At 41.5% G+C, this 60948-nt stretch overlaps 1 protein-coding gene across 1 annotated transcript; it reads left to right on the forward strand.

The window, feature by feature from the left end:
* Window positions 1–5494: 5494 nt before the first annotated feature.
* CDHR1 (cadherin related family member 1) lies at window positions 5495–58882 on the forward strand. Its single transcript, XM_036737238.1, has 17 exons — window positions 5495–5555; window positions 6711–6806; window positions 15467–15612; window positions 17423–17473; window positions 19917–20006; window positions 20544–20630; window positions 31671–31787; window positions 36606–36749; window positions 38031–38109; window positions 39637–39737; window positions 42103–42306; window positions 42705–42857; window positions 43913–44077; window positions 45170–45237; window positions 50178–50406; window positions 52654–52908; window positions 55818–58882. The coding sequence occupies exons 1-17, from the start codon at window positions 5495–5497 to the stop codon at window positions 56355–56357; spliced, it is 2586 nt and encodes an 861-aa protein (XP_036593133.1). The 3' UTR covers window positions 56358–58882.
* Window positions 58883–60948: the final 2066 nt, after the last annotated feature.

The following is a 60948-nucleotide window of genomic DNA, read 5'->3' on the forward strand; positions in this document are numbered from 1 at the left end:
CTCTTGTGGCCACCATCTCTCCTCCACACCTGGATCCTTTCCCCCTCCATTCTCCAAACCCACCCAACTCACACACCCTCCTCCCCAGCTCCAGATACAGGGCAAAGACTTCCTCCCATCTCTCCTCTGCCTGCATCTCTCCACAGCTTTTAAGATTGAGTTTTTGTTGTCATTTTTATTGTTGTTGTGTATATATTTTAAGGATTTCATACTAATCCTTCCAGGGAAACACAGGATCACAGATTTAGCCCTGAAAGGGGCTAAATTAAATGACTACAGTATTCCAGTCACTGTGCTGGATGCACATATGTACAGATGAGGAAACCGAGGTCCGGAGAGCGTAATTGATTTTCTCCAGATTATACAGGCTGAACTGGAATTTTGATCCACTCCTATATGTTTGTAAATCTAGCACTTTTGCTGCTACAGTACACCCACCTCCCTTACAGGGTTTAAAACAGAAGCAAAGGCATATTGAAGCCCTGCTGATGGAGCTATAAATTAGTCCAGTTATTGTGAAAAGCAATTTGGAATTACATGCCCAAAGTCACTAAATTGTGCGTGCCCTTTGACCCAGTAATACCACTATTAGGACTATGCCACAAAGAGATGAAAGAAAAAGGAAAAGGTCCTCTATATACAAAAATATTTAGAGCAGTGCTTTTTACAATGACAAAGCCCTGGAAACTAAGGGGATGCCTATCATCTGGGAAATGGCTGAACAAACTATGGTGTATGAATGTCATGGAATACTAATGTGCTGTAAGAAATGAAGAAAAGATAGTTTCAGAGAGACCCGAGAAGATGTCTATGAACTGATGAAGAGTGAAGCGAGCAGGATTAGGAAAATAATCTATACTATAACAATGATATTGTTTTTTAAAATTCCAAAAAACATGAGAATTCTAATCGATGTTGTGATTCCAGAGGACTAATGAAGAAGGCTGCCTACTTCATGACAGAGAAATGATGGAATAGTATGTAGAAGAAGAAACACATTTTTGGATATGGAAATAAAGTTTGTTTGACTATACTTATATGATACAGAAGTTATGTATTTCTTTTTCTTTTTTCAGTGAGTGAAGATAAGTGAGAGGGAGAAAAAATAAATGCTTAATACTTGAAAAAAATATTTATTTTTTACTTTATTTTTAAAAATTTTTAAATAATATTTTATTTTTCCCCAGTTACACATAAAGACAATTTTAATGTAAGATGAGGACACAGGACTCCTGAGACAGGAGTCTCAGGCAAACACAAATAATTGTAAGTGTAAGCTCTATATAATCCATAGCAAACCCGGCCAAAACTCATGGCACACTCTTTGAGAACTAGTTATCTTGGGTCTCTTTTCCATTTGTAGTCATTGTGGTGTGCTCAGGTGTTTAGGGGTGTTTCTGTCAGTCTAGGACATACTGTGTGAGTTGGTGGTGAGCTCACATACATGTACAGAAAGAGATAATGAAACTAAAATCGGATGCAAGTGCTGCCTATCTGAATTATACTCACTAAACCTGGATCCAGGTCCCTTCCCTAGACTGGTAGCTGTGGGCAGTCATAACTCTGGCTACTCCTTAACATCTAGTGTATAGGAGCCAGGCTTACAGAAGATACTTTCTTCTCTGAGGTCCCCCAATAAGTCCTCCCTTAGGCTTCAGGCTAGCCAACAAGGACTCAGAAGCTGCCTTTTCCACCTTGAGTATGGATGGCTCTGAGTTTATTTGAAGTTGTGCCCTCACTATTTCTGAATGAAAAATAATACTACTCTTAAAAGAGTCACCATTACATATCATCTTAAGGTTCATGAAAGTATTTCACAAATAGCACATCTTTGATCCTAACAACAACCCTGAGAGTTAGGTGCTATTATTATTTTACAGACTTGAGGTTGAGAGATTAAGTGACATGTCCAGGATCACACAGCCAAATGAATGTCTCAGGCAGGATTTGAACTCAATTCATCCTGACTCTAAGACCCTTTCCCCAACCTGTTCTCCAAAGATTCCTCCCCTGGGCTTCAGGGCTCCTCTGCTTCTATCTTCCAACTTCCCGGAGGCTCCAGTGACTGATTCAAGGAACTTCTCCACCTCACTTTTGACCTGTCTTCTTTGTCCTGGTTAGTTTTCCAGAAACAAATTGACATCAAATACAATTCCTGATTCCATTCTTTAGGTGACATTTTAGCTTTTCCACCTCCTGTCTATCCCCAGTCCTCCCTAGTATTCATGTGGCCCAGGTCCAAGAGGACTTTTGGTTTTGTTCAGTCATGTCTGACTCCTCGTTGAGCCCATTTGGGGTTTTCTTGGTAAAGATACGGAGAAGTTTACCATTTCCTTCTCTAGCTCATTTTACAGATGAGAAAACTGAAGCAAATAGGGTTAAGTGGCTTGCATGAGGTCACATAGCTAGTAAGTGTCGAAGCCAGATTTGAAATCAGGTCCTTCTGTCTCCAGGCCTAGCTGCCCCATGAGGGCTAAGAATCAAAGAGGACTAAGATATCTTATTCTCTTTCCTGTATCTGACCTCTCCATGATCCTCACAACATGGGTCTTTCCAAATTTAAATTCTCTACAGTTGAAAACTGTCCACCACTAACTGCCTCCATCTTAGCACTCCATACTTTTTCTCCCCAATTAAGTTCTTATTTCTAAGATTCCTCTGACTTCCTGATCACTGGTTGAGCTGAGATAACAGATAACATCCTGAGGCCAATGAACATTTCATACCCTTTTATGGGCCTATCTATTCCTCCCACTTCCCCATCTTCTTAGATGTTTGCATCAACATCTCTGCTCTTTTCCCCAGTGAAGTACTTCACTCAAATTCTCTTTAAATATAGGTGTTCAAAAGAATGACACTTTATACAAGAAAATGGTAAAAAAAAAAAAATCCACCTACAAATTAAAGTAAGGCCATGGTGCTATAAAAGCCCTGGGGAATGTTGGTGTCCCTGGATTTGTCACTGTGCATTCCATTCAAGGTAAGACCAGATGGAGTTAGGTGAAACTCCAGCAGTTTATGCCCTGGGTTTGCCTGGGATGCACTCTCTCAAATGAAATAAATTAAAGGGGTTTCATTTGCCCCTATATCCCTACTTGACTCCACCTAAGACAAATAAAGGTCCTTGTAGCATATAATCAGAAAGTTGGAAGGGGTAAACCAGTACAATTTCTCAGTCAAACTGCTCTTCAACATACTTGGTTACCTTCTTCTATTTAGACATTCATAGTACAGTAGGGAGAATGACACCAGGGGCTTACTGCTCTTGTGACCTTGGGTGAGTCATTTCATGATTCTGGGACTCAAGGCTTCTTCATCTGTAAAATGATGATATTGGACTAGATGACCTCTAGGATCCCCTCAGCTCTAAACTTTATGATCCTATAAACTTCCAATGACAAAGAACTCACTACTCGGCCAAGTATACCATTCCATTTTGAGATGGCTCTAACAGTTTTTTTTATGCTGAGCTGAAATCTGCATTATTCCCGACTCACCTCACTCTTCAGAGTTCTCTACCTCCTCACCAGCTGCCTTGCTCATGCCAACATTCTTCTACCCTGGGGCCTGCTCCCCTGGTTGGTGAATGATTTGATATTTCAAAAGGGTCCCCAGACATGCTCACTTTCCTCCCAGCTTAGCTCACTCCCTGGACTGATCCACCTCCTCACCAGCAGTCTTGGGTACGTCTCTCACCCTTCCCTTGCCAGCTCACCTTGATGTTTTTCTTTGCTTAGAATATAAGTTGCTTTGGAGGAAGGGGCAATCTCATTTTCTTGTGTTTGTATCCACAGCACTTAGTACAGTGCTTGACAAATAGAAAGCATTTCACAAAGGCTTTATCTCTACCTGTCAATTAATATATCATCTATCTATCTTCTATCCATTCATGCATCCATCCATCATCCGCATATCTGTTTGTCTTTCTATCACACTTTCTGCCATTTGATCCCAAAATAAGTTAGCTTGCATCTGGTCTGAGTTAGGATGAGAACATGAAAAGAGAAAGGTACTTGGGAAACTGAGTATGGAAGAGAGTAATATGCAAGAAGCCTGGAAATACAAGTTTAAACCAGATTGTAAAGGGTGTTAAGGATCAAAATGAGGAATTTGTAATTTATTCTAGCGGCACTAGGGTGCCACCAAAGATTATTTAGAAGGGGGAATGGCATGATCAGACTTGCATAATAGAAAGATTATTTTGGTAATTGTTTGGATGATTGGGAGGAGGCAATGAACAAAGTTGCTTGATTAGGTGGGTTCTCTATCTTAACCCGAGCAAAAAATTCCTTTGGCCTCCCCCCACCCAATCTTAAGTGGGGGGGGAGGGGAGGTAGCTAAGTGGCATGACAGGCAGCTAAGTAGTACAATGAAATAGAGCGCAAAACCTGAAGTTAGAAAGACTCACCTTCCTGAGTTCAAATCTGGCCTCAGACACTTACTAGCTATGCAACCCTGGGGAAGTCAATTAGCCCTGTTTGCCTCAGTTTCTCATCTGTAAAATGAGCTGGAGAAGGAAATGGCAAACCACTCCAGTATCTTTGCCAAGAAAATGCCAAATGGGGCCCTGAAGAGTCAGACACAACTGAAATAACTGAATGAAAACAACAACAACAAAGTCAATCTTGACCACCCATGTTGTTGGTTTTGCTCCTTTGTGATTACAGAACTGTTGGGGAGGGGTAGCTCAATGGGAAATAGATAAGTGAATTCTTATCTATGATTTTTCTTTAACTCTAATACAAAGCATTGCTCTCCTCACTCCCTACTCTGCTCCTTAGCAGGTACTACATTTCAGCATAGCTCGTTGAGTGGAATCAGGGTCTTCAGCACCCAGGAGAGCTCCACTCTGAAACCTCCAAGTCCATGCTGCGACTGGTGGTTTTCTCATTTCAAAGGGCTACACTTCCAACTAGTAATTCCAATGTTTTGGTTTCTTATTCAGCAAACCCGTCTGTAAATTCTTCCCTGCAGGACTACAGGGAACTCTAGCCTCTGAAGTCACATGAAAATAGCAAAGTGTTTTAAAGGCAGAGAAGAATAGGGTAAGTTTTTAAAAAGCAACATGGGGGTGGGGTGGAGAGGGAAGATATCTTCTCCTTTGTTACCTTGCTTTTCTGACTGTTGAGCTCAACTCAGTAGGTGTGAAGACTGGCAGATTCATTAGACAGACTGATCCTCCACAAACACACCTAGCCCCGTGAGGATGGGGTGGATTCTTCGCAAGTTCTCTCCACTCAGAAATGAGTCCCTGGACTCCTTGCACAGTAATTGGTCTTAATTAGGTTGTGGGAAGGAGCTTCTTTAAGCTCTCAGAAAATAAGACGTGTCATCCTCTTAACATCTTAACATCTGTTCCTCTCGCCCTCTGCTGCCTTCCCCCTCCTTTCCTCTCTCACAATTGGCCATGGTAGGGCATTGAAGGACACGCTTCCATCCCCTCCAGAGGTCCATCCTTGCCTAACCAGTGCAAAGGAGCCCAGACTCCAGAGCAATGAAACATGGCCAACACTTCCCTGTGTCCTTGGTCCTGGGACTGGTGCAGGTTTGCTTGGGTGAGTACTGTCTATTTCTGAGGCTCTCAGAAAGAACTCCTGGGAGAAGGAGGAATTCTTCCTCATTGGGTACTGGGGATGTCAGGAAGTTTGGTAGTATCAGTATGAATAGGGTACCTTTGCTTTATTTTCACAGAGAGCAAGCAGATCTGGGTGATTTCATTTCAGATGGGTCATTGATTATGCTTAACTTGATAACTAATGGCTGTCTTTTGCTTTGTTTTGTTTTGACCTTTTTTTAATGATGTCTCACAGCAAGTAAGTGATCATTTTCCTTCTGGTTCCTTGCTCCTTTGGTAGATGTAACTACCAAACAGTTACCAATGAAAGAGGTTCTCTCCCCTGGCTTTTTTGCCTCATGTATTCATTGCATTCCCGTGCCTGTGTTTCTGTGGATGTTCATGCCCTTAAGAGTGTCTGTGTCTGTGTTATTGGTGAGAACTGGTCATGATAGCTTTTCTAGAAACAGAATTTTTGGTATTTTGAAGTCTCTTTCAGTGTCAATGTGGGCTAGAGGAAAGGGTAGCTGGCCTGGGCTTTGGGATACCTGGGTTCTAATCCCAGCACATACTTTAGGTTGTTGTGTGACTTTTGACATCATTACACCTCATTTTTTCATCAGTATCATAAAGATGTTGACCTAGAACAGGGGGTATTAATCTAGTGTCTGTGAATTGGGGTTTTTAAAAAATATTTTGATAAATATAATTCAATATATTTGGTTTCCTTTGCAATCTGGGTATTTTATTTTATTCATTTAAAAATATTTTTTCTGAGAAGGGGTCCAGAGGCTTTACCAGACTGCCTCAAAGGGATCCATGACACTCAAAAAAGGTTAAGAACTCCCAGACTAGAAGGTCTCTAAGGTTATTCTTAGCTGTAACATTAGGTGGTGATGGATTCTCTGAGTACCTAGTTGCCGTGCAACTCCAGCGTTCTTGTTGTCAGGTCTGATGGGGAGCAAGGTGTCCCTCTAGGGATGTGATGTTAGAGAGCCCTTTCTGAAAGGGATACAAGTTCATTAGTGTCACTGAGTACATTATGAGCTAAAGGAATTCCCCCGGGAATTGGTCAGAGCACAGTGATGGGTTGGAGAAAGCCAATTCCACTGGGACTGAGGTGCAAAGAACTCCTTTGTGTTTTGTTGTTTTCCAGCCCAGGCGAATTTTGCTCCTTATTTCTTCGACAATGGAGCCAGCAGCACGAATGGAAATATGGCCCTTTTCAGCCTTTCTGAGGACACCCCTGTGGGTCAGTATAACAACATGATGGTTACAGTGTAATAGTTGTCATTTATGCTTTTCTCTCTCATACTCTCAGGATCCAAAAGGCCTAATGCCTCATAATTAGCCGGAGGAGAGTGTGTTTAGGAAAGAACTGCTACTGTCTGCATTGAGCCATTTTCTTCCTCAATTCTCACTCTCACCAACCCTACCTCATATAGAACAGAAATCACATGTGTATTCAGGGATGGGAGAAAGATATATGATATAAAAGCCAGTGGTCCTTTGACCTAGTTAGCTGTCTTGAATTTTAGCGATTGCCAAATGCCTCCAACAGCCTGAAGCACTGAGAGTCTCAGAGGAAGATGGGCTAGTTAATGGAATTCAATTCAACAAATGCTTATAAAGTGCCTACTATGTACCAGGTACTATGCTAGGTGGTGGGGATACAAAGGCAAAAACAAACAAAAAATACCTGATCCTGCCCTCAAGGAGCTGAAAGTCCACATGGTGGGGGGGGGGGGATATGGCATGTATACAGAGAAGTAAAAAAATCAAGTGGTTTGAGAAGGGTTCGAGCATTAACAATTGAAAGGATCAGGGAGGTGTTGGCAGAGGACTGTCACCTTAGCTGAGCAGAGAGAAGCAGTGTGGCACCACAGAAAGTGTACAGTCCTGGGAGTCAAAAGACCTGAGATTTAATCCTACTTCAGTCACTTACTAGCTACATGACAATCCAGTCACTTGAATTTTTAGAGCATCAGTTTCCTCATCTGTTAAATGGAGATAATAACATTGCAATACCTACCTTACATGGTTTGTTTTGGGAAAGTGCTTTGTATATCTCAAAGTACTAGAGAAATGTGTTATTATTAAAGGATGGTAAGAATGCAGAATGACAGGGAAGAGTGTATGATAGGGAAGGGACTAATCACCCAGCTATGAAGGAAAGAAGCATGCCTCTCAACATCTTCCCCTCCACCATGAATGGTTGGAGAGGGGGACAGAAATGACAGGGACTGGGCCCTTCATGTCGGAGGAAGAGAGAAATGAGTAGCAGGGTCCCATTGCTATCATCACTGTCATGATGAAAATCATCGAGATACTGATTTTTTTTTTCCAATCCTGGTTCACAGGATATGTTCTAACGTCAAATGTTCCTTTGGTAGTTTTCCGAGGAAGTAAAGTCTTATTTTGTGACCTTGAAGCAAACCTCTCTTTATGTGGGATGAGTCTTCTTGTCACCTTGCTCTTCCCATTCTCGGTGGCCAAGTGTTTCACTCCACTGTACCCACCCCTTCCCTCTCACCCCCAGAATTTGAGCCAGAACTTACCAGTTAGCTGTCTCGCTAGACAGAATTAGTGTCTATTCTATATTTACTTATATGTGCACCTATTGTCGTCCTCCTCCCACCCCCCTTAGAATGGGAGCTCCTTGAGGGCATGGGCTATTTCAGCTTTTTCTTCATATTCTCAGTGCCAGATTAGGTGACTGGCACAAAGCAGACAGGTAATGAATGTTTGCTGACTGGTTTATTGAAAACTTCAGAAAACAAATATTTCTTGAATAACTGCTGTGTCTAAGCTTTATAGGCCACTGTGGGTGGGAGAGACTCTGAAGGTGTGGAACAAGGCAGTAGCAATGAGAGTGAACATTTTATCTCTTTAAGGTTTAAAAACCCTCCTTACAGCATTAGAAAACAATGCTAGTTTTGGAGCTGAGACCACTTGAGCTCCAATTCTAGCTATGTTATTGCCGAGGTTGATGTTAGGCAAGTCTCTTAAGTTAACTGAATCTTCGTTTCATCTGTATGATGAAGGGATTGGACAAGATGGTTTATTCCAGTTCAATTCTATGAACCCAAAGATGTAGATGGCACAAGTATTATTATTGTCTTTTATGGAGAAGGAAATTAAGGCTCAATGAAATAAAATTACTCACTCAAGGTCACACAGTTACTAAATGGCAGAGTCAGGACTCCAACATAATTCTCCCGACTCCAGTGGTTTTTCCATTATTCCACAATTGCCAAATAAAAGACAAAATGCTTGCCTTCTAGGAGCCTGAAATTTGGTTGGGGAGACTGGACTGAAACACATGGAAATCTGAGGAAAAGTATAAAACAGCATTACCACAAGGTGGTCTACCTATGCCAAATGTCAAATAAATGGTTGTAGTCATTAAGTACTACAGAGTTCAGTCATTGAGTACTACAGATGCCAAAGGCATCAGAGAATTCTTAATGGCTCAATAAAGGCATGACTCAAACTGAGCCTTTAAGGGTGGATAGGACTTGGATACACAGAAGAGAAGGGAAAGTGTGTTTGAGGTATGGTGAAGGAATATGTGTGTATGTATGTATGTATTTATTTATTTATTTATTTATGTTGTATTCTCTCCCCCGATACAATGTAAATTTCTTGAGGGTAGAAAATATAAATTTTTGACTTTGTGTCTCTACCTGAACATAGTAGGTACTCAATAAAATGTTGGTTAAATTGGATCAAATTCAATGAAAAGGAATGAATATATAATGGTGGAATTTCAGTTAGTCCAGCTCTCAGACAGGAGAAATAATTGCAAGCAGAGGTCTTCCCGTTCCATTAAGTCATATCACACAGATGGCTACCTTCTCTGCTTGCATGTAAAGTCAACCCTCTCTTTCCTAAGAAGAAACTCTCTCCTCAGATACCTATGAGTTTAGAGGTAGTCTGTTAAAGGTTCTCTTTAAATGTTAATATAAAGCAATTAGTATAGAAAAACATGATGTCACAGTAAAGGAGCCAGCCTTGAAACCAGGGAGACTGGGTTCAAGTCTTGGGCTCTGACACACTGGCTGCCAGTAAGTGTCGTACTAGGCAAGTCACTTAACCTTCCACTTCTCCAGGCATCTCTAAGACTACAGGTTGAAAAGAAGCTTCCAATCTGAATTATGAGAGGGAGCTTCCTCTCTAGGGAGTTCCTTACATCAGTGAAATCACAGGTTTAGCCCCTGTTCCTCTTCCTATAGGAAAGTTATAAACTTATTCCCAGGATGAATGGAAATGATTTAGAAATTCATGAAATCACTGTTTTCCCATTGGTATAGATGTATAAGACTCTCTCTTGCATGGTCACAAGGCCTGACTAATAATACTGATCTCCAAGTGATTTCAGTTAGCAAGTAACAGGATTACCGTAGGTATGCCAGAACCATTGCTAATGAGAAGCCTGAGGAATGCCTGCTTCTCTTTCATAGAGGGATTATTTCAGCATTTCCTCATAAACCTGTTACTGGGGTGGAAAGACAGATTAGGATTCTACTTCCAACTGGGGTGGGGAGGAGTGAGGGACAGGCTAAAATAGAGTTCATGGAGGATATTACCCTTGATTGGGGGCTTGAAGAAAAAGGAGGATTCCAACAGGTGAAAATGAGAAAGGAGTATATTCCAAGCCAAGAACATCATCTGCAAAAAGGAGATTAGTCAGGAAAGTGCCAGCTGAAATGAGAATAGGCAATGATCCATTTTGACAGCAACGCAGAGTATAGGAAGAGCAATGGCATGAGCTAAGTCTGGGCTGGTAGGATGGAGGCAAGTGGTGAAAGGCCTTGAAGATCAGACTGAGAAGTTTGGATTTTTTTTTCTACAGGCAATAAAGTCTATGAAATATTGTAAGTAGGTAGATGATATAATCCAACAGAAATGGATAGAACACTTGGCGTCAGGAAGACCTGGGTTCAAATTCTGCTTTAGACATGAACTAGCTATGTGACCTTGTGCTGCAGTTTCCCCATTTGTGAAACAAAGGAGTTAGGCTAGATGACTTTTAAGGTTCCTTCCAGCTCTAAATCTATGATCCTGACATATGGGTTTCCACCCTTTCAAGCTGGCTTATGGCTTCCTGAGAAGGGAGCATATTTGAGAGGTGGAAAGTCAGCTTCCGAGGATATTGGCTCTTTGCCTAGACTGGAATGAATGCAATGACAAGAGGAATGCTGAGGCCTCAAAACCCCTGGGACTCTGAGGAAGGAATGTTCCTATTTCTTCTCAGCAGAGAGAGAAGCCCTCGTGAGCTTCAGAGAAGACACAGATATATTTGTTTCATTTAATTACTGAAGGAAGAGTTTTAATTGACCTTTCCCTCCATATTGGAAAATGTTAGGAAGTGATATATGTACTAAGGGAGATAAATGCACAAGCTATCCTTGTAAATCTATGGTAAAGAAGAAAAAACAGCTCCTGTTTGGTGCAGGGGAAAAATCGCAGGTTTTTCACAGGAAGGTTCCCTGAGAGTATGGATTCATGGCAGGGTTGTACTGGTAAATGTTTAACAATCAGCTTTTGGGGAGGAGATATACACTTTTCAGTTTAATCTGCATTATTAATATTTTCTAAATCACTTTTCTTAAGTCTAGGCAATAAACAAAATGGTAAGTCAAGCCCTGATTTGTAGCATTTGCCAATTTCCAAGATACAATTGTTCACACTGAAAATTTAACAGTTGGCTCTGTTGAGCTCTGACAAGTTGGCTCAGAACACCCATGGTTTATTGGGAGAAACCAGGGTTGGGAGTCAGAATAGGGATTTCTCTGACCCAGGGCAAGTTCTTCAACCTCTTACTTTGATCAGCTATAAAACGAGTTTATAGTCAATGTTTACTGTACAATCACCTTTCACTGTTTAAAGATAAGAGAAGCAATGTCTGTTAATGGCCCCTAAAGTTAGGGGGAAAAAAGTTAGGGGGAAGTGTTAATTGGACATTTAAGATTTAAACTATACTGCTGTTAGAAAGGGAATGCAGTAGAGGCACTGGAGGGCATGCCTGGAGTCAGGAAGACCTTGGTTCAAGGCTTGCCTTGGACTCATACTAAGTATGCAAACAGTTGCCTGTCTCTGACACATACTGGTTGTAGGACCCCGAGCAAGTCAAATAATCTCTGGGGTCCCCTAGAAGACTCTATATTGTAGAACAGGTGCTACTCTTCATTGGAAGAGGGAATTTCTTCTCTGGGAGTTCCCTGTACCAATGAATCATGGGTCTATCAAAAAATTTTAAACAGTATTAATGATTAATAATAATATTAATGATTTAAAATTAACACTTAGGGGCTTACAAATTAAGTACTTTAACAAGCTAGGTAGCAAGATTTTGTTTATATTAAATGAATTATTTGTGAAATTGAAAATATGTGTATTATATATACATATATTATATTTGGTTATTTATTATTGGTAGGAAGAATTATTCTTTAATTGATAGAAAGAATTCTTCTTGAAGAAAATCCCTCTACCAATACAGATCATCCTGTACTTTGCAACTTATTGTCTTGGGGATTTTCCTGTGGGTACTGAGGGAAAAAAAATGACTTGCTCAGAGTCATGTAGCAGGATATGTCAAGAGACCAGACTCAAACCCTAGGTCTTCCTGACTCCTGAGGCCAGATCTCTATCTATTAGGCCTGACTGGGACATAGTAGGTCCTTAATAAATTATTGTTGACTGGACTTGACTTGAAAAGCATCTAATCCTGATGTTGGAAAGGTCCTTGGAGGTATTTTACCCCATCTCTCTCCCTATCTCCTGCCATACAGATGTGAGCTACACTTTCAGAGATAGGTGAGTCCATCCTCTTGGGAAATAAGTGATTTGTTCCAGCCCTATTAAGACTATAAATTACAGATTACACACACATATATATGTATATATATTCACTTATACATTCATGTATAAAAATACATACATGAGGGTTGTGTATATGTACATATATGTGTATATACATGTACGTTATGTGTATATTGATGTTTATACGCACATTAAAGGGACATTGGCTTTTCTGGGTTGGCTGACTGGACCACAACAAAATAGGGTCAAGACAACATGGCATAGTGGAAAGAGAAGCTGGAGTCAGTTGCCCTGGCTTCAGCCCTAGTTCGGTCACTTACTAGATGAGAGATTTTGGGTTAAATCACCTTCTCCCTCTTTGCCTCAGTTTCCTCATCTATAAAATGAACACACTGGGCATAATGATCTCCCAGGCCCCTTTTTCACTCTAATAGTCTGTGAATCTAGTGCACAGAGAGACTGATAACCAAAAATCACCCTTGTAAAATATTTCACTTTTTAAGTAAATGGGCACAGTCTCTGATTCTATAGAGCAAAAGGCAACATATGCCTGATCTCTATTCAAGAAGCAATTTCTTCCTTTCTTTTCCTTTTACAGGAAAATTTGATTTTTTTTTTTAGGAGAGATTGGGCCGATCAGCCTCAGAAACATTGTGAAGTGGAAATTGATTCTGTGCTCTGTCTACTTCTTGCCCTTCAACTTACCCTTTGCCTTTCAATTCTCCTTTCAGTGCTTTCATGCTCCCTCCCCATCTCATCTAGCAAATGTTGCTTGCAGAATACCTATTCATAATATGAATGTTACTGAGCTCCTCTTCCTGGGACATTTGCAATTGAAAGCTGATCTCTAGTGTAGGATGAAATTGTTCATATTTACATAGCAGTTTACAAAGTTTCCTTACCACAATCCCTATGATGTACGTGGTGAAAGCATTATTATCCTTAGATCACAAAGGAAAAAACTGAGTCTCAGAGGTGAAATGTTATGCTCGTGGACCTAGAGCTAAGTCAGGTAGCTGGATTCTCTTATTTCCCAAGATTTGTTTACCCTTGTCCAAAGGTCTAGTTTGTTAGGGGTGTAGTCAGGATTTGAACCAAAGTTTTCTGACTCCATGCCCAGCATTCATTCCACAAGTCCTTTTGTGAGGAATTTCAACTATCAGATATTTTGAGTGAGGGATAAGGGAGGGAGCTTTGAAAAAATTCAGAAGGTTCTTTCTCCTATCTCCAACATGTCCAGCATTTTCTCTACTCCATTCCTGCCCTCAGTGTTTCCTCTGCCTGCCACACTCCTTCCCATATGTATAGGTCCACCCACCAAAGTCCTATCCATTTACCAAGATCTAGCTACCTCCTTCATGAGTCCTTTCCACGATCCTCTAACCTGAAAGTTATTCCTTCTTACTCCAAACTACCAGATACTATATACCACAGTAGTTAATTCCCCATTAGATTGCAAATTCCCTTAAGGGAAGGGACTTTGTCTTGTTCTTTTTATCCTCCATGCCTACCAGTGTCCTCAAATCATTTTTTGAATAAATCACTGAATCACATCCCATAAGCAGCCACCCAATATTCCTACATCTAGTTCTGTGGTTTGGGATAATCTCCTTGTTTCTTGCTTTTCTCCGTTTGGATTGTGCTTCCCTTCCCTCCCCCACCCCACATATCCATATTGGGTTGAATGTGTCTCAGATGAGAACCCAGGAGTAGAACCACAGTGAGAAAAGGAACTCATTGACCTGCCTCATTAATCTTTTTGTGGCAACCAATTGGAAGTAACAGCTCCTGCACAGTTACCCATTCTCTGGCCACCTGGGGTCAGGCTTCATTGGCTCCAGATATTTGTACATTTAGGGGAAAAGGTATGCAGTCCATGCAAAACCTCCATACCAGGAAACAGAATAAAGTGCTCAGTGATTCTATCACTACCAACTCATTTAAAAAGCCAGTGCAAGCGGCGGTGTTGGTATGAAATATTTGTAGGATGTTTAAATAGTGCAAATTTAGTAGCTCTGGCTTTGATGAAGTTCACTAGGTGACTTTATGATATCTTTTTTCAACATTCAGACCCTCTTACATTTTCTTTTGCATTCCAGGGAGCTGAAACAAATCACTTATTTCCCAAGAGGATGGATTTACCTAGCTCCAAAACAGTAGCTTGCACCTATATGGCAGGAGATAGGGAAGGAGATGAACTAAATGACCTCCAAGGTTCTTCCCAACCTCAAGATTAGATGCTTTTCAAGTCAAGTCCAGTCAACAATAACTTACTAAGGACCTACTATATGCCAGTCAGTCCTAATAAATAGAGCTAGCCTCAGGAGCCAGGAAGACCTAGGGTTCAAGTCTGGCCTCTGACACATGCTGCTCCATGACTCTGAACCAGTCATTTTTTCTGTCAGTGCCCACAGGAAAATCCCCAAGACTATAATTTGCCAAGTAGAGGATGATCTGTATTGGTAGAGGAATTTTCTTCTAGAGGAATTCCTTCTACCAATTAACAAATTGAATTAACAAATTAACAAATGAAACAAATATATGTATATATATATATATATGTATATACATATTTTCAAATAATCTTGATTCATTTCACAAACAATTCACTTAATATAGACAAAATCTTGCTATATACCTTATTAAAACACTTGATTTGTAAGCCCTGAAATGTTAATTTTAAATCATTAATATTGTTATTGTTAATATTGTTTCAAAAAATTCTAATAAGACCCATAATTTCATTGATACAGGGAACTCCCAGAGAAAAAATTCCATCTTCCAATGTAGAGTCTGCCAGGATTTTCTAGGGGCCCTCAGAGATTACTTGACTTGCCCAGGGTCTCACAAACAGTATGTGTCAGAGGCAGGATTTGAATGCAAATTTTCCAAACTCCAAGGTTGGATCTCTATTCATTATGCCATCCTGCCTCTCTCATAATAGCAATAATAATCACTATCATCATCATCATCATAGTTATCATTATCTTTATTGTCATCATTATTAATTAAATAATTACAAACTCAGTAAAGCAAAAAATAAGAGACTGAATTACAAGCCTATTCTCCTTTCCAACTTTTCAGGCTCTCATGTATACACACTGAATGGAACTGACCCAGAAGGAGATTTTGTCACCTATGGCATTAGCTTTGAGTCCAGTTCAAGAAATTTCTTTTCCATTGATCCAAACTTTGGAAATATCACATTGATTGAAGAGTTGGACAGAGAGGTATGGTGAAGCCCATGGTATCCATCTATATCAAGAACACATAAAAGATCCATTTCCTAGTTGGAACATGAGCTTGAAGGATTATTAAAGCCTATGTAGACAGGCCCCACCTTAAGCAAACCACTGTATAAAAACCATAATTTGCCAAACCAGTGAATTAAGAGATATGCCAGGATCAGGGTTCCGTAAGGATATTTGCTTACATGCTTTCCTTTTTGCCCTCTCTATCCCCTCTCCCGATGTTTCAGGAAGTCATTGCTACAGAAATTTAAGTCTGTGATCTACAACCTGGCCTGATTATACCGGGGGCTTTCTGACAGTATTGCTGGCTCATTTGTGTTCCATGACATCCAGGGAAATCTTTACAACAAAACCAGCTGCAATTTGGGATCCCTCCTCCCCCCTGCCCAACTTGAACAAGTCTCTGTAAAGGGTGAAATCTTCCCCATATCTGAATTAATAAGAATAATTGATAAGGATGAATAGGGTGTATCTACGTAGTTAAAAAGAGCTCTTTACTTTGAAGATGGAGTTCTTTAAGTCTTCCTTAGAACAGGCAATTCTCCAGTGCATTTAAAATTAGATTTGTTACAAAAATTTATGCTTGATTTTTCAGGAACACATCTATTGCATAAAGTGAGATGAGCAGGTCATTGGAGAGGGGCCTCTAACTCACAAGTTTTTAGGAGGGTCAGAACTGGAAGAAAACTTTTGAAGCATTGGTCTCTGCCTGATAAAAACAATACTACAAATAAGATCCCAAGTGTACTAGCAGTAGAAAGAGAACTGTTTGTAAAGTCAGGGGAGCTGGATCAAAATCTGTCTCCAATGAATGATGTTATCATGGTATGTGAGAGGCAATGTCACATAGTGGAAAGGGCACTAGACATGTAATCAAGAAGACCTGAGTTCAGATTCCTTCTTTAGATACTTAATAGCTGTGTAACCCTAGGAAAATCACTTAACCTCTGTCTGCCTCAGTTAAATGAGAGCTGGACTCCATGACCTCCAAGGTCCCTTCCATCTAGAATTCTATTATACTATGATAAGTCATTTGACTACCCTAGGGCTCAGTTTCCTCTATTGTGAAATTAAAGAGTAGGACCGGATAGTCCCTGAGGTCCTTTCCAGATCAGGGTCTTTACTTCTGTAAATATTCTAAGCCTCCAAGGTATACTTCATATGTCCCTGGAAGAGAGAGAACTTATCGTTCAACAGCTAGAATGTCAGAGATCTCACCCTTTACAGAGGATTTTTCAGGTTAGGCAGGAGAGAGGAGGGATCCAAACTGCAGCTAGTTTTATTGTAAAGATTTCTCTAGATGTCACAGAACACAGGTGACCCAGCAACACTGTCAGAAAGCGCCCAACACAACCAGGCCAGGTTGTACATCACAGACCTAAATTTCTGGAGCATTGACTTCCAGAAACCTAGGGAAGAGAAAGAGAGGGCAAAAGAGAAAGAATGTAAGTAAGCATCCTTGAGGAACCCTGATCATGGCATATCTCTTACTGTAGCCATATGGGTACCTTCTATAGCTCTGAAGCTACCCAAAAAAAGAAATCTCCTTATTCAAGACAGCACCTTCAGGAGAGGAATCAGGGTTTCCCTAAGCTGGACTTACCACTCTACCGTTCAAGCCTGACCTGTTTAAGGCCCCACACATTTGCAATCCCTTTAGCACATATCAAGTGTCAGGTGGAGGTTTTGGCTTTAAAAGTCCTTGGCTTCAGGAATGATTCTGATACCTCAGCCTCTAGGCAACCTCTTTTCTTTCTTTTTTTCTTTCTTTCTTTCTTTTTTTATGCAGAGAGAAGATGAGATTGAAGCAATCATCAGCATCTCTGATGGCCTGAATAAAGTGAGTACTGAGGATCTGAAGAGCCAAGCTATCAGAAACAAACATGTCTAACAATCGGTAGGCTGCCCATAACTCACACAGAGCTGAGACAGTTGAAGCTGCAGACGTTTCAATTGGCATTAGGAATAGTTTCGGTCTATTTCGAGAAAGCTGCCAGAGTCAAGAAGTTCCCTGCTCTGGAAGAAGTCTATGAAATCCAAATGGAATTTTGACCAAGGCAGATTGGACACTTCCCATAGAAAAGCAGATGTCTGTGACAATTGTGCCAAGTAGCCTGGCATGAGTTACACTCTTACAATCTTTTCCCTATCAGGATCAATTCCTGGTCACAAGAAATACCTTCTGTCCAGTATTTTAATGTGAACTGAAATATAGCATAACTAAGATCATGTGACAACCATCCGTATTATTAATGTGACTGCCATGAAAGGCAATTCTTTATTGAAAATGATACATGTAGACAGTTTACATTGTTCAGGTGGTTCCTTTTGTCATTGCCCCCTCCATACCTGGTTCAAGACACGAACCCATCTATGCTTAACCCTATGACATTAAAAATGTAGATTGGAGAGTTATTTAATTTTTTTTAGCTTTTGTTGATTTTTTTACTTTTATCTCATTTTCAAGTCCCAGTTAAAATCCCACCTTCTACAGGAAGCCTTTCCATTCTCCATTAGTTCTAGTGCCTTCCCTCTGTTGATTATCTCCAATTTATTTGTCTATGATATGTATGCCCATAGCTGTATATGTCTTTCCCATTAGATTGTGAATTCCTTGGGAGTAAGCACTGTCTTTTCTTTGCCATTTTCCATTGCCCCCCACTTCTGTAAAGAAGAGAGGGAGGTATATTTTTCCATGTCTTCTCAGGAACCAAGTTTAGTCATGATAATTAGTATTTAGTTTCATTTTTTTTGTTCTTTCCCCCTGTATTTTCTGTTCTCTCTGTTCTCTCTCTCTCTCTCTCTCTCTCTCTCTCTGTGTGTGTGTGTGTGTGTGTGTGTCTCTTTCTCTTTCTCTCTATATACATATATATATATATATATACATAGGTATGTACATAGGTGTATATGCATTTAGGTATATATGAAGAGCAACTAGATGAAACAGTGGATTTAGTGTCAGGCCCAGAGTCATGAAGACTCATCTTCATGAGTTCAAATCTGGTCTAAGACATTTAGTAGCTGTATGACCTTTAGCAAGTCACTTAACCCTGTTTGCCTCGGTTTCCTCATCTGTGAAATGAGCTGGAGAAGAAAATGGCAAATCACTCCAGTATCTTTGCCAAGAAAACCCCAAATGGGGTCAGGAAGAGTCAGACACAACAGAAACACTGAACAACAACAAATTATGTGTGTGTCTGTATATGTGTGTATGTGTATACACACATATGTATATATTTATATGTACGTATGTGTGTATATGTATATATACATACGTGTGTATCATCCTCAACTCCTCACTCTCAGCCTCCTTATCCAATTTGTTGTCAAAGCTTATTAATTTTACCTACATCTCTCATATATGCATATGGGTGCATGGTACAATGGATAGAGTGTGAGAGAGAGAGGCAGAGAAGGGCAGAGGGAGAGAAGAGGGGGGAAAGAGAAAGAGAAGAAGAGAGGTTTCTTGGTTCTATTTAATTCACTTTGCAGCCATTCACTTGTCTTCCCAGGCTTCTCTGAATTCTTCATATTCCTCTTTCTTTTGGTGCAGTAATAGACCACTATGTTAATGTGCCCTGATTTGTTTAGTCATTTTCCAACCAACAGGCATCTACTTTATGGAGGTCTTTGTTTAACATTTGGAGTGTAGGTGGCCCAATAACATACAGGCTCTAGAGAGCCTGACAGATTGGGAGAGCAGTTTTCAGTATTATTCTCCCAGGTTTTCAGATAAGCACAGTTATAAGCACTGAGCAAATGATTCCTGCATGACGTTAATGGTATCATAATTAAGGGTATAGGCACGACTTTAGAAATTGGTTTCACATGGAACAGGTAATTGGTTAAAACTGTTAAAAAGATCCCATCTTCAACAGAATGGGCATGGTTTGGGGCATCAGAAAACAGGCAAAGGCTAAGTGCCTTCAATAAGACGGAGCTTTATTGCTGTGAAAAGATTCCAGAAGGCATTGCAGTATACATACCATACACAAAACATTAGGGATCTGAAAAGGGATAAAATAATCACATTGCACCCCAGTGCCTCCAGCATGTATGCATTACACCCCACTCTAGAATCCCTGACTATGTAGCTTTTCCTGTGTAAACAGATTGGAGCTAAGACTCCATCTTACATTACCACTTACACAATAAGTGAGCCCCTCCCCGCCCTGTTTTGCTCTGGGCCTAAATGAAAACCCAAGACCATCCATTAGTGGTTATTTCTATGACAGTCTGACAATGTGTGGATCCTCGTTCCATGTTCTCTCTGCCATTCCCAGGTGGCAGAGAAAGTCCTGATTCTGGTGACTGATGCCAATGATGAAGCCCCCCAGTTTATTAACACACCCTACATCATCCTTGTCCCTGAGGTGAGTAATATTTCACCCAAAGAGAGAATCAAGCAGTTGAGTAAAGGACCATCGACATACTATCCTGGGCTTTGGCTCTGAACAGCGAGGGTCCACTGGGTTTGAATGGACTGGGAATGACATTGGAGCAAGCAAAGTATGAAAGCTGAAAGATTCCCTCACTCTTTTCCCTTGATGGCTTCCTTCCATCCCTCTCTCATTCTTTCATTCTCATTCCCAGTCCCTCGCTCATTCCCTTGTGGGCATTTCTCCTGTCGCTTTCCATCTCCTTTGTTCCTTCTTTTTCTTTCTTCTCACCCCTCTGCAGTGTAGTTATCCAACATGGATGAATCCTTCCATACACATTGGACCTCCTTATCTGCCTGAGTTCTTTCACTTCAGGCTCCCTGCCCTCTTACTCCCTCTTTAGTCCTCTCTTTTCTCTGACTCCAGTGGAGGGGGGAAGTGGGAAGGAGTCTCCCCTGCTTTCTCAGTAAATAAGAGTAGTACAGGTGCTGGTACTAAGGCCCCAGTGTGATTCTGTGACCCCTCCCATAGGACACACCTGCAGGGAGCAGCATTTTTAAGGTTCAAGCTGTGGACAAGGATACCGGATCTGGAGGAAGCATCACCTATTTTCTACAGGTAGGATCCCGGGGATGGGTCAGAGCACTGGGCCTGGTCCATTTCATTGCCTCAATCTCTAATTCTCCCCAGGTAGATGCTTCTTATTTCCAATATTAACAAAAGTTCCAGAACCTTCCTTAGATGTACAAGAGGAAGATATGTGTCCCTGAAGGCAAGGATGGAAGTCCATATTATAAGCCATTCAAGGGGAAAAGAAGAGAACACACATTTATTAAGCACCTACTAAGTGCCAGGAACTGTGCTAAGCTGCTTTACAAATAATATATCATTTGATCCTCACAACTCTGTGAGGTAAATATTATTGTTACCCCCATTTTATGGGAAACTGAGTCAAACAGAGGTAAACAGAGGAAACTGAGTCAAATATAGGCAAAATGGCTTGCCCAGGATCACACAGCTAGCAATTCTTAGGGTCTGGATTTGAACTCAGGTCTTCTTGACTCCAGGCCCTATCCACTGTACCCCTAGTTGCCTCATAAGGTGACCCAAGAGCTTGATGACTGAACTAGTCATCAAGAGAACTGGGTTTTGGTCCCATCTCTGGCATAGACCAGCTACTCAAACTTTAGGAAATTACGACTTTGCTGGGCCTCAATGCAAAAGGATGCCACAATGTGAAAATCTATGAGATTAGGAGTCTAACAACCAAAATGCTTTAGACTTGACCTTGTATTTAGGTGCTGTGTGGTATGGTGGCTAGAAAACCATCCTAGACGTTCTTGGCTTGAGCTGGTCTCAAGCCCTGCCTCTTACATGTACTGGCTGAGTGACCCTGGGCAAGTCACTTAACTTCTCACTCCCTAGGTAACTTGAAGTCCAGAGAAGGTTCCAACCTATATTGGTAGAAGGAGTTTTCTCACCTATGAATTCCCTCTATTAGTGAAATCACCATTCTAGTCCCTATCCCTGTAGCTACTGAATGCCTAATCCCAAACTAAGCGCTGGATCTGTGATTTCACCCCAAATAACTCATTTGTAACTTAAAATCTTAGAGGGTTGCCTGCCTGGGGATTGGCAGAGATCAAAAAAGAGAGGCATCTTTGTGGTTTGGAGTACTCAAGGAAGGCTTTTGGGATGGGTGGGATTTCACCTGGGCTTTGAAGAACAGATGGAAATCAAATAGCCTAGGGGAGAGAAGGGCAAGGAGATTCAGGGCATTGGTAATGATGTGAGCCAAGGCATGGGGGTGAGGGTGTGCACCTAGCATGTTCCAGGAAATTAGACAAGAAGTCAGCTTGTTCGGGAGTTCCCCTTACCCAAGTTAGATCTGTCCTAAGTAGTTCCCATATTCCCCTAAAGCCCTAACCTCGCCTCTTTTTCTGTATTCCTTATCCCCCTGGAAGAGTCATTATGAAACTTTTTTCTCAAAGTCAAGTCTAGAGGAATAAATCATCCTGCATCCAGAAGTAATCCTGTGAAGGGAAAGAATGAGTTGAGGAATCTGGGCCTAAGTTGGTCTAGATTTACTGCTAATGCATTCAGAACTACACCTTCCTTCCTTATTAAAGACAGAGCTCTTTCTTATTTTTTCCTGAGAACACCTTGGCTGCTACCCTAGAAGAAATCACCAACCAGTTCACACTTTGTGAAATTATAAAGTGTTTTTTTTTCCTTTAATATCTTGCAGCCTCAATTACTCCCCATTGACCCTTCCTCCAAATACCATCCCACTCCCACTCTGATTTTAGGCCTTGGTGCCATCCCAGACTAAGTTTATACCTCACCATAAGAGGTAAATGCTTACATGAAATTATTTGAGGTGCATTGAAAACCCTCTCATTCCCAATTCTGCCCCCAAATTATCTGTCTCATTGACCTTCCACAGAGCCTGAAATTCCCACTATAAATTTCATTCCTTTGGATTTGCCCCAGGCCCCAACACAACGCAAATAGCTCACTTGGGAGGGTTAGTATACTAACTCATCTGCAACAATTAACAGATTAACAGGAAGCCCTAAAGCAATGTGACTCAGGATGGGTAAGTATAAGGGAAAGTCCAGACAGACTCAGAGTGCTGCTGTCAGGTCAAGTTAAGGTTCTGATCAGCTAATATAGGGCAGGACTATGGCCATCTGTTTAACTTTGCAGTGCTCACAACTCTCTCCTCCTTTTATTCCCTATGATACCCTAAAACAAATGCTCTTCAAACCAGACCACTGTCTTCTCTGGCTCCAGACAGATCATGATGATTCCTGTCTGTGTGCCTGAACTGTCCTCCTTTTGGCTACCCAAATTCTAGCCCATCTTTCAAGGTCCAGCTTAAGTGCCCCTTTCTTGATAAAATTTTCTGTGACTTCAACCTATGCTGAGGATAATATCATAGAGTGTTAAAGTTATCAGGTACCACCAACCCCTCTATTTCTGACATGAGGACACTGAAGCGCAGAAAGATAGAGAGACTTTAAGAGAGATTGTCTAGCTCTTAGGATCTGAACTAGATCCTTGGTCACCTGACTCCCAGCCTACGGCTCTTTCTAATACATATAGAATCTTAGAATCCTATAATCAGGACCTCAGAGGTCTTCCCAATCCTTGGCCAAAGTATGAATCTCCTCCACAACCTCTATGACAAATGGTCACCCAGTCTCTACTTAAGAAATTCAGTGATGGAGCAATCTCCATATCCCAAAGAAGTTGATTCCACTGTTAGCTGTAATTGTTCAGAAGCTGTGTTCCCCCTTTCATTGAACAGACATCTGCTTTCCTGTAACTTTGAACTTTTGGCTCCTGTTCTGTCCTCTGGGACTAAACAGAACAAGCCCAAATCCTTTTCAACATGACAACCCATCACAAATTTGAAGACAGCTATGGAAACCCCTTTCCTGAACTCCTACTGAATCATAGTAATATTTCACTCATAAAAGTGCATTTCACTCTACAAAGTTGTCTCTTCTGATCCTCACAATAGCCTTGAGAAGTAGGCAGAGATGGAAAGGACTTTGGAAATTATCAAGTCCAACCCCCTCATTTTAATTAAAATTATTACATGATAGGACTTAAATTATTAAACATATTTCAAGTGATTTTCCCAAGGCCACACAAAGTGAGAGGCACTATCAGTACTCAAATCCAAGTCTCCTAACTCCCAATCCTTCCCACCATAATGAGACGGCACACCTCTTCAAGGCCACACAGATTAGCACTGATCAAATGAGATAATATTTGCAAAGTTCTTACAATCTAGATAGGTGCTTGATAAAAGTGTGTTCCCTTCCCACCTTGATCACAGACACTTAAGTTAGAATTGGAAGGGAACTTAGCAAAGATCTCTTCCAACCCCTTAATTTTGTAGATGAGGAAATGAAGATCCAAAGAGAAAAGAAGAAAGAAAGGAAGAAAGGAAGGAAGGAAGGAAAGGAAAGAAGGAAGAAAGGAAGGAAAGGAAGGAAGGGAGGGAGGAAGAGAGGGAGGAAAAAAATAAGCATTGATGAAGCACCTACATTGTGCTAAGCACTTTATAAATATTATCTCATTTAATCTTCGCAATAATCCTGGGCATTAGGTGCTAGAATTATTGCCATTTTACAGTTGAAAACACTGAGACAGACAGAGGTTAAGTGATTTGTCCAGAATCACACAGCTAGTAAGTATCTGAGTCTGGATTTGAACTCAGGTCTTCTTGATTTCAGGTCTAGTTTTCTATATTCACTGCACCACTTAGCTGCCTCTAAAGTGCCAACATTCTTTCTGTTCTGAAATGCTTCTTCTTCTTCTATTAATTGTTCCTTTTTCACTAACTCCTTCTTTGGAATTAACTGTGTCTCCTTGAAGTAGATTATGAACCACCCGAGGGCAAGTCACTGCATTTAGCAAAGTGCTGGGCATATAGTATATGCTAATAAATACTTGTAGATCCACTGACAGATTGAATCTTATCTTAAATTCATACTGTACAAGCCTACCCAGAGCCATAACTAGCCATGGGTGGACAGGGTTTTGTCCCAGGACCCCAACATGATTTCAACCTTCATTCACCAATACCCCTCTGACAGATACCATAACCACCTGCAGGCCACAACTCCAGGTCCCATAGCCTTCGTACCCTCCTTGCTAGTGCTACCCTCCCAACTGTCCCCTCTCCCTAGAAGACTGCAAAAGCTGTCTAGTCATGAACCTCCTGCCTCAGCTGTATTGGGTTTCAGGTGGAAGTCTATCCGATTCTACCTCTAAGACCCTTTGCCTTAGCTTTTTGAGATGGCTTTGGGTAGGCTTTTCTCTGTCAGGCATCAAGAGGAAATACTAAGACAAAAATTATTTGGAACCAAACTGCTATATCTATATGAGAGAATTTGGGGGAAATGAAAAAAGAAAGGAAGATGAAGCCACCTATTCCCAAGTGCTCACGGAGAGCTCTAATCTGCCCAGCTCCATTACACTCAGTAATCCCTGCACAGCAATCAGAGCCATTTGGCAATCAGGGGCCTGGGGAGAGGGATGAGGGCAGGGACAGAAGTGGGTCAGAGCCCTGTAGTTCAGTGCAGATTAAAGGTAATCCTTTAGAGAAGAGGAAAGCCAGGATAGAGGCTTTGTGGACCAAGGAAAAACAGTTTAAAGGCACAGGCCATGTGCTTAGTCCCACCCAGAAATTCAGTTCAAAGATAACTGTTGAGCTACTACTGTATTTTAGTCTCAGCACCATTTTAGACATTGTGGGGGAAACATAACAAAGAATCTGGAAAGAAAAAGGAACAACAACAAAGACTTTAAGCAGCCAAAATGAACATCACAAAGTTTTTACAATAAAGTCTGGCTCAGGAAAGCCAATCCATGCCTCACTGAGAACCTACTTCCTTTTATGCAATTAGAATAACCTGGGTAATCTGGCTTCCCAAACCACATAGCAAATAAAAAGCAACAAATAAAAAGGATACCTGCAGTCAGGAAGAAGTAAAGGCTCAAAGGTCAAGAGGGAGAGGGAGAAGAGGGGGAAAGGAAGTATAATATAAAAAGATGTCACATCTCTGGGATCCAGTTTGCTACTCTGTAAAATGAGGAGATTGGACTGGGTCGATCATTCCCAACCTTTCAAGTATAAGGATGGGTTTTACTTTCAAGAAATACTGTGAATTCTGCAAATGATAGTATTATTTGCATCTGTTGAAAGGGTACAAAAAGTGACACTTTCAAATGAACACTTGTAAATTAATTTGTACATTATTCATCATCATAGCATCCACACATATTTTAAAATAGATAGAGCACCAGGCTTAGAGTCAGGAAGACCCAAGTTCAGAACTGGCCTCAGACCTTACTTAGCTGTGTGACCCTGTGCAAGTCACTTAACTGTTTGCCTCAGTTTCTTCATCTGCCAAATGAGCTGGAGAAGGAAATGGCAAACCATTCCAGTATTTCTGCCAAGAAAACCCCAAACGGGGTCACAAAGAGTCAGACATGACTGAAATTACTGAACAACAACAATGCATGTGTGTAGTAAGGGGGTTATAGCTATACTCTCAACTGGCAGACCCAAGCTTCAGGTCAGCTTCATAAAGCTTCACAGAAAGCTTTATGAGCAAACTGAAGGTAGGCATGTCCCGCAAGACAAAAAAGAGCATGACAGGAGAGGAGCCCATGGTCCAAGGGGTGAAAGTGACCCATGATTAGGCCTGGACATTTGGTGATAAGGAACACAGGCAGAAAAAGGGAGCCCTTAGGGAGCAATGGCATTAGGCTAGGGGCCCAGGCATTTCTCCTTCCTACCTGCTGGGATAGTCCTGAGTACCCTCAGCTGGACACATACTGGAGTTCTCAACTAGATTCTTGTGGAAACCCAGGTCTTCCATGGGGCTTTTCCTCACTCAAGCTCTAACCCTGGCAAGTATAGGGAGTATAGGTCCCCTCTGCTCTACTCTGTATCGGTGAATACAAGCAGAGGGATCTCCATAGCAGGTGAATAGCCCCAGTCACTTAGGTGGTACAGTGGATAGAGTGCCAGTCTAAGAGTCAAGGAGACCTGAGTTCCATTCCTGCCTCAGACACTTAACAAGCTGTGTTCCAACTCTAAGTCTATGCTCCTAGCCTGGTAGGCAGACAAGAAAACACTCCAGTTTCTTAGGGGCTTGCAAAGACGGTGGTAGAGGGAGTAGGTAGAGATTTGAACTTGGAGACAAGAAGATCTGCGTTCAAATCTTGCCATCAACACTTACTAAATGTGTTCTAGCTATAAATCTCAAATCCTATCCTGATTGATTCAGTTTCTTCATCTGTATAGTGAAAAGGCTGGACAGGATAGAATACTGGACTTGGGAGTTAGGAAGACCTGGGTTTGACTCTCATCTAAGACACTTACTAACTGACTAACCCTTTGATAGTCTCATTTGACATCTCCGAGCCTCAGTTTTCTCAAAATGAGGGGGTTGGACTTGGTGTCTCATAAGGCCCTTTTCAGTTTCAGATCCTGAGATCACATGCCCTGGTATGCCTAGCCCAGGGCCATTCTATGTCCTCTTTCTCTGTCCTTCCTCTTCCTTCTTTACAAGACCAGCACTATCCCCCACCCACCACCCTCTCACACACACACACACACACACACACACACACACACACACACACACACACACACACACTTAGGCCACTAACTCTTGTGCTCTTCCTATATTATCTTGGCAGCTAAAGCTTGGTAGGGATACCCTCTCCTCCCTCTTCAACTTTCTCTGAAATTTTGTGGGGGTCCCTGACCCTAGAAAACAGTCCAGTAGCTTGTTATCTGAGAGCATGGCTGCAACACCTGCCCCAAATATTTGTATGAGACACATTATTTAGTTGAAAAAAAAGCATATTTATCTATATATAGATTCATATATATGTGTATATTTTCTATATGTACAAATTACTTGTACGTGGAGTCCCAGAAGTCTTAGTGACATTTTGAGAACTGTGCAATGGACGCTGGACCTAGAATGAAGGAGACTTGAGTTCAAACCCAACCTGAGACATTTACTAGCCATGTGACCCTGGGCAAATCGATCAACTTCTTATTGCTTTGGTTTGCTCATCGGCAAAATTGAGATAATAAGAGCATCTACCTCCCAGGGTTGTTGTGAGGACCACATAAGACGGTGTTTGGAAAGAATTTTGCAAACCTTAAAGAATTCTATAATTATTATTACTATTCATCTATTCATAGACTTTCTAGTGAGGTCCGTAGATTGGAAACTATTCAGCTAGATGATCTCTGAGCTACCCTCTAGTTCTCAAATTGTCTGTGAGAAGAGGGGAACAAAAATTATATTTAAAAAAAAAGACGTGAGGATTCATAATTCCCCACAGTCTAGGACCATTTCATGTAGGAACAAATGGCTCTATATACCTCAGTGGACCTTGAGTTTATATCTGTATTTAAGATGTTATATTAATAGATTTTCATTAAAATGGCCTGACTCATCAAGAAAACAGTAAATCCTGTTGTGTTCTCTATTTAAGCTGGCAGGGGAGCATGAGTAATACATTTTAGAAAAATAGTTACAGTATTTTGAAAGGGCCATGATTTTATCAGCTTGACATAGATCATATACATTCTATGCCTTATTTTGGCTAGAGTATAAATAAATTTATTTAAAATGTTTCAAAGGTGTGGCCTTTAAATGAGGGGAAGCTTTTAGCTGCCTAAAAAATATAGCTCACCAGAATGACAGAAGGCATGAGAAAAGGGTGCCAGATTTGAATTCAGAAGATCTGGGTTCAGACCTCATCACAGCCACTTACCACCTCTGTGACTTCAGTTTCCTCACCTGTAAAATGAGAGGCCTGGTCTAGATCAGAAGCGTCAAACTCACAACCTGACAACCTGGTGGCAAAACTCCTAAGTGTGCCAGAACCAAATTAAAGTGCAATTGGGAAATATTTAACAAAATAAAAATACAATGAAACATAGATAATGTTAATTTGTCTTTTTCTAAGTCAACATGAAGTCCAGTTTCTATTTGAGTTTGACACCACTGGTCTAGATCATTTCTAAGGGCCCTTTTATCTGAAAATCTATAACTTATGACTAATCCCCTGAGGTTTTTGGATACGTGAGATCTTACTGTGTTTACCTGGTTCCTACTTTCCAAGAGTTTACAATCTACTTAGAGATATAAGACTAGAGAGACAAGCACATAGAATCATGATGCTGGATTTGGAATGAGAGAAGCCAGGTTCAAATCCTTGCTCTGTCAGGTACTACCTCAGTGACCTCAGTTTCCAGAAATATAAAGTGAGAAGGCAGGACCAGATGACCTTGAAGGTCACTTCCAGATCCAAATCTGTGAGCCAAAGAATAGAAGACTATGGAATCTCTATTCTGTAAGAAATCAGAAAAGGAAGATCACCAAAGGCTAGGAAAGACTTATTCATGGGAAAAAAGAGTCAGGTTGTATCACCAGCCCACTGATTCTAGTGCCTGCATTTCTTCAACAAGACTGCTGCAGGGGAAATGCTTGCCTGGCTCATTTAGTCATCACTGCTGACAGGGTGCAAGGGGTGTTGTTTGCTGAATTGTGAAAAACCAACAGAAATAGCTGGTGGAATGGGCACTATTTATAGCTCTTTATCAAGCTTCAGTTGTTCCTCTTTGCTCTGTTTTGGACCCAGAAAAAGAAGTCCATCCAGAAATAAGGTATTGTAGCCCTGGGTGGCTACAGTCCTAGAGATTAGTCCCAGCTAAACCATTAACTATCTGTGTGACCTTGCACAAGTTACTCAACTTCTCTTGACCTAAATTTTCTCATCTGTAAAAGAAGGACTAGGTAGATTATAGTTATAGATTTAGAACTGGAACCAAGCTCACCCCCTCCGTGACTTCAGTTTCTTCACCTGTAAAATGAGAGGACTGGTCTAGAACAGAGGTGCCAAACTCACAACCTGAGAGTCTGGTGGCAAAACTTCTGAGTGGGACCAGAATCAAATTAAAATGCAATTGGAAAATATTTAACAAAATAAATAAAAACACAATGCAACATAGATAATGTTAATTTGTGTTTTTCTAAGTCAATATGGAGTCCAGTTTCTATTTGAATTTGACACTGCTGGTCTAGATCATTTCTAAAGGCCCTTTTATTTGAAAATCTAATGTCAGACACTGCCCAGGATGCATATGACCCACAACACCTGAGTACACAGAAACCAGATTAAAATGGAATTGGAAGATATTTAATAAAATAAATAAAAATACAATAAAATATAGATGTTAATATGTGGTTTTCTGATTCAATATGGGAGCTTTATATCGATTTAATGACCCCTGTTTCTATTTGATTTTGATAGCACTGTTCTAAATAATCTAGGTGGACTTTCTTATTTTAGCGATAAAAGAATGTAAACTCCTTGAGGGCAGGGATGGTTTTATTTTTGTCTTTATATTCTCAGTGCCTAACAGTGCCAGCTGGACACATAGTATGATGGGAATACAAACAGTACCCTAAGAGTGGAAACTAATATTAAGAGCTGACTTTGTGAAGCCCCTAGTTTACTCTCTAACCTGAAGGTGCCCTGGAGTCTCTTCCCCTTATCTTGAGTTACCATAAAACTTCCCCCTTATCCTGGATCATAAAATTCCTTGTCTCCCCCCCTCCCAGTCCTGGGTCATAAAATTTCCTGTCTCCCTTATCTTGTGTCATCCATCTTCCTCATCCCTAAATCTACAACCCCATTAGAAAACCTGAAATTTACATCAACATTCCACAGATTGTATAACTTTCTGTCTATATAACTTTGGTTCTTTTCTTACATCAGAGCCTTTGTTTAGCTCCTTGTTAAATCTCAGGCCTGCTGCTTTTGTGTCAATAAAGCTCCCAATGGCTACAGAGAAGGTCTAAGTGAATTTTTTCACATTTGATGAACCAACTCTGACCTCGTCATAGTAGATGTTTAATAAATGTGCATTGATTAATTGATGAGAAAATTGAGGTAAAGTGACTTGCCCAAGGTGACAGTCTATAAGTAACAAGTCAAGACACATTAATAAGCATTAATTAAGTGCCTTCTATATGCCAAGCACTGTGCTAAGTGCTGATGATACAAAGAAAGGTAAAAACACTCCCTGCCTTCAAAGAACGTACAATCTAATGGCAGTCAGAATTCAAATCCAGGTTTTCAGACATCCAATGATCCTTCTACTATAATACATAATGATATTGCAGTTGCCTGGAGATAAGAAGCTAAGCCAAGTGACCCTGAGGTCACTTCCAGCTACAAGAGTCAATGAGTCCATGAAATTACTGCAAGGCCCTGAATTAGGCAAGAATAATATTTGGTCCTTACCCTCAGACAGCTAAAAACCAAGCTGAGGAGTTAAAGTAAATGCACAAGAAAAGTTAACAGGCAAGAAAAAGGCAATTGATAAGTGCCGTAGGAGTTCAGAGGAAGAAAAGAACTTTGGGCTGGAGAGATCAGGGAATTCTACATGTAGGAGGTATAACAGTGAATGGTTCCTGCCTACCCTGGGGAAAATGGGCTCTGGGGAATGCAGTGTTATCTATTGTACTTTACAGTGTATATTCTAGCTAAAAGGTCCCTTTTAGTTCTAACATACTCTGATTCTATAAAGAGGGTATCTGAAGGTATAAATTAGGATCAACCAATCAACAAGCATTTATTAAGCTCCCATGACATACCAGGATCATAAGATCATAGGCTTAAAGCTAGAAGGAACTTTAGAAGCTACTAAGTCTACTCCACCCCCTCATTTTAGAGGTGCTGAGACAGAGACCTTGAAAAGTTAAATGACTTGCCCCAGGTCATACAGGCATTAACTGGCAGAAATGGTATTTGATCTGGGTCCTTTTTTTCTAAATCCATCACCCTTTCTGCTGCCCTATGCTGTTTCCCAAGCAAATTTTTCCTTGTACAATCCACACTGAGATCAATGTGGTCATGTCTTCCCAAGAGGAAACATGATGGGGGCTTTTCAGATTTTAATGGCCTTCCTTTTAGCTCTGTCTGATCCTCCTGGAAGGGAGGTAAGAGAGCTCTGTGGTGGAGACCCTGAGCTCACCCAGGAACATGACTCAAGCTTTGGAGACTGCATTGTTCCCCTCTGCCCACTCCTTCTTACAGAATCTCCATGCCAACAAGTTTGCGATGGACCGCCACAGTGGAGTGCTGCGCATTAGAGCAGGAGCCACGCTGGACTATGAGAAGTCGAGGACTCATTTCATCACTGTCGTGGCCAAGGTAATACAGGGGCTTTCTTTGGAAATCTGGGGTGGCAGATCTGGGGACTTAGAGGGCAGGGCAGCCTTTGTCAGTGGTAAGTATGCCTGCATCATTTTGGTTTTTTTTTTTTGGAGGGGGGAAGGCAAGGCAATTGGGGTTAAGTGACATTCCCAAGGTCCCACAGCTAGTAAGTATGTCAAGTATCTGAGGTCATATTTGAACTCAGGTCCTCCTGATTCCAAGGCTGGTGCTCTACTCACGGCGCCACCTAGCTGCCCCAGTATACCTGCATCTTAAAGGAGGCAGGTTCTTCCTGGAATGGAAAGAGAGGAAAAGCATGACAAAGGTTTTGAAGGATAGACACTGGATTGAGGGAAGTACTGTAGCTCTTCTCTTAGTTTAAATATTGCTTCCTCATTCAGAATAAAGGAAACTCAGGGGCAGCTAGGTGGTGCAGTGAGTAGAGTGTTGGCCCTGGAGTCAGGAGGACCTGAGTTCAAATCCAGCCTCAGACACTTGACACATGTACTAGCTGTGTGACCTTGGGCAAGTCACCTAACCCCAATTGCCCTGCCAAAAAAAAACAAAAAAAATAAAATAAAATAGAAAAAAAAAACAGAATAAAGGAAACTCACAGAGTAACATAGCAGAATGCACATAGGCTCTGGAGTCTGACTCTAACTACATTCACAACCTTGTCCAAGTCACTTATCTTCTTTGGGTACCAGTTTCCTGCTGTGTAAAAGGAGGGTAATGAACAAAATGGCCTCTGACATGCCTTCCACCTCTAAAGCTACAATATTCTGATCCTTCCTCTTCCCTTTCCTAAAGATGGGGAGATTTAAGACAAGCATGGTACAGGGATAAGTACTAAAATTGAGAGTCAGTGAACCTAAGCCAAATCCTGTCTCTGCTACATATCACCCGTATCACCATAAGCAAGAGATAACCTCTCCAGGCCATTTAATTTACAAGCAAAGGCATTTAACAAAATAGCATAGCAAGAAAACTTGCAAAAGAATGTTTTCCCCATAAACTTGGGGTACACTCTCAGAAATATACATACCAGCAGTGGAAAGAATGAGCATATCTACACATATAGATCAGTAGAAAAGATAATGGATTTAGAAACAGGACCTAGATCAAAGACCATTTCTGCTAGTTAATACCTGTATGACCTTGGACACATCTCTAATGCTATGGAGCAATGTTCCTCCTGGTTCCTCTGCCCCACCAGTTTCAAGTGGTAATCATGCTCTCTCTACTAGGCATGTGGAATCTCCCAAGCTCACTGGCTTGGTTCAGTCTCTTCCAGGCAAGTCGTTGCTCCCTGGCTTTATTGCTAGACAATACCCACCTGGCTCCATAGCTCACTGCTAGGTGTGGCTCGACTGGCACAACGTCATGGAGCTTCTCTCCCAGTTTCTGCCTTCAGCTCCTGAGGGGTTCCTCTAAGATAGTGTTATCAAACTCAGATGGAAATAGGGGCCACTAAACCATCCCTAAGGATCCCTGCGGGCCACAAAGTGACTTAGAAAACTACATGTTAACATTATCTGTGTTCTATTCTATTTTCATTTATTTTGTTAAATATTTCCCAGTTATATTTTAATCTGCTTCTGGCCACTCTGGAATATTGTGAGACAGTGAGTTTGACACCTCTGTTCTAAGAGAAAGAGTAGGTGTTGAGGTCCTCTGCCCCAACAACCAACTTGTGGGGGTCTGTTATCCCCCATACCCAGGCCTTTGCCTAGCAAAGGGCCTGATCTCGAGGACAATGAATGGGGCGGGAGCCGAAGGTGGTGAGTGACTCCGTTTATTCTTTCAGCAAGCAGCATTTTTATATCTTTGGTTGCGAAGGCATTAGGGCCACCCTGGTTCCGCCTACTCTTCTCCCCTTCTCTTCCCGCGCTAACCCGAAGTTCCCTTCGGACAGGCAGTCCAGGCAAAGAACCGGAAGTTCCATGTGCTCTGGCAAGCCCAGACAGAGAGCTGGAAGTGCCATGCTTGATGCAGGTCCAGGCAAAGACCTGGAATTGCTACGGAGGCAACAAAGGCGAGACCCCTCCTCCTGGCTCCACCCATATCTCAGAGCCCTGAGTTTACCTCAGCAGGCCCTGGGGCATGGAGGTCCGAGGAGGGCAGGGCTCGGCTCTAGCTCGCCCCGTAACAAGTAGACTCAGTTATCCTTCTTTTAGCTTAAAGCTACATTTCTTCTGGAAAGATAAACCTCCAATATACCCAGTCACCGTATTCAGAAAAGACCCTTACACAGAATGAAGGAAGTTCAGGAGATACAAACAAACTGGACAATTTTGAAACTATCATATTTATTTTATTATGTGTGTTTTTAAAAACTAAATAATCATAGTTTTATGCATGACAGCTCTTTTTCCACTTTTCTTTGTATATGGAAATGATAGTGGTCATTGATGTTCATCAATGTAACGATAATAAAAAATGTTTAAAAGTTATTAGCTGCTTTTTCTCCCACACAAAGAGAGCCTGTCAGTCACCACTTCTTAAAATCACACATCAGGAGCAGGACATCTTGAAGGCCTCTGGAACAACCCTTTTGTTTTACAGAGGAGCCAAAGACTCAGGGAAGTTAAGTGGACTTGCCTGAGCTCCCCCAAGTAATAAGCATCAGAGGCAGAATTTAAACTCAGGTCCCCAGACTCTAGACTGCATACCAGACGAATCTCCTATGCTCTGGAAGGGTCTACTTTCAGAATGCAAGTTCTTGAGTTTTTGTCAAATTGGGGCCTGATGAAGTATCATATGCCCGTCATTGTAGGACCAGTATACCTAAGGCAGAGTGGTTCATCACCAGATTGGCTGAATGGTGATGAAAGCTTCAACCACAGCTCCCCTGCTAAGCCATGGATGAGTTGCAATCTGCATTGGTGAAGGGAGGATCCTACCAATCTATTTGTATATCCTTGTAGTAAGTCTCTAGTCTAGCTCAGGGATCAGAGGTCATGGATTCAGAGCCTCAAGAGAACTTTAGAGATCATCTTGCCCAATTCCTTCCTTTTACAGATATGGAAACAAGTCTGGGAAAGTTGAGTTTGACTTTCTAAGATTATATAGCTAGTAAACACCAGGGGTGAGATTTGAACCCAGATCTTTTGACCCCAGAGTCTTGGGTATTTCCCAATGGTCTTTCCATTGTACCATGCTGCTGTCTACAAAGTAAAAGATGGTTTCATTGAGCTGCTGTTCTCCTAGGCAGAAAAACCTGTGCATTGAGGAACACATGATCTTAAGGTGGTGTTCCCTTTGTAAATATGGATACTTGACCTTATCTCCAAAAAAAAGTGTTCTCTCCCTCTCCCCACCTCCCAGTCAGGCAAGTTTCCTCACTATACCCTTTACACATAATGTCCATTCCTATCTACATGCCTTTACTTACCCTGTTCCTCCTGCAAAGAGTGGACTCCTAGGCTCTTAGAATTAGGACAGACCTTAGAAATTATCATATCTAATCCACTCATTTTTCAAGTGAGGAAATTGAACCTAATTTAGTAACACTAGTTTTCCTAGATAGCTGCTTGGTGGCAGAAAGTGCAGTTCAACATATGGGTCAGTACCTTTCCTAGGGATGTGTTGGAGGGTTTTTTTTTTTTTTGGTTGATCTGCTTTTTAAATCTTGTTTCCAATTGACTGCTTTTTTCTCTTCTCTCTTTTTACTTTCCTTCCTAAGATGACGGAATGAAAGAATTAGAGCTGGAAGGTTCTCCAGAGATTATCTAATCCATACTTTCTCATTTTACAGATGAGAAAACAGAGACACAAAAAGCTTAAGTGATTTGCCAAAGGTCACATAGATAGAAAAGCTCAGAGCTTGAATTTGAACCCAGGCCCTTTGACTTCAAACCCAGTGCTATTTCTATGGCATCACACTGCTTCTCTTCCCCTTCCCTCTTTCTTACCCATGACATATTCCTCCTTGACCCTGTCTCTTTAATACCAATATTCTCTTGGGAATAAAGTTTGGTTGTGAACAAGGGAACACCACAATCTCCAAAAGAATCCAAATTGTGGATGACCTAAATAACTAAGATACAAGTATTAGTGTACATAGGGAGGCTGCGACATGCTACCACCTATGCCTTAGTCTTAAGAAGTGACATAAGGAATATCTTCCAGGAAATGTGTTGATTAGGAAAAAAAGATGTCAGCCAGTCATGGAGCAAGAGCAAAGGATAAAAGGGGCAGCCCATCCAAGGACTAAAATGATCCTCTTAGAATCGGAAGGGGAAAAAACTACCATAGAAGATATCCAGTATGTCAGGTATATATGAGATAAGATTTGTGAAGTGTTTTGTAAACCTTAAAGTGCTGTATAAATGCCAACTATTGTTATTATTGAAAATGTGGACAAAAACATGAGAAAATGATGAGAAAGTGTGAATGAGATCAGTAAAATTATCAATGTGGTTACTATGGTGCTGGTGGAAGGAGTATACACATTGAAGATTATTGATCACTGAGCTACTGAATTCTAACTTAGCCATATTCCTTTACTAATGCCTGTTTTTTATTTCCACATCCTCCTCACCTAAGCAAAGCCTACCCATTCCTCAGGACCCAGTTTGTCCCACCTCCATGAAATTTCCTCTGACTGCTCAAGCTCTTGCCGATATCTGTCCACTCTCCTGATTTCTCAGCATTTATGGATTATATCACACAATTAAATGCTACAAAATTAAATGCTTAACTATGTACCACGGTGCTTTTTTTATAATTGTCTCATGGTGGAAATCACCTGCCTAACAAAACATTAAGCCTGCTTGAATCTGGAACAATTCTGATTCTTGTCTCTTTGTTCAGGATGGTGGAGGGAAGCTCCGAGGAGATTATGTAGTATTCTCAGCCACCACTACTATCACCATTAATGTGGATGACGCCCAGGACACGGACCCCATCTTTGTTGGCACACCATATTATGGCTATGTCTATGAGGATTCCCATCCGGTGAGTAAGACTCTCTTTAGAAGGAATACCTGGCCCAGGTAAAATTGGTAAGGAATTCGGGTTTGTCTTTATTTCTCCTTTAACCCTCTTTGGTCACTCATACAGGCAGTTAAGTCATCCTGTCTTTTGAATAACTACATCCTCTACTGTGTTGTGGCCCAACTACATCCTATTCTTATAACCTCCTGGGGAGTTGGTTTGATTCTGTGAATAGAGCACAGGATTGGGAGTCTGAAGACCTGAGTGCTGGTCTTGGCTGCTATTACCCAGCTATGTGACCTTGGCTAAGTCACTTTCTCTGAACCTCAGTATGTTATTTTATGAAATGAGGGTGCTGAATTAGATTCTCTCTGTAGTACTTTCTAACTATAATTCTATGATTATCCCAACAAACTGTATCTATTTTTATTCCTCATCTTCCCAAGATCCTGTTCTGTACTATATAACAATGAATAGTAAATAGTTCTTAAAGAGAAAAAATGACGGGGAGGCAGGAGTGGAAGGAAAAGAAAGGAAAGGAAAAAGGAACGGGAAGGGATGGGAAGGGAAGGGAAGGGAAGGGAAGGGAAGGGAAGGGAAGGGAAGGGAAGGGAAGGGAAGGGAAGGGAAGGGAAGGGAAGGGAAGAGAAGGGAAGGGATAGCAGAAAAGAAAGAAAATGAGTACCTTTAGCCTAGAGAAAAACTAGGCAGAAATATGAAAACTGTCTTGAAATATTTGAAGGTTTGCTATGCAGAAGGATTAGATTATTTTTGGATGATTGGACTGATTTTACTTGGACCCAAGGTGCAGAAGCAGGCCAAAGAGTGAAAGTTACAAAGAAGCTGATTTTGGTTCAATATAAAGAAACCTCCCTAACAATTAGAGCTTCCCCAAACTGGAATGTCCTACCTCAGAAATGTTCTGGTCCAGGAGATATTCAATAAGAGGATGGGCTTTTTTGGAATTTTGTAGAGGAATCCATGCTTCAGGTTAAGGTCAGAAGGGGACATGAGTTCCTATCTAACTAAGGTTCTACAATTCTATGACAATGGATCAATAGGAAGAGTCAAATATTATTCCGGTGTTGCAATGACAGAAAAGAATTTTATAGTAAGTGGTGAGCAAGATAAGAATCCATATCCCCTGCATATTGACTATGATGAAGAGCAAGTGATCAGACTTTTCCTTCTCTTGAATAGGGATGCTCTGGGAATGCTTGTTCAGGGCTGATCTGTATTATAGAATTCAGGAATCTCTCTTTCTCCCTTGTCATCATGTAACTGCTCTATATTTTCTTCCAGGGTTCAGAGATCCTGACAGTGGTTGCTGTAGATGGTGATCGAGGTAACCCTAACATGGTCCTCTACAGCCTTGTGAATGGTGAGCTCTGGGGGGTGTTTGAAGAAGAGATCCCTGGCTAACTGGTCTTCCTACCTTTGATTCATAAACTCTTTGGGCCCCAGCTTTCCATTTATAGAACCAATATATAAGATGATAAGGACAAAGTCTACGCTGTTCTATGAAGCATAAAACTGCTCAAAACATTTATTTCCAAATAGTTTATTCTCAATTCTATATAAAGATAACAAAAGGCTGCTTCATACTCAATCAACAAGCGTTTATTAAGTGCTTGCTATGTGACAGGCACTATACTAAGGGCTGGGAATACAAAGGCAAAAAATGGTCCCTGCCCTCAGAGACCTTACATTCTACTGTCTTTTCACATTCATGCACACATACATTCATATCCCAAAATTCCTCTTACACTGTTATTGTATGATAATCTCATAATTTCACACAAACCACACCCGCTGGCCTTCACTCTAATACAAACCAACAAACATTTATTAAGTGCCTATTATACGATAGGTCTCAGAGCTATGAAAATAAAATGAAAAATAGTCCCTGTCCTCAAATAGCTTACATTCTATTCTATGTTTAAAAGTATGCACATACACACCCAAAGATTCCTCTTACACTGGCATTGTAACACTCAACACACACAAACACCAACTTGCGCTCCCAAATTCTTCTCTACACTCACACAGACACATAAATTGTACTGCTCTATCCCCTCCTCCCCACCCCCAATCACATACTATTCACTTCTCATCTAGGCCTTTACCCAGGACCAGGCCAAGAGTCAGGAACATAAAAACTACCAACGATAAGCAATAGCTCAAGAAGGAAGTCAGTCACCCAGGCTATAAACGCCAACAGGACAGTTAGAATCAAGCCACTGAGCACCAACTCCAAAGGTTAAAAAAAAAGGCAGTTTATGGATTCTAACTTTGAATTCCCAAAGTTCTCCTGTTGCAAGGTGTATTTAATGGGTTCCACAGAAAGTTTGGCCTATTTGGATACCATGCCTCAAAAATAGTGAATATAGTGTGAAGGAGAGAGTGATTACTCCAAAGCAGCCAGCTGACTACATGGTATCACAAGCAACATTCCCATACATACATACAACACACACATATATACATACACACACACACACACACAATCACACATACTCTTTTCATACACACACCTTTTCCTCACAAGGAAGAAGATGATGATAGTATAAATACTCTGGACACCATGATTGCTGCATTTACCCTTATGTCTGGTGGCTTTTATCTAGGTTTATTTGGTTTTGGGGTTGGGTTTTTTTTTTAATCTACAAGCAGCCTCATAAAGCAAAAGACGCTATAGATCCCTTACAGTAAAGATTATAAATCTGAGCCATGCATACAGGTACAAGCATTGCCATATTATAAAACCTTAAGCCTACAGGAGATGAGCCTGTAGATACGGGACCCTGGAGTCCCATCCTGATGACAATACTTGGGTTTATTCCTGTTCTAGCATCTGCTCCCCCTTGTGGCTCTATAGGGAACTGTAGTTCATCTTGTTTTGAAACAGGGAGTGATGACGCCTTCAGGATCAATGAAACCACAGGAGGCATCTCTGTCACAGTGTCCCCCAGCCAGCTCAAGAAAGAGGTGTATGAGCTGAAAGTACAGGTAAGAACGGCTCTCCACCCACCTACTTCTTACTTTGATTGAATTTCTGTTTATGGACCAGAGCACAGGTTCTGATGACCCTAAAGAACTTGAACAAAGCTTGACTTCGTAGGAAAGTGAAATGGCTCATCAATTATGTAATTTTGGAGCATAGAACATTTCTGCAACCTATCACAAATACATGAAATTCTACCACTAGAGATTCTTCCCTTTGGGTGCAGTTGATTTGGGGGTAATATTAAGTACCTAATTCCCCAAAGCAAATGTGTTTAATAATCACAATGGCTCCTATTTACATAGTCTTTGTGAAAGAGTTCTTTACAAAACTGGGAAGAGGCAACACAGGTGTTTTAATACCCCTTTTACAGATAAGAAAATTGAGGCTGAGAGAGAAGGAAGTCAATTTATGCAGCTACTCAACTTTGTCTCCATTTACAGGTTATCCCCTATCCCAGCTAGAAACTAGGAGCAAAAAGTCTCTTGCTATTATCACTAATAGATGACTTTCCCCTTGAGAAAGCAAAAGGGAACTGGACACTTAGGGAAAAACCAGGAAGGGAGAAAGGGCACAAAGAAGGGTCTCTTGGGGGCCCTAAAGGCAAGTTTAACAAGGGTCATAATTCTGCCAAGCACCAACCTTTGTTCAGGGATCTGGGAGGGGCACACCTTTTACAGGAATGGGTGGGGAACAGCAGCAGGGAGTCCTGTCCTTGCCTGTTGCCTACCTATTATAATATTACAGGGTTCCCATGACTACCAGAAAGTCTGGCCCCCACTCAAGAGCCTGGCTTTGAGGGAAGCATCCCAATGTATATGGACTTAATACCTCTGTGCCTCTAGCTTCCTATCCCTGTTTCCCAGAAGCTCCATAAAATCTTCCCTCTTAAATCCCCCACCCTTTGATATTAATACCTGCTGTCAAGAAAGTATCTTCTTCCCTAAGATGTAAGTGGCTAATGAGACATAAGCTATTACCCTTCCAGAGGAGATCTGTGTTTTACCTGGGATGGGAGTAGGAGGAACTATACATGAGATATTTAAATTCCTATTATAGCCTAGAATTTCAGATATTAGCTAGTTTTGTGGGCAAGAAGTTTTTGGTTTTGTTTTTTGTCTGTTTGTTTTTTGAGGGGGAGAGGGGCTTTTACAGTTTTATTAAAAATCATACCACATATGCCAGTGTCTACTCTGCCTGTATATACAACCAATCAGGGAGCTCTGTGTGTCTGTTTGTGTATTTGGGGGTAGGAGGAAGGTTGTTGGGAGAAAAGTATTCGAGTGGCTGATAATATCATAGACATAAGCAACTTTTCCAAGGTCAAACAGCTAGTAAGTGGCAGAGTCAGGATTCACACTCAAGTCCTTTGACTACAAATTTGGAGCTGTCTCTACTACTGCAAACTGTATCCTAATGTTTGTGGGTATCTGAAGTAATTCATTCTCAATATATATATATATGTGTGTGTGTGTGTGTGTGTGTGTGTGTGTGTATGTATGTACACATACATATATGTATGTATGCATATATACATATATATGTATGTATGTATATTGTTACTATTTGCTTTGGGAAATTAGGTACTTAATATTACTGCACCCAAAGGAAAGAATCTCTAGTGGCAGAATTTCAACAATATATATATAATATATATATACTAAGTTCTTACTGTGTGTTAGACACTTTGCTAAGCCCTGAGGATACAATTAAGAGGAATGACAATATTTATCCTCAAGGAAATTGCAGTCTAACAGAGGAAGCCAACATATATAGGAGAGTGGTAACTAGAAAAGGGAGTTTGGGTCTGCTAAGTCACAGCGATGATGAGTTGATATATAGGGTAATCAAATGCCACATCCTTTCCAGAAGTAATGCTACCATACTGTTGATTTATTTAGAGCAAGATAGAAGAGGAAGTCAGAAGGGCTGGTAAGGAGATGGCTAGATAGCTGAATGGCATGTGGAAACACGATCTGGTGTCTGGAGCCAGCTAGCTCCAGTGGGGCCAGCCCACTAGCCATAGTGAGTTAACTGAGCTAGTTTATATAACATTTAGTTACCCATTAACTGGGCTTGGTCCAAGAGAGGGAGTTCTGAGTGGTTTGACTCCTCCAGGTCCAGAGTGCAGAGGTCCAGGTCCAGAGGCCCAGGCCTGGCATGCAAGGTGCTGGTACAGGGAGAGAGAAGCAGCAGATGGCCAGATGGCCTGGGTGGAAAGCCAGAAGACTGGATAGAATGTGAAGCTGAAGCATATATATTTTATTTGTTTATGCACGTGAGTGTATATGTGTGTGTGTGCAAGTTGGAGGTCTATAGCGAGCTAGACCTAGCTCGTCAGCCCTGAACCCCCAATGTTCCCTCACATAGGTGTCAGAGGTCAGTTCCCGAGGGACCCTGGCAGCTCAGGCTTCAACTACTGTGACCATAAGGGTAGTTGACCTCAACAATCATCCTCCAACATTCTATGGAGAGAACGGACTCCAGAATATGTTTGAGCTGACAATGTATGAGCATCCATCTGAGGGGGAGATTCTTCGGGGCCTCAAGATCACAGTCAATGACTCTGATCAGGTACGTCAGAACACCTTCAGTCTTCTGGGAGAAATATGTGGCTGCGGGGGAAATCCCAGGTGGCCACTACCTATGTGAGGGGAGGAGAGGTTTGAGTTGGGTTACAGAGGAGAGAAGATGAGCCATCTGATTTCTTTCTATAGTAATTAAGTATTCTTACTAGGTGCTAAGCCTCAGTTTCCCCATCCTTAAAATGATGGGGTTCATCTAGATTGTCACTAAGGTCCCTTCCAGAGCTGATATTCATTGAAATGTATGAAATGTAGTCTTTAAAAAACAAGTTGAGGAGTCACTGAGTCCCTAGCTTTTGCTGTATCTCTTCCCCTCTCCCCAACTCTCACCCCTACCCTCTGTCCCCTTGCTTTTGCTACCTTTCCTTTTCTACCTTTCTTTTCCAGGGAGCAAATGCCAAATTCAACCTGAGGCTTGTGGGGGCTGGGGGCATCTTCCGGGTAGTTCCCCAGACCGTCTTGAATGAAGCACAGGTCACCATCATCGTGGAAAATTCAGCTGCCATTGACTTTGAGAAGTTCAAGTTGTTAACCTTCAAGGTACCATGAAAGTTTCCAGGTCCTGGCCTTGGGGCTGGAGGGAACTCGGTCATTCAAGAAGGAAAGAGCCAGGCTGGGGGATAAGCCCTTCCTTTCTCTTTCTCAGTGCAATATAGCAGGTCCCACCCACCGAGTCCTGATGCCCCATCCCTTCCTGATTTGTCCAGGGCTAGGCAAGTGACCCATGATCCACACCTTTTCTGAGTCTCCTCATCCATCCTTTCTATGCACTCAGCTGGAACGTCATTTCTCCATTTCTCCATTCCCTTCCAAGGGGATGACCTGTGGCAACTCCCTTCAGAGAAAGGGAAACAGAGTCACTGTAACTACTGCCAAGATTATTCCTCTATTCCCCAGTAAACATTGCTGTGTTTGAGGAAACTTCCTGCAATGTGAAGGAATCAGAGAGTCTGAGTTCAAATCCAGACTCTACTCCTTACTAGCTGTGAAAACTATAAGAAAATCCCTTCACTGTGCTTGGCCTTTGTTTCCAGATTTGTGAAATGAGGGAGTTGGACTAGAAGGTCCCCTCTGGCCCTAAACCCCATAATTCCAAGGTAGAATCCTCCCTCAGACATCAGGTTCCCAGGGAAGCAAAAAGATAAGAGGGGGAAAGCAGCAGGATAGGGCAGGGTGACCTTTGGGTGTTACCAGCTAACACTTCAATGATCAATCCCATAGCAGCAATTAAATAGACAGTTTGTCCAGCAAAGATTGCTAGAATAGGATATTAGAGAATTACCTTAGGAGGGTCAGGACACCGAGGGAAAGAAATGGATGCTGTTGACAGAGGCAGAAAGGCAAAATAGACAAGCCTCTCCATCTTCACAATTTGCCTAGCATTGGCCTGTTACTTATAGTCATCTGCCGTGCCATCTTTGGCATACATGACTTAGGTTATTGATGCTTGTACAAGGTGCATCCTGGGGCTCTCTACCTTGGAAGCATCAAGGCCAAGTTTGTTCATTGCTGCCTCAAGCTTCCTTCCCAGGCTGTGTTTATCATTTGACAGCATTGCACGAATGCCCCCAACCTCCCTCTTATTCCCTTGCCAGCTTCTGGCTGTGGAAGTGAACACTCCCGAGAAATTCAGCTCCACAGCAGACATCCTGATCCATCTCCTGGACACCAATGACAACGTCCCCAAGTTTTCCTCTGACTACTACATTGCCCGGATCCCAGAGAATTCTCCAGGGGGGTCTAATGTGGTGGCTGTCACAGTGAGTTGGGGATAAGCTTGGGCATGAGTGGGGCAGAACTGTTACTGAAAGTTGAGGTGCTTGTGGTGAATTGATGGCAGAGATGAAGAGTTTATTGTCAAGGGTGGGGAGGTGACAAAAGTGGGAAGGATCTGGGATTTGGTATTTCTCGGGAGCTTGGCTTTTCCATGTAAGACTGCATCTGAGAAACTGGGTTGGGGCTTTAGAAGGCATTGTGATGAGGGATAACTGGGGGAGGCTTTCTCATAGCTATTTTCTGCTAGGACTCCCAGGAAATGTAAAAAGGCAACACCTCCAAAGCCACTATCAGTCCCCACATAGAGAGCTGTGTGTTTCCTCCTTCTCCTGGCTTCCTAGTCCTATCCTCATATATTTGTCAGTATCTTTTCTTCCCTCACTAGTCCAGGCCCTGCCCTTCAGCTTCAAGCCTGAGGAATCTGCCTCAGAACTCTTGAAAGGGCTCTGACCAATAGGTCAAGATAGAGTCGAAAGCAGCTGATTATGCTCTGCCTGGACTTTTTCCCTGATGCTTCCTATCAGTGAAGTTTGTCTTTCTAATGTCATAGTGGGAGAAATGGAGATGGGGGGAAGGGAGCATTTTAAAATCATCCTTCTTGTGGGATCAAGAGATCCTGGAATTGAATCCAAATCCACAGATAGACCCCCACTGGGAAGTCATGTCTTCCTTTCTCCCAGTGTACTTTTTATTCTGCTCAGATCCTAAGCCTACTGGTCCCACTGACACCTGAGATCTTTTGGGAGGAAAACCACTGGTCTCAGGTCAGTTTTCCTATTTGAAGAGATTCCAAAATCCTCTTGCAAGGCAGTGGAGAGGATGTCCAAGTGGCAAGTGTGGAAAAGCTGAGACACTAACCTCTCTATGGGGGTACACAGGTAGGGTACCTAGAGTGTGGCACACAAAAAAAGAAAAGATCTTGGTGCCTGTTGACTTATCTGATAACCGCTTGTCAGGACTGCTATAATGGGAATGAATTCTGGGTAAAGGTTGAACTAGATAACCACTGAAGCCCCTTCTATCTCTCAAATTTGGCATTTCTATGAGTCCGAACTCTCTCTAATTCACTCCTCTAGGCAATGGATCCAGACTCAGGACTATGGGGCGAAGTCAAATACTCTATTTATGGGGCAGGAGCAGAGCTGTAAGTATAACTGTAGACCTGGACACACAATCCAGAAGATTTATCACAGAGTTTCATGACATCAGCATGGGGGAGCTGGTATAGGAAGAGTTAGTGCCCCCGGCACAGGCTATGAGGAGTTGGAAAGGAAAGGAGCACAGGGTGGGAGAGAATGTAGAGGTATGTAGATAAAAGAGGGATGATCAATTGCGTTTGTATTACAATTAAGGGTTTACAATTTAGAACATGTTCTCCTCACAACAACTCTGTGAGATAAGAAGTACAAATAATATTATTGACATTTTACAGATTAAAAACTGAGACTCAGAAAGGAGAAGTTATCTACCCAAGGCTAGTAAGCTAGTGAGTGTAACAGTGAGTGTATCTTCTGACCTCCAAATCCAAACCTTTTTCCAAAGCTAAAAGAACTCTCTAGAGACCAGTCTTGATAAGATTTCCAGACAGATGGGAAAGCATAAACTGTCTTCCTTGTGCTTCAGAGACCTTTCTGTGAAGACAGACCAGGAGTTGCTTCCTCCTTTCACCCAGCAATTAAATGAAGGGAGAGCAGTCAGACAGAGACCAAAAGCTTAACAAACCACATAATTAAACATCTGCTGCCTATACAATTTATTCTGGCTTCTACCCTTCCAAAAGTGCTTCATCTAGAAATATAAATAAATTCTTGAGCTTCCAAGAGGAGTCTGGCAGTGCCTGATTAGAATTTCCTACATTCTCGAGCTTGAGGAAAGAAGTAAACAAGCATTTTAAATAAGTGTTCTGGGCACTGTGCTAAGAACGTCTCATTTGATCCTTCCAACAATCCTGGGAGGTAAGTGCTATCATTATCCCCTATTGACATTTAGGGAAACTGAGGCAGGGAGGGGTTAAATGACTTGCCCTAGGTCACATAGCTAGTAAGTGTCTGAGATTGGTTTGAAGTCAGGTCTTCCTGACTCCAGGTCCAGTGCTCTATCTGCTTTATCCACTTTGCAAACAGAATGCAGGAGAGATTATCTCAGACGCTTGGTTCCCTCCTGACCAGCAGCCAACAGCTAACCAGCCCACAATGCCATTTAAAAAGATGGGACCCTTTGCCTGGGTTATGATTCCACCCTCCTCATTCAGACCATACCTAGCTGTTGCTTCGCTATTTTTTGGTGCATTTATTTTATATGGATGGCTACTCTCATGATGAGAAGAGAGATAAAGAGGCCTCCAACGAAAATGCTGAATAGGCATCAAAGACTATGGTATGAGAAACAATGAGCATTTGATGCAGCTAGGTAGCAGAGGGGATAGAGTGCTGGACCTGAAGTCAGGAAGATCCAAGTTCAAATACAGCCTCACACAGTAACTAACTGTGTGACCCTGGGCAAGTCATTTTACCTCATTCAGCCTCAGTTTCCCCATCTATAAAATGGGGGTAATAGTTGTACCCATGGTGGCTTTGAGTGCTAATAAGCACTCTGAAAAATGTTAGAGTGATATTATATATATATATATATACATGTTAGTTATTATGTTGATCACTGTTTTTTAGTTTTTCTAAGGGTAGAAAATGAGAAGGGGCAGCTAGGAGGTAAAGCAGATAGAGTGCCAGCCCTGGAGTCACGAACACCTAAGTTCAAATCTGGCCTCAGACAGTTACTAGCTGTGTGACCTTGGGCCAGTCACTTAACCCTATTTGTCTCAGTTTCCTCATCTGGAGAAGGGAATGGCAAGGCACTCCAATATCTTTGCCAAGAAAACCACAAATGGGGTCACAAAGGGTTGGACATGGCTAAAACAATTAAACAACAACAAAAAAAACATGAGAAAAGAAGCCGATACAGTAGTAGCTGAGACTTAGATTAGCAAAAAGATAGTCTTCCTGGAAAGGCCAAGGAACATCCTCCTCCAGAGAATCATAGAAACAGGAGGTGGATACATCTTTCATCCAGAGGGATGATGTAGATGGCTCTTCTCAGCTAGGGGGTACAGTGGACCGAGTGCCAATCCCGGAGGCAAGAAGACATGAATTCAAATCCAGCCTCGGACACTTACTAGCTGTGTAACCTTGGACAAGTCATTTAATGCCTGCCTCAGTTTTTCCAACTGTAAAACAGGGATATTAATAGCACCTACCTGCCAGGATTGTTGGGAGGACCAAATGAGACGATATTTATAAAGTGCTTGGCACAGCGCTTGGCACATAGTAGGCACTTAATAAATATTTATTCCCTTTCCCTTCTTTCTTATCCTTGAAGTCAGACACCAGGCCTTGTTTATTTTTGTATCTCCCCCAATGTCTAGCAATTTGTGCAAACTGAGCACTTAAATAATCTTTGCTGAATGAATGAATGAAAGACCTATGAAGTCAGCTGGTCATATCCCAAACAAGCCCGGGATGTACAGGAAAGAAGGAGCAGCGGGGATCCAGTTGTCAGGGGGCCTTTTGACTCCTATGGAGAGCTTTCCTCTGATTTATTACCCCAGCAGGCAGGGGCAGTTGTGATTACCAGATGAAGGGGAAGGGCACAGAGCAGAGGACTTGATGGGCTAGTCAACCAGACCTCTTACCACAGGCTAAAGGGACTTAGATCTGGAAAGGGCACTGGAGATGATCTGATCTAATCACTTCATTTTATATATGAAAAAATAATACTCTGAAGGGAGAAAGCTCACACAGCTAATAAGTGATTAATAAATAACTTCCCAAGAGACGTGGAATCTATGAGGAGGCAAGAGTCGCTAAATTGAAAAAAAAAGTCCAGGAACAGAGAAGGCAAGAAGCAGGTCAAGGTCAAGGTCAGGGTCAAATACAAGTCCAGTAAGTCAGACACTGCCATAGTGGAGGCACCGACAGGTCCTTCCAGCCTGCTCCAGAAGAATTAAGCCTAACATTCACTGACTGTCTTACTTGTCTAGAAGGCCCTTGAGCAACTGGGAGGTAGTGATTGATCCTCCTGCTGCACACAGGGACTCAGAGCCTGGTACACCCTAGAGAACAGGGACCATATAGCCTACATCTGAAGTTAGAGAACCTAGGTTTGAACTCCAGCTCTGATCCTTACTAGCTGTGGGAACTTGGATACATAAAACACTCACCCTCTCAGGGTCTCAGTTTCTTCCTATGTAAAATGAAAAGCATAAATTATACGATCTCTAAAATGACTTCCAGTTCTAAATCCTATGATCTTTACAGTCATTGAACCAGCATTTTTGTACAGCACAGCCATAAAATTTTAAAGCTGAAAGAGGCTTTAGCTGCTGTCTCCCTGATTTTAAAGAGAAAGAAACCCAGAGAGGTTGTAACTTAAAACCATAGAGCTATGATCATTGCACCTTGTCTTGAACACTTTCAGAGACAGAGAACTCACCACTTTGTAAGAGAGCCTCTACCATTGCTCTGAATTTGTTAGTACTTACTCATTCTGGGGCAAAATCTACCTCCCTGTAGCTTCCTTCCATTCTCCCAATTCTCCCCCCTGGAGCAGATGCCTTTTGCACATGACTGTTTTTTTTTATTTTTATTTTTTTTGTTTTTCTTTGATAATTGAAGACATCACATCTCTGTAAGTCTTCTCTCTGCCAGGCTAAATATCCCCAATGCCCTTGCCCATTTATCATGTCATGATTTTCCCTCCATCAATTCTGATCACCTTCCTCTGGGTATACTCATTTATCAATGATTCTCCTTCAAAAATTTGGATCCCAGGACTGATTGTAGTATTATAGATATGTCCTGGGCAGACCAGAGTCCAGTGAATCTATTGTAACTTCTCTTAATGGAGGGTTGTTGGTTTTTTTCCTCCAACCTGGGATTTCATGGATCTGGGAAGCTTCCAATGAGAAAATCTCCTCTGCCAAATGCAGAGGGCACCTGCTCTGCAACACTCAATAAGTCAGTCAATGAGCACTTATTGGGCACTTATACTGAACCAGGAACTGCAATATAAACTCTTAGGGACTTGCCTGGGACACTGAGAAGTCAAGTGATTTACCTCTGGTTACACAGCCTGGAATCAGAAGCAAAACATGAACATGGGTTTTCTGATTCTGAGACTTTTCTCTATCTACTATCCCAAGATGCCTCTCACGATTCTATCACACACACACACACACACACACACTTTTTTTTTCAAGTGACACAATGAGCGCATTAAGGAAATAAGTATGATTTCGTTTAGGGTCTACTACAGCCTGTATCTTCCTGACCTGCTAGACGATAATTTTTCAAACTAACCTCCTCCCTATTTGGGGGGAAATACAGACCAAACTTACACTGTATGTATCATATATATGATATATACATTAGAATAGGAGCTCATTTCAGCAAAGACCTTGTTTTGCCTTTCTTTGTATCCCTAGCATCTTAACACAGTGCCTGGAACATAGTAACGGCTTAATAATGGCTTATTGATTTACCAATGGATTGACAGACTCGACTAGCTTTCCCATATATAAGAGGTTGTTTGTGAGGCTTACTGGCTGATGATCTGGAGAATTCAAGTCTAGAGGATGGAACAACTTGCTAACACAGGGAATCATATTCCAAGAGAGGGAAACATTAATGTTTCTTTTTAATTAATTATTTTTAGTTTAAAACATTCACTTCCATAAGATTCTGAGTTTTAAATTTTCTCCCCCTACATCCCCTGGTCCCTCCCCAAGAGAGCATGCAATCTGAATCAAAACAAACAAACAAAAATGAGCAAATTGTATGCTTTGATCTGTGTTCAGACTCCACAGTGCTTTCTCCAGATGTGGAGAGCATTTTCCATCATGAGCCTTTTGGAGTTATCTTAGATCCTTACATTGCAAGAAACATTAATGTTTCAACCCCTCTGTCCCCCTGGGGAAGCTTGAGGAGAATATGAGTTGACTGTCAGAGAAGACTGGACTGGTCCATATTTTGATTTCTTGCCTTGTTTGTTCCTGATGTATATGAACCTATGTGTATTATCTGGCCCTTCCAGATTCCTGATCCACCCATCTACAGGAATCATCTATACTCAGCCTTGGGCCGCTCTGGATGCTGAGGTCACCTCCAAGTACAACTTCTATGTGAAGGCAGAAGACACAGAGGGCAAATACAGCCTTGCCGAAGTATTCGTCACAGTGCTTGATGTCAATGACCACTCCCCAGAGTTTGATGAAAACATTCAGGAGAAGACGATGGTCCTAGGAACCCCAGTAAAAATTGAGGTGGGTTGCTCGGTTGGCCTTTTAGGTGACAGTCCCATTACCTAAATGTTGTGAACAGACTCGATGCCATGCAAACCATTATCAACAGGGGAAATAAGAAAATCCTAGAATCCGATTATTAAGAATAAAAGGCCACCTAGAAGACCAGCTAGTCCAATCTTCACATATTTTTATTGGCTTTTGAAAAATGTATATAAGCATTTATTATCTTTCTTCTTCACTGTGCCTCCCTTCAACTGAACAATTTTTTAAATAGCAAAACTATCACAATAAACATGCATGGTCCAACAAAACAAATTCCCACATTGGTCACATCTAAAAATGTACGTCTCATCCTGCACTTTAAGTGCATCACTTCTCTGACGGGACGTGGGTAGCATGATTCATCTTTAATCCTCTGCACTCATGATTCATGATTGCTTCGATCAGTTCTATAGTCTTTCAAAGTTGTTTTTCTCTTTAATGGTGTCATTGTGTAAAATATTCTCCTGCTTCTTGTCGCTTCCCGCTGCATCACTGGTTCATAGAATTCCCATTTCCTCTGAAACTGTACATTTTGTCATTTCTTATGACAAAAATAATAATCCATTACACTCACATACCATAATTTTAGCCATTCCCCAACCGGTAGGCACCTGTTTAGTTTACAATTCAGGACTACTACAAAAAGAGCTACTATAAATATTTGTGTTCATATGTATCCTCTTCCTCTTTCTTTGATCTCTCTGGTATTTAGGCTTAGGAGTGCTATAGCTGGGTCAAGGTTATGTACAGTTTAATGGCTTTGGGGGTACAAATGACAAATTGCTTTCCAGAGTCTAACATTTGCATCTAACACCTGAGAAAACTGAAATGTGGCTTGATCAAGGTCATACAGCAAGTTAGTGGTAGCAGCAAACTAGAACCTGGATTTCTGGACACTCAATTCAGTGCTATTTCTACTGTGCCGCACTGTCTCAAATCCAGTCCTCTACATTCGCTTGGCTTCTTTCTCTATGTCCAAAAGGTTTGGTGAAACTTCCCCGGGCCTGGGCTGATTCTATAGAATAAGAGCTGATACACCAACAACCAAGATGTGCAATCTGTTGGGGAAAAACAAACCCAGACTCTCAGATCCATCATACTTGAAGGGGCTTCTTAAGATCTTCAATTGCATTCAAAGCCATTTAAATGAAAAGGAAACTCTGTGTTTTCTAACATACCAGCTTTGGAACTAAAAAACTTACCTTTCTGGCAGCACCCCTATTTTGTTATTTGCCAATAAATACAGCCCCCATATATGATTGCTTTGCATTTTAGTATCATGACTCAAGGCATGAGATTCTCTCCAAATCCTCTAAACAAATCATTTTAATTCATTTTGGTTACAAAAATAAATATATAGCACTTGAGTAGAGAGTGATTACCGTCATAAAACCAAAAACCATTGCTAAATTCCACTACACACACACACACACACACACACACACACACACACAAAAATATGCATGCACTTATGCAAACATACACATAATACATTGTCATCTAAGACATGAAATCACTCAAAGGCTGTATCCATAGGAATTATAGCACAAACTGCCTTTCCCAATTAAGTAAAAAACTACTTTTTAAACACCAGGACCTGTCCTTGGAAGAAATGAGAAATAGATGAAGTGAAGGGGTCTTTGGACCTCTCCCATTTTCCTTTCTATTCCCTTGCTTCCTTTCTGCTTCCTAGTTCTCTCACACACATTACCAGGTGTTCAATGCCTACACCCTATCCAAAGCCCTTCACTGTAGCCACTCATCCAAGCCTCCCCTCTCCCTAAAGCACTCCATGATGCAAAATATTTTCATTTCCTCAGTTCAGTTGTTCTCAGCCAACTGTTAGGGAGACATCAATCTGATTATATTCATTTACACTAGATCATAATTACCCTTTACCCTCCCAGGGCTAAACTCATGTTAACTCTTATTGATGGAATTACATACCACTTTTTTTAAATGAAAAAATTCATAAGCAGTGAGGGAGATATTGTTATTAATAGAGAGATGGTTTCCCACTTAACCACTTAAATTACAAAATGTAAGCCATTAACTACTCTACCTACATGTAAATCCAGCCCTGGTAAGTGCTTCTCTATGCTCTGCTACCTTCCACAGACCAAGGAAGTCTACCATTTGTGTTTCATTTGGCCCCCTTACAGGATCATTGCTTAGGGAATATTTGAGTTCCCAAGATCTGATTCCATCTTTCCTCATGTGTAGGCTACAGACCATGATGCAGAGGAGCCAAACAACGTTGTAGACTATTCCATCATGCAGGCAGAACCTGCCAATGTGTTTGACATCAACGAAAGCACGGGTGAGATCAGGTTGAAAGCCTTTGTTCACTCGCTGGACATCATCCACAACATCACCAAGAACAGAGACTGCATCTGGTCTGTGCTGGTGCAGGCCAAGGACCGGGGCTCCCCATCCTTCAGCACCACAGCTGTGCTAAAGATTGACATCCTGGATGAGGTAAGCTGGGCAGGCCAAAAGGAGAAAGAAAGACGTTTCGGGAGTAAAAGGGAAACTCATAACCACCTCACTCACAGGTGTGTTGTAGCCAGGATTCTTGTAGAGGTACAGGCCTCCAATTCTGAGATCCAGTGGGCATGAGCCTGCCTGCATCCTCACAGCCAAATAGAAACAATTATCTAGACCTCCCTCTCTGTGGCCCTCCTCCATACGTTCAATTAAAGACTGAGCCATGTATTCCTTTGTCATCATCACCCAGTGCCTCTCTCTCCAGCTTGGTTTTATCTATAAAAGAGAAAACAAGGGAATTTCAATGCTATACCCCATCCCATTTGTCATAGCCCATATTGAAGCCAAAACCCAGTCTTTAGCATCCTAAATCAGATCTAACAACATTACAGAAGTTACGAGACTTCTGCCTGACCCCAATGTGGATAGAGGCAGTATGATACAAGGAGAAGAATCCAGACTTAGAGACAAAAGGGCTGTACTCCAGACCTGACTCTACCCCTTGCTGTCATTGTGACTGTGACTAAGTCACTGGTATCCTGTGAATTTCAGTTCTCTTGCCCGTAAAATATGGGTATTAGTATTTGCAGTACTTTCTCCATAGGGTTGTTGTGATACTCAAATGTGTAATGTCATAGAGCACTGAATTTGGTATCTGAGGACCTGAGTTTGAAACTCACTATCTCTACTGCTACTCACTAACTTGGGCAAGGCTCCTGGCCTCAGTTTCTTCACCTATAAAACAGGGAATTGTACTAGATGGTTGTTGTGTTTGTCCTTCATTCTCTAAGAGGACCAGGACATCAGGGAAATGATGACATGACTTGCAGTTGACTTTGATTTGAGTGAGGGAGGGCACTAAATTCTAAAAGGGCAGCTAAATGGCTCTGTGGATAGATTTCCAGGCCTAGAGTCAGGAAGACCTGAGTTTAAATCTGTCCTCAGACACTAACTAGTTATGTGACTTTGGGCAAGTCACTTAAACCTGTTTGCCTCAGTTTCCTCATTCGTAAAATGAACTGGAGGAGGAAATGGCGAACCTCTCCAGTATCTTTGCTGAGAAAACCCCAAACGGGGTCATGAAGAGTTGGCACAACTGAAAAAATGACTAGACAAGGACAACCAGATTCTAAAATCCCTGCCAGCTCTAAATCCTATGATCTTCAAAACCACATGGTGCGTGTTAACCAGGGTTTGCGATTAGAAAGTGAGAAGAACAAAGAGCAAGGTGGCCAAGGGTAAAGAAAACATCACTGAATGGGTCAGTGCCAAGGGTCAGGACTGGGTAAGAATGGAAAGGAAACCAAAACAGAGGCGATGAAATAGAAGATGATGGAGGCATCAGACGAATGGAGGTCATGATGAAGTACAATCAAGGGATGGAAATGGAAGCTGTGATTTCAATGATAGAAGGAACTCTCAGGCAAGGAAACTCCCTCCACCAATTAAGGCTGGCTACTTTCTCTGCCGCCTCTAGTCTTAGTGAGCCGTCTAGAGATTAAGACATTCAATGACTTCCTTAGGCTCACAGAGCATCAGAAGCAGACCTTGCACCCCAATCTTCTTGGCTTTGAGACTGGTTCCATCCATTACAGTGTGATGTAAATATTTTTGTATCTGTATATATATGTGTGTGTATATGTGTGTATATAATGCATATATATACATATGTGCATATATACACATACATATGTATATGTGTGTACATTTCTGTGTGAATATGTACACACATATCTATATATACACATATACATATATATGTGTGTATGTAAATATGTACATATCTAGATATATTATATATATAAAACTTGCTTTAAGCTATAAAGTTCCATTTAAATGTCAGCAATTATTAGCTTCCCTTAAAGAAAGATTGGTTTCTAGTACTCTGTCTATCCAGCTACTACTGGATTATATCTTCATGTATTTCCAAGTTAATTCAAAAGTAAGCCAAAGCTCTTGCTTTTCCCTTAATGAAAAGAAACTAAGAGTTTATTTTCATTAAGGGCAGAGTGCATTATTAATGTATCTAACCATGCCTGTAGCCTAAGGCAAAGCTTAACATATAATCCTAAATTGTGTTCTGATTTCCTTGCTGTGGTCTGAACAGGGTGCTGAAGTTAGTGAATTTTTTTTTATTGTAACACAAGCTAATCAAATGGCTCTGGCAAAGATCAAGGTGCTTCCTTCTCAACAGCCATCATTTATTGAGCTTTTATTGTGCATGGGCCCAGTGTTAGCCACTGGGAAAGCAACAGTGTGTAAAAGACAGTCTCTGCCTCCTAGGGTCAAATAGCAGAAGTGGAGAAATAGAATACATATGTAAAAAGGTAAATAACAAGATACTCACATAAAGAGAGAGGGGCAATGTGATATAGTGGATAGAGAGCCAGCATCAAAGCCTGGATAACTTGGATTCAGGTCCCATTTCTGATCCATGTTGGTGTGTGACCCTGAACAAGACACCTGACCTCTCTCTAATCGGTTCTCTAAGAGTGCCTTGGGAGAGGAGTTTCACACTTGTCACTTCCTTCTATCAGACAAATCACAGATCCTGTTCCTATCCCTATAAGCAGATAAGCAGCAGAGTTCTATGGAAAGAACCCCGCATTTGGAACCGGGAAGCCTGGGTTCAATTCCTGGTTATGGTCATTATTGGCTGTGTGATGGTAATGAAATCATTTTATATCTCTAATTTTCAACTCCTTTATTTCTAAAGTGGAAATAATATTTGAACTGTCCATAGTATGTATATAAATGTGTGTACATCCATCCCATCTGACTCTCTCTGGCATTGTCAAGAGTCTAGGTAAGTGAAACTGCTACAACTTCCTGTCCAGCTTCCATAGATGGAGTGCATGTATTGCATTGACATACTGTGCTCTGTTTATACTCCTTGACAGACCCTGAATAGAGGGCCCATGGCTGCATTTCTGATGCAAACTAAAGACAATCCCATGAAAGCCATAGGCGTGCTGGCCGGAGTCATAGCCATCATGGTGGTCATTACCGTCTTCATCTCCACTGCCATGTTCTGGCGCAACAAGAAGTCCAACAAGATTTTACCAGTCCGGCGGGTGATCCGAAAGAGACCAAGTCCGCCATCCCGCTCCATCAGGGCAGAGTGGCTCAAATTCAAGAGGTCTCATGCAGGAGACAAGTTTGCCGTCAAGGATGAACTGCCCAATGAGAATCATAACAACAACAGCCTGATGTTCACCCCACCTCCAACTGCACCAGCCCTTCCCCCTCCACCCGTCACCGTCCCCAAGATCAGTACCACGGAGTGGACAGTGCCCACAGTCTCAGGTTCACTGACTCCCAAGCATACTAGTAAGCCGATGAAGCAAAAGGCCTCCGACAGACCTGTCCAGTCTGCCCTCGTTTCTGAGCTCAAGAAGAAGTTTGAAAAGAAGGCTGCAGACAACAAGCCTTACGTCTGAGAAACCTACTGTGGCCACTCTCAAGCCTGTCACCCCACTATCCTTGTCCTTGACAATTTAGAATATGCTGAAAACAATTCAGATGGCGCAGTCACTCACTTTTTTGTACAAGTATTTACTGCTGATTTGCATGGATTCTCTGCCAATCTCCTTTTCCGTTTTGCAGTGGGAATCATTTCTTCAGTGACCTCCTAGAATGTAGGTGCTAATCACTAGATCATAGTCTGACCACATGCACTACTTCTCTCCCCCGAAACTTTACCAAATGTCCCACTGAAACAAAGTGTTCATTTGCTGACTGGTGTTCAAGTTGCCATTGAATGGGGCTTCATAGGTCTTCTTGTTCCTACCCCCATCCCTGGAAAAACATAAGCTCTTTTAGCTATTATTTCTGACCAGCCTGACCCAAAAGATCTTCAATTTATGAACAGGACTCCTGCCAGATGTGGGGAGACATCTGTAATGTGATGCCATCTCAGGCTGTTATCACCAAATTAGCTTCCAAATGCTGGAAATTCTTTGATAAAGGAGGTGGAGAAGGGTAGTAATAATGTTTGGTCTTGACTTAAGTAAAGCAACTTCAAAAGAGGTATTTTGAGAGCTGTTAGGAAAATAGACACAATGGGAGGTTAAAGGTGAGCTGAAAATGCTCATTAAACCATACAGTTAAAGGAGAAGGGGGAAATATGTTTTCTATGTCTTTAAGTTGAAAAATTGATAGATTATGCTCTCATCCTCATGATGAAACTGTACCTTCATGGTTTGGAATAGAGAAGACATTAACTGAATTTTCCCATTGGTGGAAGCAGATACTTAATACTTACTTATCCAAGCCCACTAGGGGAAGGGCACATTAGTGCCTGGGGATGATCCAGGAACTACAAATGTCGCCCAAGTTCAAATTCAACAGACTGAACCCTATACATCTGCATATACTGCATCTCTATACATACCCACAAGTATTCTAAGCATTTCCTCTCTCCATGGAACTGTCCTGGGGTGGTAGTTTTTAAAGAGGCAGTAAGGTATGGTAGAAGCAACATTGGACTAAGCCTTAGGAGACCTGGGTTCTAGTCCTGATTCTGATAATATTCTGGTGAATGTTCTTGATCCTGCCATGTGACAGATCACTTAACTGCTCTATATTTCAATGAATTTAGAAAAAGAGGTCAGTAATTTCTGCCCAGCCTAACTCACAGAATTATGAGGACCAAATGAGTTACTAATGAATGGGAATGTGCTTTGAAAGCTACAAGGCATTCTGCCTTGTGGCGACAAAAGGTGACAAAAATAGTCGTCTGCGATTTAAAAGAGCTGTATTTGAACCCTGGGTCTGTTACTAGCTGCACTACCCGAAGCAAGGTAGTTATCCTCTGATCCTCAATTTTCTCATCTGTACAATAGGGATACACCTTGCATTACTTGTTTCACAGGGTTGTTGAGAGGAAAGTGTTTTGTAAACCTGAAAGTATCATATAAATGAGAACGATCATTATTATTAAGACTTGTTCATTGGAACACAGTTGTTCCACAAAGTATTGGGTGTCTCTTGCTGCTCATGAGTGCTGCAGAGTCACAACATTTGTGTGAAGTCAAGTTTGTTTGGTTTTTTCTCAGTGGGGTCACTCTCTTATACAACACTGCTGTTTAGCCTGTCACTTATGTCAGTGTTATACAAGGGAACAGCCAGGGAAGCAATGGAAATTTTAGTCCTATCAGACACCCCTTCTCTGTTGCTTTCAGATGGCTGTATCCATAGAAATCAAAGAACATTAGAGGCACACTGTGTCTTACAAATCATCTAGTTTAATAGTGTCATTCTCTTTATCAGGAAATTGAAGCCTAGAGATACGAAATGACAGTTCAGAGTCACATAAGATTAGTTAATGGCAGATCGAACATAGGAATTCAGGTCTCTGGAGTCTTGGCTTTTTCCACAACATTACATATAAAACTCAGCTTGAGCATAAATCGTAAGGGTTTGATAATCCCTTCCCTAAGAGATAGGGAAAGAGGGTATCTATGTCCTATATAGGTGGGACCTGTTTTCTGCAAGTCTATTCTAAAGAAAGCCAGGAATACGTAAAAAGAGAAACGGAGGACAGTTCCTTGCATACTTTGGGCAGTCAGCACCCACTCCATTTCAGATGATTTTATTTATTAAAATTTGGTATACACATAACTTTTCTTTGGGCAAGTGGGTTTATCCAATGTGTTCCATTAACAACTTGAAACACAGATATGCCATGTGATCCCTAGGCTCCATATTGGGTTTTTCTTCAAATGCATGGCCCTGCCATTATTTAAGGTCAAGAATTATAGCTAACAATTTGGGAACAGAGGAAAGACCAGCAGATCAAATGAAATAACCAGAAGGATAGAGTGAAAGTCCAACAAAATATTAGGGTGGGGTAGTTTTGTTCTATACCATGGATGTTTGGGGACTTTTTTTCATTGAACATTATCATTCCTACCAGTTGTATTGTATTTCATTTTTGTAATTATGAATAAAAACCTTTAAATTGAAGCCACGTTTTCACCATATGTAGCATCTGATCTCTATCATCATTCTTTCATTCACCCTCTCTGTCTCAGAAGACAGGGAGGCAATAAAAGAAAATGCCTTAAGTTTAATAAGCAAAGAGAAATGAAAGAAGGAGGTGGAAAAATTGTTGAAAATTGTATGTCTTCCCAGGCAGCTTGGCAGTATAGTGGGTAGCATACTGGACCTGGAGTCAGAAAGAGCTAAGATCAAATTCTGCCTCTCTGACATTTTTTAGCTCTATGACCCTGGGCAAATCTCTTAACCCGTTTCTTCATCTTTATGGGCATAATAATGGAGCCTACTCTACAAGGTTGTTATAAGGATGAAATGAAAAAAATATAATTAAAGTGCTTTGTAAGCTTTACAGCTCTATAGAAATTCAATGTACCATTATTATGATTTATTAACTTGTCACAGATAACATCTGAGAATAGCTTCTGTTTGTACTGGTACTTTGCTCCCCCCACACAACCCAAGTCTGATTCTTATGAATTAAAGCAGCTAAGCAAGCTTAAAGGAAGAAAGGAAGGAAACATTTTTGTGGTGCTTACTATGTGCTAGGCACTGTGCTAAGTATTTCACAAATATTATCTCCTTTAATCCTCGCAACAACCCTAGGAGGCAGGTGCTATTGTCCTCATTTTACATTTGAGAAAACTGAGGCAGAGATAAAGTGTACTTGCCCAGGGCCATACAGCTATTAAGCATCTAAGGCTGGATTTTAACTCAGATCTTCCTGATTCCAGGCATAGTGCTCTATTCGCTGCATAATCTCCAAAAGGAAGAGGGAAGAGAATATGCATTTATATAGCACCTACTATGTACCAGATCCTCACAAAAACCCTAGGTACTTTAAATATCCCCATTTTAGAGTTGAAGAAACTGAGGTTAAATGAATTGCCCATGGTCAAACAGCAAGGTCATATTTGAACTGAGGTCTTCAAGACTAGGTTCGGTGTTCTATGCACTGCTCCACCTAATAGTCAAAAGGTGGAGGAAACCCAAGCCCAGCCTCTCCCCTGAGTCTCAGTGACTCCCCAGTTTGCCCAGGTAGCCAGCTGTGGGAGTCACGTACAAAAGTATTGAACAAGAATGACAGAGAATTGAGGATCTTGCTTCTAACAAGTATGGAGGTAAAGGGGAATTTTGAAGTGATTAGTAGAGAGGAGGTTATGTTGTGTTTCTGCCAGTATCAAGTAATAGCTATGTTTATACAAAGTACAGGCTGGTTTCCCCCCAGAGAAGGTAAAAAAGCTAGAGGAGTGTTTTGACATGGGGGGACAGGAGGGGGAAAGAGAAAATAGGAAAAATAGCAGGAAAGGAAGGAGAGGGACAGTGAGGGAAGGAAAGAAGGAAGGAAGGAAGGAAGGAGGGAGGGTGGGAGGAAGGGAGAGAAAGGATTTTTAAGCGCCTACTATATGCCAAGCACTGTGCTAAGTGCTTTGCAAGGATTATCATATTTGATCATCACAACAACCCAGAGAGGTAGGTGCTATTAGAGGTGATGCAGAGAAGGGAAGAAGCATCATCAAACACCTGGAGCAATATTATGTATGAGGTTTTTGAGAGGTGGTCAGTCTGTTCTCTCTGAAGAAACAATTTCTTGTGTTCCAAGGAATTATGCTGTAGATCCACAAGTAACATCACAAAAGAGGTTATCCAGTAATGGTCAGAGGGAAAAAAAGAGCCTATTAGTGGTGGTTGGTTGGTCCCTACCTTTGTGTATCCACAGACAAAAATGTCTCAGACTATCCAGACAGAAGGACTTAGAATTTGAGTTCAGGAAACAGACTGTAATCTTGGCTATGATATCATAGTGATGGGAGACTTCAATTGTCCATGCATCTGTCAACACCCTCTCTTTCTGACAAGAGCAGAGCAGCTGATAATTTCTTAGACTGCCTTAATAATAATTATAGTCTTCAAAAAGTAAAAAAAAAAAGGACAAAGTCAGCCAACAAAAATTCATTAAGCATTTACTACGTGCCAGGTATAGGACTAAGTGAACAGTATACAAAAAAGGCAAAAAACAGTCCCTTCACTCAA

This window comes from Trichosurus vulpecula, chromosome 8 (genome assembly GCF_011100635.1).
Source record: "Trichosurus vulpecula isolate mTriVul1 chromosome 8, mTriVul1.pri, whole genome shotgun sequence".
In the NCBI taxonomy this organism is placed as follows: Eukaryota; Metazoa; Chordata; class Mammalia; order Diprotodontia; family Phalangeridae; genus Trichosurus; species Trichosurus vulpecula.

Coding starts and splice junctions, on each gene's coding strand:
- CDHR1 (XM_036737238.1), top strand. CDS start 5,495: ATGAAACATGGCCAACACTTCCCTGTGTCCTTGGTCCTGGGACTGGTG. Junction 17,474..19,916: donor TCTCTGATGGCCTGAATAAA/GTGAGTACTGAG, acceptor TGCCATTCCCAG/GTGGCAGAGAAAGTCCTGAT. Junction 39,738..42,102: donor TGTATGAGCTGAAAGTACAG/GTAAGAACGGCT, acceptor TCCCTCACATAG/GTGTCAGAGGTCAGTTCCCG.